At 43.3% G+C, this 71,578-nt stretch overlaps 2 protein-coding genes and 1 long non-coding RNA gene across 7 annotated transcripts in view; 1 reads left to right on the top strand and 2 right to left on the bottom strand.

Annotated features, from left to right (window-relative positions):
• The window catches only part of LOC112413068 (uncharacterized), a 27,423-nt gene extending 19,103 nt beyond the window's left edge, over positions 1 to 8,320 (bottom strand). For all 3 annotated transcript variants that reach the window (XR_003005888.1, XR_003005889.1, XR_003005890.1), the window contains exons 1-2: positions 7,955 to 8,320; positions 7,687 to 7,775 (exon numbers count right to left, since the gene is read on the bottom strand). This is a non-coding gene — a long non-coding RNA (uncharacterized LOC112413068). The remainder of the gene's footprint in view (positions 1 to 7,686; positions 7,776 to 7,954) is intronic.
• A 437-nt stretch (positions 8,321 to 8,757) lies between these two features.
• Positions 8,758 to 18,069, top strand: TRIM45 (tripartite motif containing 45). The gene is made up of 6 exons (XM_024764788.1): positions 8,758 to 9,853; positions 11,502 to 12,235; positions 13,458 to 13,587; positions 14,418 to 14,532; positions 16,796 to 16,922; positions 17,804 to 18,069. The coding sequence occupies exons 1-6, from the start codon at positions 9,366 to 9,368 to the stop codon at positions 17,950 to 17,952; spliced, it is 1,743 nt and encodes a 580-aa protein (XP_024620556.1). The 5' UTR covers positions 8,758 to 9,365; the 3' UTR covers positions 17,953 to 18,069.
• A 9,845-nt stretch (positions 18,070 to 27,914) lies between these two features.
• Positions 27,915 to 67,867, bottom strand: TTF2 (transcription termination factor 2). 3 transcript variants are annotated; one of them, XM_024764785.1, is made up of 23 exons: positions 67,807 to 67,867; positions 67,625 to 67,727; positions 65,110 to 65,196; positions 55,522 to 55,588; positions 53,713 to 54,708; positions 53,282 to 53,396; positions 52,763 to 52,948; positions 50,844 to 50,971; positions 49,520 to 49,601; positions 47,608 to 47,727; positions 45,869 to 46,019; positions 44,850 to 44,955; positions 41,834 to 42,015; positions 40,984 to 41,137; positions 40,565 to 40,656; positions 39,682 to 39,764; positions 39,139 to 39,272; positions 36,046 to 36,216; positions 33,650 to 33,708; positions 32,654 to 32,804; positions 31,881 to 31,963; positions 29,991 to 30,065; positions 27,915 to 28,366 (listed from the first exon to the last, which is right to left on the bottom strand). In XM_024764785.1, exons 1-23 carry the CDS (start codon positions 67,832 to 67,834, stop codon positions 28,222 to 28,224), a joined length of 3,498 nt encoding a protein of 1,165 aa, XP_024620553.1. In that variant the 5' UTR covers positions 67,835 to 67,867; the 3' UTR covers positions 27,915 to 28,221. The 3 variants fall into 3 exon arrangements, with proteins under 3 accessions (XP_024620553.1, XP_024620555.1, XP_024620554.1); XM_024764787.1 differs by having other exon boundaries at positions 32,771 to 32,804; XM_024764786.1 differs by having other exon boundaries at positions 52,763 to 52,945.
• Between the last annotated feature and the right edge of the window lie 3,711 nt (positions 67,868 to 71,578).

Genomic DNA, 71,578 nt, shown 5'->3' with positions numbered 1-71,578 from the left:
ATGCAGAAATAAAACACTGTTCCTTGTTCTTAGTGTGGGAGGGGTGGGGTGTAGTGAGGGCAGAAACAGACAAGCAAGTATAAAATTTAAATGCAGAATGTTAAAGACTTACTAGAGGTCATCACAGAGTACCAAGGGTAGCACATAGAGCAGCACGTAATAAAGACTCCATCAATGAAGGATTCCTAGAGAAGCTGACGTCTGAAAACTGAGCTTTGACCGATGGGTAGGAATTAACTAGGCAAGGAGAATGAGCAGGGTGTCCTAAGCAGAGCAAGTAGCTTGTACAATCATAAAAGAGGCAGAAGCTCAGGGTGCATGCTGAGGTCAGGGTGGGGCAGTGCAAGAAATGAACTTGGCTGGGCTGGCAGAGGTAGAGTCAAGCCCCTACTAGAAGATAATCTGCATGACAGCAGGGATTTTTGCTTGTTCTACACAATGATAAATCCTGGCACAGAGTCCAAAGTCCCTCCCTTCACAGAATTGATTATTCTAGTGGAGAGCAAGCCACCAAGGCATTTGGGGAAAACATATTCCAGGTGCTTAAATGATATTTGATGAACAAATGAAGGTACTGAATAGCCACTGAAGATCATGACCAAAATGTAGTTTCAGAAAGACCTCTAACAGGATTATAGGGAATGGACTGGAAATAGGGACACTAATTCGTAATCCAAACAAAGTATGATAAGAATTTGAAGTAAAGCAGGAAGAGCAGGGAGGGAGCTGCTCCCTGCTGTGGGCTGGTGCTTTCACCTCCAATCCCACAACAACCAAGGGAGGATGAAAAGTTTTTTTGTTTTTTAAAGGGTGGAGGGGAGCTAAAGGGCCCTGGGAAATAACAACGTTTAAAAGCCACATTGAGGAAGAAGTACACCGCAGGGAGAAAGAAAAGGAGTGATTAGAGGGGCAGGAAGAGGAGAGAAGATCAAGAAGAGTGTTATAGCAACCAAACAGGGGAAAGTTTCAAGAAGAAATTGTCAATGTCAAAAGCTATAGCAAATTCTATAGATAATAACTGAAAAGTATCCACTGGATACAGCAAGTGGGAAGTTATCAGAGACTTTGGCAACAGCAATTTCAGGCAATGGTGAGAGGAAAAGCCAGACTGTACTCTGTTTAGGAGTAAAATGTGAGGAGAAGAATTAGAGAAACAAGTGTAGACTATTCTTTTTAAGAGGCAGAGCAAAATCAGGAGCTCAAGACAGGTTGTAGGGTAGAAGAAGAGAGTGAAGCATGGGTATGAGCTGAAAGAAAATCCACCAGAAAGTATGATATCAATTACATGTGGAATCTGAAAAAGCCAAACTCATAGAAACAGACTAGAATGGTAGTTACTAGGGGTAGGTGGCAGGGGAAAATAGGAGATGGTGATCAAATGTACAAACTTCCAGTTATAAGAGGAGTAAGTTCTGGGGATCTAATGTACAGCATGGTGATTACAGTTAACAACAGTGTGTTGTATACTTCAAAGTTGCTAAGAGAGTGGGTCTCAAATGTTCTCACCACAAAAAGGAAAAGGTAATTATGTGGTATGATGCAGGTGTTGGCTATGTTGGTAATCATTTTGTAATACATAAATGTATCAAATCAACAAGTTTGATTTGATAAGTTTGAATGAGTAAGTTTGATACAAACTTATACAATATTATATGTCAAATATACCTCAATGAAGCTAGAAAATTAAATTTAGTTAAAAAAAGAAAGTATGAAGAGAGAGGAGAAGGAGGAGGCAGATGAGACTGGGCTTCAGAACACACATCTTTGGAGAAATGACTGTCCTTGCTCTGAAATAAGGAAGGAGGAAGGATGGTGAGTCGACAGAAACAGCTATAATGTTGAAAGTTAAGTCTGACATGGCTCTCTGGTCCACTTTCTATACATTCACTCCATGGCTGGTGGTGATGATCAGGCATACTGTCTAATCCAGACCTGCCTGGTTTCCTGATGGGTCATCTTCCCTTCCTAGTCTTCTTGTCTTCCTTGGGCTACAGGAGTGGGCTGAAACTCCTTAGACACCTTGATGGACCTGGTCACTTACATCAGCCCTGTTCCTCTGATCCCATGACTCTGCACTTCCCTGTAACTACTTTCTGCCTGAGGTCCCCAGAAAGATGAAGCAGTATGTGAGCATGGAACAAAACACTAACTAATGCTGGGAAAGTAGAATCCTTAAATAATCCTCTCCCTTACTCTCACCCCATATCACTTATGGTCTGCATTATCCACAGAACTCTTGGTTGCAGGTCAGCCCATTTGTTCTACTTTTTTTTTTTTTTTAATTAATTTATTTATGGCTGTGTTGGGTCTTCGTTTCTGTGCAAGGGCTTTCTCTAGTTGTGGCAAGTGGGGGCCATTCTTCATCACCGTGCGCAGGCCTCTCACTATCGCTGCCTCTCTTGTTCTCTGTGGAGCACAGGCTCCAGACGTGCAGGCTCAGTAACTGCGGCTCACGGGCCCAGCTGCTCCACGGCATGTGGGATCTTCCCAGACCAGGGTTCGAACCCGTGTTCCCTGCACTGGCAGGCAGATTCTCAACCACTGCACCACCAGGGAAGCCCTGTTCTACTTTGAGATCATTTATTTGCCTCATCACTAATAAGTCTATTAGATGTCTACTGTGTAGGCAAAGGTTTGGTTGCCAAGGGTTTTTCACCTTAATAGACAAAGAACGTATGTGTGTATGTGTATATATATTATACATATATCAATACATGCATAATAAATAAAAACGTTTAATACCAGAATGTAGCAGTGAAAAGTATAGGCAGAAGAGCTACTGGAGTCAAATCTGGAGCTCTGAAATAACAGGGAAAGTTTCACGGAAGTAGTGTGAAGCAGCATAACATAGAAGGAAGGGTATGTTTCAGAAATTGGTTGCATTTCTTTACACTAACAATGAAATATCAGAAAGGGAATGTAAAAAAACAATACCTTTTAAAATGGCACCAAAAAAAAAATTTAAATACTTAGGAATAAACCTGACCAAGGAAGTGAAAGACTTATATGCTGAGAGCCATAAAATACTAATACAGGAAACTGAAAGATGATTCAAAGAAATGGAAAGATATCCCATGCTCTTGGATGGGAAGAATTAATATTGTTAAAACGGCCATACTAGCCAAAGCAGTCTACAGATTTAATGCAATCCCTATCAAATTACCCATGACATTTTTCACAGAACTAGAACAAATAATCCTAAAATTTATGTGGAACCATAAAAGACCCAGAATTGCCAAAGCAATCCTAAGGAAAAAGAACAAAGCTGGAGGCATAACCCTCCCAGACTTCAGACCATACTACAAAGCTACAATAATCAAAACAGCATGGTACTGGCACAAAAACAGACATATGGATCAATGGAACAGAATAGAGAGCTCAGAAATAAACCCACACAACTACAGTCAATTAATCTTCAACAAAGGAGGCAAGAATACACAATGGAAAAAAGTCTCTTCAGCAAGTGGTGTTGGGAAAGTTGGAGAGCCGCATGAAAATAATGAAGTTAGAACATACACCATATATAAAAATAAACTCAAAATGGCTTAAAGACTTAAAAATAAGATATGAAACCTTAAAACTCCTAGAAGAGATCATAGGCAAAATATTCTCCGACAAAAATCATACCAACGTTTTCTTAGGTCAGTCTCCCAAGGCAACAGAAATAAAAACAAAAATAAACAAATGAGACCTAGTCAAACTTATAAGCTTTTGCACAGCAAAGGAAACCATCAACAAAATGAAAAGACAACCTACGGAATGGGAGAAAACATTTGCAGATGAAGCAACAGACAAGAGATTTCCAAATCTCTGTAATTTCCAAAGTATACAAACAGCTCATACAACTCAACAACAAAAAAAACCAAACAAAAGATGGGCAGAAGACCTAAATAAACATTTCTCCAAAGAAGAAATACAAATGGCCAATAGGCACATGAAAAGATATTCAACACTGCTAATTATTAGAGAAACGCAAATCAAAACTACAATGAGGTACCACCTCACACTGGTCAGAATGGCCATTGTTAAAAAGTCTACAAATAACAAATGTTGAAGAGGGTGTGGAGAAAAGAGAACGCTCTTACACTGTTGGTGGAAATGTAAGTTGGTGCAGCCATTATAGAAAAACAGAATGGAGGTTCCTCAAAAAACTAAAAATAGAATTACCATATGATCCAGTAATCCTACTCCTGGGCATATATCCAGACAAAACTATAATGCAAAAAGATACACACACCCCTATGTTCACAGCAGCACTATTCACAATAACCAAGCATGGAAACAACCTAAATGTCCACTGACAGATGAATGGATAAAGAAGATGCAGTACATGTATATAATACAATGGAATACTACTCAGCCATAAAAAAGAATGAAATAATGCCATTTGCAGCAACATGGATGGAACTAGAGATTATCATACTAAGTGAAGTAAGTCAGAGAGAGAAAGACAAATACCATATGATATCACTTATATGTGTAATCTAAAATATGACACAAATGAAACCTGTCTACGAAACACAAACAGACTCACAGACATAAAGAACAGACTTGTGGTTGCCAAGGGGGAGGATAGGTTGGGGAGGGATGGGGAGGGATGGAGTGGGAGGCTGAGGTTAGCAGATGTAAGCTATTATATACAGATGTAAGCTATTATATGAATGGATAAACAACAAGGTCCTACTGTATAACACAGGGAACTATATTCAATATCCTGTGATAAACCATAATGGAAAAGAATGTATATACATGTATAACTGAATCACTTTGCTCTACAGCAGAAGTTAACACAACGTTGTAAAACAACTATACTTCAATTAAAAACAAAGAAAAAGTCAATTAAAAAAAAGAAGTGGGAGGAATTGGGAGATGGGGATCGACATATATACACTAATGATACTATGTATAAAATAGATAACTAATGAGAACCTACTGTATAGCACACGGAATTCTACTCGATGCTCTGTGGTGACCTAAATGGGAAAGCCGAAAAAGAGGGGATATACATATAAGTATAGCTGATTCACTTTGCTGTACAGTAGAAACTAACACAACACTGTAAAGCAACTATACTCCAATAAAAATTAATTTAAAAAAAAAGAAAAAGAGAAGGTGTGTTTAAATAATAAAGGTGGAAGAATTCTGAAGACAAAATTGGATAAGGCCAAGAAGTGTTCTTGGCAATGTTTAGGTAAACTAAAAGGCAAGTTTTATGGATCTATTAAGGAATCCAGATTTTATCCTATGGGGATTGGGAGCTACTGAAGCTTTTAGAATGAAGACTGATTTGTATCATATTTTTACAATTAATTTGGAAAAACTGTATAAATTCAACTGAGTAAAAATGGAGGGCAGGAATAATTCAGAGACTAGTCTAATACTTGAAGTAAGGGTGATAATGTCCTTATCATCAGAAAATTCTACACAGTAAGGTATTGGCAGTGGGGATGGAAAAGGTATCTGCCTGGATATGGAAAAAGAGAAAGGAGGCCAAGAGCACTATAAGGTTTCAAGCTGGAGGGAAGGGAGAAGGATGATATCCTTGAGAGAATAAAATAGGAAAATTCAAAGAGCACAGTTTGGTGAATAAAGAAGCTCAATGAAGTTTAAGATATGCAGGGCTTAAGGTGATGGGGCCACATTTGAGCACAGGTTTATAACAGATGGCTGTGACCAAAGCTCAGGAGAGAGGTCAGTACTGAAAAGTGTGAATCTGAGGATCATCTGTATAAGAAGAAAAGGTAAAGTGGAGGAAGGGGAACTAGTGAGGAAGAACGTGAGAAGCAGTCCAGGAGACAAGAAGGCCAGGAGAGTATTTCAGAAGGCAAGGGGGAAAGCAAGTTTTAAGGATGAAGAAGTACATAACAATGGTGAATACTAAAGAGACTGTAGTGAGAAAAGGCCAGTGACATGGTCACTTGTGATCCACAAGAGAAGTCTCAACAGGAAAGAGCAGTTAGTTTATTTGGGGGAGGAAAAAAATGGGTGGCGATGGTGATAATGAGAAGACCATGATGAAAGCAGAAAGTGAGATTACTCTTCTGAAATGTAGTGGTGAGAGTCACAAAGGTCAGTAAGTTGACAGGCAGCCTAGTCAAGGGAGGATTTGGTAGAAGAACACGCTAGTAAAGGACTGACTGAAAATGTAGGAATAGCAAGGTTTTGAGAAGGCAGGAAAGGTTGGAATCAAGAGCAAAAGTCCTGTGGGGTTAAACTTGGAAGAGAAGAAAAGCAGTCAGGAGAGGTCTGAAAGGAGGTGTGATGAATCATAGATTTTTTTAGTAAAAAGTGAGGGAAATGGAATATTACTCAGCCATAAAAAGAAACGAAATTGAGCTATTTGTAATAAGGTGGATAGACCTAGAGTCTGTCATACAGGGTGAAGTAAGTCAGAAAGAGAAAGACAAATACCGTATGCTAACACATATATATGGAATTTAAGGGAAAAAATGTCATGAAGAACCTAGGAGTAAGACAGGAATAAAGACACAGACCTACTAGAGAATGGACTTGAGGATATGGGGAGGGGGAAGGGTAAGCTGTGACAAAGCGACAGAGAGGCATGGACATATACACACTAACAAACGTAAAATAGATAGCTAGTGGGAAGCAGCCGCATAGCACAGGGAGATCAGCTAGGTGCTTTGTGACTGCCTGGAGGGGTGGGATAGGGAGGGTGGGAGGGAGGGAGACGCAAGAGAGAAGAGATATGGGAACATATGTATATGTACAACTGATTCACTTTGTTATAAAGCAGAAACTAACACACCATTGTAAAGCAATTATACCCCAATAAAGATGTTAAAAAAAAAAAAGTGAAGGAGTTGCTTTTCTTACTCAATTAAAGGCAGTTACCTGCTGAGTATATAAAGGATTCAACGCTTAAGAAGCTGGGAAAAGAAAGGGTAAGAGAGGTGGTTGGGCTAGAATCTTAAACGTGGCGTCATGAGACAGAGTTCAAGTCTCAGATGTGTTACCTTGGGCTGGCCACCAAACTTGAGACTTTTCTCAGAGAGTTGTTAAAAGATTAAGTAAGATAATAAACATGTAAATTATAAAGCACTTCTTAAACAAGAGAAGCTTGGAACATCTACCATGGGAAATATGATAGAGCATAAATAAGAGATGAAGCAAAGCATGACCAGGCATCAGGGAGGGTTGAGATGGAGTTCAGAGCAAGAATATATAGCAAACCCAAGTCTGCACAGTTTTTGTGACTCACCCCAGCATACTGGAGAGGAGAAAGCAGATTCTGAGCCAGTAGGTATGGAGAAGGACAAGAAGCTGAAGAAATCTAGGTAAGGACTATTTTAAGACCTTTGTAGGCATGCGTACTTTGGGAAATAACATGTAATTTACATATAAAAGTGGCATTTGACTCACTGACATGTTATATTTTGGATATGGCCAAACATTTCAATTTTTATTTTATAGTTTCTTTTCCTATTTCAGAGTCAAGTTTTTGTTCGTTTGTTTCAGATTCCATTATTTCTTAAAGCTTAGGCTGCAGGCTCTGTGTCTACAGCACGAAATGGATAATGAAGACATCAATGAGACAGTTGCCCATTGGGTCCAAATCAAGTAGGGAAAGTCATTAACAAAGCAAGCAGTGAGACAGATAATCAGACATCCTACACGTGGTTAAGATAAGGAGAACAAGTGGAGGGTAAGGAGCCAGAGTGTTACCGTTTCTGTAATTCTAGAGATACAGGTCCTAGATCCCAGGTGTAGCAAATCCCCCATAAGGCCAAATCAGGAGACTCCTCGTAAGGACACTATAAGAAGACAAAGAAACTGTGAAGGAAAGAGTGCCTGGTGTGTTCATCTTCCCATTAGTTTGTGAGCCCACAAAGGACTTATCCCTCTTTGACATCTTCCACTATCCCACTGCGACCGGTCACGGGCCGCCCCTGATTGATAAAAACAGCGGACAAACTTGCCCTGCTTCTCTTACACAAACTGTAGAATTCTGGACGAAAAACAACCCCTTAGTCATCTGCACCTCTGGCCCCGACGGACGAAACAACGGCTTCTCCAGCCCCAGGGAATCTGGAGTCGAGCTCCCGGGCGCTGGCCGAACGAAGGCAACGCTAGACCTGGGTCCAACGGTCTCCCTGACGCGTCCTCAGAGCCAGTCTGGCCCGGAAAATGCCAGGAGCCGGCAAGCCGCTTCTAGAAGCTCTGGTAACCAGCACGCTAGGCCTCGAGGACTCCTTAACTAAAATAAGCTGGGAGGCCCAGAGGGGAACTCGCAGGCTCTCAGCCGCGCCGAAGGAAAAACGCCAGTCGCGGGGACCGAGGGCTCGGGAACCAGGAACTCTCCTCCTGCTTCAACTCCCAGCAAGCCCTAGGGCAGAGCTCGGGACCACCTGACAGCGCCACCCACCAATGAGAGGGCGCAGGCTGGGTTGGTGGGACCAATCCGAGGGCGCAAAGGAGGCCGTACCCGTGGCACATCAGCGCGGCTTTTTAAGTGGTACTCTAGCTTCTCTGGTAGCCACAGCCGTAGAGAGGGAGACAGTCGCCGTGAAATGGTGACTATGGCTATACTATGCCGCTCACTCCCAGCTTTACTCTTTTTCTCCTCCGAGCCCCAAGCCCTCAGGCCGCCCCGCCTCCCGCCCTTAGTTTGATCCCGCCCCTCCCCGGAGAGGACAGGCGAAGATGTGCAATTTCCAAAGCTTATTGGATGCAGATGGTGTTACTCTGGAGCGTGGCGGGGCCTGCAGCGGCAAGGGCCGCCCCTCTCGGACGGTGATTGGGCTCGCCTGAGTAGCCCCGGGCTGGGATTGGTGCGAGGAGGGGCCAGGGTCGTCGGGCAACTTGGACCTAAGGGTGGGGAGGCGGTGGCAACCGAGGAGCCGGTGGGGTCTCGTAGGTCCCTCGTCCGCCGCGTGCCTTCCGCGGAGGGCCCAGTCGAGGGAAGGAGTGGGAGGCGCCCCTACCTCATCACGCGGGGGCGGGGGTGGCACTTGTCGTGTGTCGGGCGCGGGACTAGTGGGGCGGGCGGTGGGAGGGGGCTGGTAGTGGAGGGTGATGGAGGTGCAGGGGTTCTCGACAGCAGGACTAGCTGGAGACCTAAATCTGTAAGCGCTTCCGGGGAGGAGGACTTGGGGAGACAGAGGAGGGCGTGGGCGTGTCTGGTATGGGATGCCTTGCAAAGGAGGGGGCCTTGCTGAGATCTGTGGGTGGTTCCTTTGAGGAATCCTTTTCTTCCTTTTTGCCCTTTGATTTGCCAAAGGGAGAGTCCCCGTGGCCTCCGTTCAAGTTTTGGAAACTTTCACTTTGGGTGGGCCTAATCACATACTACTTCATTATAGAAGTGCCCAGAGCCTTTTCTGATACTGAGCACAAACGTAGGGAATATGGCAGAAAAAAGGAAGCCGCTGCTGGGCTTCGTGGGCAAACTCCCCAGTGGGACCACACCTGGAAACTCAGGCAAGACTCGCTGCCCTTTGTGCATGGGGCTTTTCAAAGCCCCCAGGCTCTTGCCTTGTTTGCACACAGTTTGCACCACCTGTCTGGAGCAGCTGGAACCCTTCTCAGTAGTGGACATCCGAGGGGGAGACTCTGACACAAGCTCTGAGGGGTCAGTATTCCAGGAACTCAAGCCACGCACTCTGCAGCCGCAAATTGGCATCCTCTGTCCGGTATGTGATGCTCAGGTGGACCTGCCCATGGGTGGAGTGAAGGCTTTAACCATAGACCACCTGGCCATGAATGATGTGATGCTGGAGAGTCTGCGTGGGGAAGGCCAGGGCCTGGTGTGTGACCTGTGCAGCGACAGGGAAGTGGAGAAGAGGTGTCAGACCTGCAAAGCCAATCTCTGCCACTTCTGCTGCCAGGCTCATAGGTAAAGATGGGATACCCCACCTGGTGTGGCTTAAGAACGGAGTACAAAGAGGTGTCAAGACAGAGAAATAACCTTGGTGAGCAGATGGCAAAGAAAGCTTGAATTCCATGGAAGGTCAGAGAGCAATATACAGTGTGATTCCAGATATTCCAGAACAGTAGTTAACTCCTGCAGCCTTTATATAATACCCATGATAATTATAGCATCAAAGGTTTGCAGAGTCCTTTTCAGTTTACAAAGCACATTTACCCTTTCCTTGGATCATCAATCATTTGTATAGTGAATAATTGTACTGGGTGCTAGAGAAAGTGAATGAGTATAATGACAAAGCCCCTGCCCTCGATCTCATTGGATCCTTGCAACTCATAGAAAAGCAGGCAATGTTTTCATCCCTATTTATTATTTGAGGAAACTGAAGCTCAGTAGCATGTGATTTGCCAAGGTCCCATAGCTGGTAAGTAGTGTCTAACAGAACTGAATTTAAAATCCAGATCTTCTGACTGCCTTCTATGCTCTCGCTACTAATTTCTGCTGCCTTCCCAGTATAAGGTGCTGGTTAGTGGGGCACAACCTCAGCCTTTGCCTTGTACCCTAGTGTTACTCTGGAACTTGGTGAGGTGGGCTGGTAGGTGCGTATTGGGGTGCAGATTATGTCTTTTAGGGTGTGTGGTGAACAGTTTGTCACATAACTCACTTTGTCCCCTTCAGACCCCCTTCCCCCATTCCAGAACATCACAGTGTAAGATGGCCAAGGTTTTAGGATTAGCCTACCGTGGTTTTTAAGTTCTGCCTTCCATGTGTTTTCTTGGCCTCACCAACAGAACAAGTTAGTAGTCTTCGGTCTTTCTATTTTTAACTTGTATTTTGACTACTTTGCTGCCTGCTAAACAGCTGGCCCTATTTTGTCTACAACCACTCTTCTGGTGCCGGAATAGGCATGTAAGCTTGATGTTGCTATAATGCTAACGGGGAAAATCTGAACAGTTACCATGGTTTCTAGGGATTTCCCTGAATCTCTAGAGGGCTACAGAAAAGGGGAATTAGAGGTTTGATTTTACTGACCACTGACCACTCTCTCTAATAATGTTGATGACTCTTGTTGAAGATTCTAGCTTGCTGCTTTGGGTGATGTAGGCGCTAGTCAAAGGAAATGCTTTACCAGAGTGTTAGGTGGAAGCTGAGGGAGACCGTCGTGGCCAGCTAGCTGCTTTTTAATTGCCTGAGGCTTATTGCTGTGCCATCTGGCACAGGTCTGGTCTCTTGCTGCTGGGTCTCCACTGTGCTCTCCCCTCTAGCTTGCTGCAGGAGTAGGCTGAGGGTCTTGCCTAAACTTGACAAATTAATTCTTTGGGGAAAGTTCCAGGATGTAGCCTTAGCATTGGAACCTCTGGCAAAGTCAGGTGCCCAGTCAGAGAGCCCTAGCCTACTGTCATTTAATCCTATACAACAGCCCTTTCAGGTAGGTATTATCCCCACGGTACGGAAGAGGAACTGGAATCCTAGAGGGTCACGTGGTTAGTAAGAGGTTAGAATGAGGAACCGAACCCAGATTTGCTGGACTTCAGAGCCCGTGCTCTTAAAACTGCCGGACTGTTTCCCAAGTAGAGTTGTCCCCTCATTTCCCGTCCCTGACTCTGTTTGACCCTAGGCGGCAGAAGAAGACGACTTACCACACCATGGTGGACCTGAAAGACTTGAAAGGCTACAGCCAGATTGGGAAACCCATTCTGTGTCCCGCTCACCCTGCGGAGGAGCTGAGGCTGTTCTGTGAGCTCTGCGACCAGCCCGTGTGCAGGGAATGCATGGTGGGGGGGCACCGGGAGCACCCCTGCGACCTCGCCAGCAACGTTGTCCACAAGCACGGGGACTCCGTGCGGGAGCTCCTCAAAGGCACCCAGCCCCACGTGGAGGCCCTGGAGAAGGCGCTGGCACAGATCAAAGGGACCAACCGCGCCCTGCAGGAACGGGTGGAGGCCGTGGCCGCCGACGTCCGCGGCTTCTCCGAGGGCTACATCAAGGCCATCGAGGAGCATCGGGACAAGCTGCTGAAGCAGCTGGAAGCCATCCGGATCCAGAAGGAGAACTCCCTGCAGCTGCAGAAGGCACAGCTGGAGCAGCTGCTGGCAGACATGCGGACCGGAGTGGAGTTCACCGAGCACTTGCTGACCAGTGGCTCCGACCTGGAGATCCTCATCACCAAAGGGGTGGTCATGGAACGGCTCACAAAGTTGAACAAAGTGGCATACAGTGCCCGTCCTGGAGTGAACGAGAAGATCACCTTCTCTCCTAAGGAGAAAGCGGGCCTGTGCCGTGGCTATGAAGTTTATGGGGCCATCAATACCAAAGAGGTCGATCCAGCCAAATGTGTCCTTCAAGGGGAAGGTAGGAAGGCATTTCCCACTGGCATTGAGAGGACAGTGGACAGGACATGGTGTTAAAGACATGTGGCTAATTTTCAGCCATGGCCTTCATTTAGCTAGGGAGAGAGACATATGGATCCGATGGATGGTCACCCCACCCTTGTCCTTTTCTTTCTGATTTGTTCTGGTCAGGGTACAGTTAAGATCCCTACAGGGGTGAAGCTTGACCCTTTTCCAGTGGAGAAAAGTAGTAACTACCAAGGAACTCAAGGATCATGCTGTTTCTCTCAGATAACAGGACAGAGGCAGTGCCCATAGGAGATAACAGCATAGACCTCAGGGCAGGGCAGAATCCTGCCTGTTCAGAGAGGATGGCTTGGACCAAGTTCTGAAGAGAGTTTCTGAGGAGTGAGGATGACAGGATTATGGTTTGCTTTCTTCTATGCCCTTTTTGGTTCATGTAAGCCACATGTTGGCATTTGAAGGAAAACGGTAGGCATTTCAGTCAGTAGAGGGGAAAAACAATTTCTTTTGACCACATTGATCAAACATGTATTTCACAGATCAGTCCTCACAGGAAGACTCTACTGTAGAGTCATCCTAACTGGCACAGGAATTCTTACCTGTTCGGGGGTCACAGATCCCTTTGAGAATGATCTCTCCCCAAGAAACACCCATTAATTTGGGCATACAATTTCAGGAGATTCTTAGACCCTTCATAAGGCCTCATAGTAGTTCACGAACCCCAGGTTAAGAAGCCTGTTTCATCTGACTTCCGGACCAGAGGCTGTAGCTATTGAATATGCCCCCAACACCCTGGCACAGCTACCACGCTGTGGAGGACTTCACAGCATGAAGAGTCCCAGGTGGTCACCCTGTACCCCCTGCCTCTTCCAGCAGGAGCTGCAGCTCAGAGAGGGTAGTTTGGGGTTACCAGCCTCTCTCACGGTGTCCAGAGGTTTTTTTTCTCTGAATACATACATCAAACCTGAGTATTTTCAAAGCTTCCTTAAGGCTGAAATTAAGGTCCAGGATCCTATATGATCCAAGAGCAGCTGCTGGCTGAGACAGAAGCAGGCTCACCGGGAGCAACTCCCAAGAGGTATGCCTGGGAGAAAAGAAAGGGAGGAAACTGGAAACACAACCTTTTGTTCTAAAGAGAAAAGGCAAGATGGTGTTTGATCTGGGGATACAGTCACAGCAGTTGGCCTTTGAGGTGAGGATGGAGTGTTTTTCTTCCGCAGATCTCCACAGAGCCCGCGAGAAACAGACCGCCTCTTTCACCGTCGTTTGTAAGGATGCAGCAGGAGAGAGCATGGGCAGGGGAGGAGAGAACATTCAAGTCGCAGTAGTCCCTAAAGATAAGAAAGACAGGTTTGTATTATACACTCAGGCGTCACAGGTAATGAGCGGTGATGCGACTGGAAACCCGAGGTCCTTTGCAGTAGTGGGGCTGTAACTGCAGTAGTTCCAGCCTACCTCCCCATGATGCCATTGAAAAGTGCAACAGGACCAAGTGGACCAGATGTGTTTCCTTGTGTGGGTTTTAGGCCTGTATTCAATTCTCTCCCAAAGGTCTGATCTGCCCCTCAGACTGTCTTCATCCCAAGCTTCAAATAGACTGAAAAATATTCCGTGTTAGACTGAATGGCGCCCTTCTCAAAATTCAGCCTCACTTTGCCACTAAACTGTTCTGGGAGCAAAGTTATACGTCTCTGGAATTAGAGGAGGGAGGAGGGAGGACGAAGGGCAGGAGGGTACAACAGAAGCTGAGGGGAGAGAACACAGTGATGCTTTCAAGGAATTCGTCAGAACATCAGATTAAATCAGCATTTATGTTGCTTACCTTCTGTTGTAAAATTAATTTCCGAGACAAGTAGAAGATACACCCTGCTTGGGGGACATTTAAAATTAATACTGGATTTATGGTGTAGAGCAGGGGTCTGCAGCCCGGTTAGGAACCGGGCCGCACAGCAGGAGGTGAGCGGCGGGTGAGCAAGCGAAACTTCATCTGCTGCTCCCCATCGCTCGCATTACCGCCCGAACCATCCCCCCATCCGTGGAAAAATTGTCTTCCACGAAACCAGTCCCTGGTGCCAGAAAGGTTGGGGACCGCTGGTGTAGAGTTTACATCCTAAAATAGTGGGCAACTGAAGCAGGCTTGTGAGAATGAGTGATATTTTTGAACTCTCACCTCCATCCAGTCCAGTCAAAACGATGGTCCACGATAACAAGGATGGGACATACTACGTTTCCTACTCCCCCAAGGAACCTGGCATCTATACTGTGTTCGTCTGTGTCAAGGAACAACACGTGCAGGTGAGTGAGACCTTACCTGTGCTTCCCTGACCTCCTTTCACCCTGGCCCCCCTGGGTTTTGTCATCTTAGGATGTGGAGACATTTCTCACAGGATCAGCTGTATAGAGGCCTTGAACAGGATTCTCTTCTTTATTTCATCTCACTTTAGAAATGGCCCAGATTTTGCAGCTCTTATTCTTACGAGAGGATGCTGGTGACGATTAAGAACTCTCTATCCCTACTTTACCTCCCGGCAGTTGTGCTTGTATTTTATCATTCTCCCAGTTTGTTGGAACTCTTAATTTGGGAAAGCTGCCTTGATCAGAGGGGCCAATCTACCAGCGGACAAGCGTACACACGTTCGAGCGATATAATCTAGCTCAGGATATTCCAGCTTTTTCAGACTATGGCCAGACATGGACTTACTGGAACACCATTGGGAGAGTTATGCCCTCTCTTCTTGACTGGCCATCTCTCTGCTTAACCACCTGCCCAGATAATTCTCTACTCTGTTTATATGTATATGCTTGTCTGTTACCTCCACAGATACATGTAACACTTTCTGGTGTAGAGATTATGAATTTTTAAAAATTGGGTAATACTCAACACGTCCAGCAGAATCTCTGCTGACATTCGAGCTGTCAGAGGTTTCCCCCAACCAGCAATCAACACTGACAAGGACAATAAAGCACCATAGAGCGTCACGATGTGTTAGGCTTGTGGTCTGTGCCCTAGGAAGACTCATATTCAATAGCCACTTGCTGCTTGCCTAATGATAGGATGTCAGACGGGTTAGGTGTTTTTTTTTTTTTAATTTATTAATTGTTTATTTGTAAATTTATTTAATCTATTTATTTTGGCTGCATTGGGTCCTCATTGCTCCGCACGGTCTTTCTCTAGTTGTGGTGAGTGGGGGCTACCCCTCATTGTGGTACGCGGGCCTCTTATCGCAGTGGCTTCTCCCATTGCAGAGCATGGGCTCTAGGCACACGGGCTTTGATAGCCGTGGCGCGCAGGCTCAGTAGTTGTGGTGCACGGACTCAGTAGTTGCGGCACATGGGCCCAGCCGCTGCGCGGCATGTGAGATCCTCCCGGACCAGGGCTCGAACCCGTGTCCCCTGCATTGGCGGGTGGACTCCCAACCGCTGCGCCACCAGGGAAGCCCGGGTTAGGTGTTTTTACAAACATTATTTCACTTTTCCTCCAAATCACTGAGGCATAAGGATCATCATCCAACTGGACCGAGAAAACCAACTTGCCACAATACACAGTACCTGTGTGGCAAAATCATAATTTGAACCCATAGCTTTGAACTCCAGGTTGTTTTTAAGATAGATTGTAAACTCTTTAAAGGAAGAGAGATTTAACATTTGAAAGGCTTCTAAGGTGCCAGGCTCTCTGCTTTGTGCTTTTGCAGAACGTGTGGTTCTCATGCAGGGATAGGCACGTAACAACAGTTATTAAATATTTACTGTTTAACACAGGGTAGAAATTGGAGAATGGAAGTTATCCTTGAAGGAAAAGAGGCAGGAGAGTTTCTAATCTGAGATTTTTATTTTATTTTATTTTATTTTTGCAATATGCGGGCCTCTCACTGCCGTGGCCTCTCCTATTGCGGAGCACAGACTCTGGACGCGCAGGCCCAACAGCCATGGCTCACGGGCCCAGCCGCTCCACGGCACGTGGGATCCTCCCAGACCGGGGCACAAACCCGCGTCCCCTGCATCAGCAGGCGGACTCCCAACCACTGTGCCACCAGGGAAGCCCGATCTGAGAATTATTAACCACAGGCTTTTAACCTTCCTCCCTTCCATCTATCTTCACCAACCCAGAGTAAAGGGGATGGAGGGATGGAAGGAGAGGAGCTGGCTCAGTGTGTGAGGGGAGGGTGTGTGTGGCCGAGACACTGGAGAAAGGACCACAGATGTCCTCACCTTGTGGTTGTGTGCTCTATAGTTACCCAAGCTTGCTCAGAAATGGAGGAGATAGAGACCAAGGTCAGTGACGTGAAAGCACAGTTGGGTTTCCTAGTGCATCAGGTGGTATGCATGCTGGGAGAGCAGCACGGATTCCTTGACTCCCCCTCTCACTGCATTTGTATCTGGCCCCGTCCAGCTCAGCGCCCAGCTGGTTGCCGTCCCCCAGTCGCTGTTTCCCTCCTGCTGTCCTCGTCTCTCCAGGGACAGGCCCTGCGACTTACACTCCGTTTAGTATGTGTGATGCTCAGCACACCCCTGTTGACTCACAAGGTGCTGTTCTTTGCTCTTGGTCTGAACATTGAAGGGCTCACCGTTCACTGTGACCGTGAGGAAACGGCACCGCTCACACCCAGGCGTGTTTCACTGCTGCACGTTCTGCTCCAGCGGAGGCCAGAAGACTGCTCGCTGCGCATGTGGAGGCACCATGCCGGGTAAGGAGAACCAGTCGCTCCTGAAAGCCCTCGCTCTCCCTCTGCTGCTGTCTCCCGGCGGCGGGATCAACTACCACAGCGACCAGCTTCGGGGTGTTCAGACTTAGGCTTTGTTTCTAGAAATGCAGTCTGTGCCTATATCACAGTTCTAAAAGTTTCATTTAAAGCTTCTTGTTCTGGAAACTGAAATAGCAAGCTGCGCAGTTCTGAGTTTTTTAGTTTTGATACAGTTCATTAATCCTAGGAGCCCTGTGCTTCCCCTAGAATGCTCCATCTCAGCCTGTACCCTTTCCAACAGCCTGAGCAGTGTCAGAGATGTAAGCCCGCTCCGTTCCTTTTAAAACCTTAGAGAAATTCCAAACAAGGCAGGGATGGGAGAACAGATGAATAAATTAACTGAACCAGGTCTGGCTCTTTTCTTGGGGGCAGGGTGGATGGGCAAGAGGGTCAGCTCAGGCAAGAGATCTAATTATTTTCAGTATTCTGTGGTATCCATACTCCAATGGTGGGCCTTAAGATAGGCTCTTGTAAACTTTCATATAAACACTTCAGGATCTATTTTGTTTATTTCCACCACTCTGCACTTCCCTTTCATCTAGATTATGTTACAGTTAAAATCCAAACCAGTTCTTCTCCTTGAGTTAGCAGTGTTAAAATAACACTCTTCTTAGAACTTCAGCTAACCTTAATTGATTTGCTGTCATCAGTCTTGGGAGTTCTCCTGACTACAGAGGCACCGAATAGCTTGTTCCTCTCTCCGGGTTTTTATTAGACGTTTTCACGTCCATGAGTCTGAATGTCGCCAGGAGCATTAATTTCCGTGATAACTGCTGGACTTTCCTCTAATGGTGGTTCTCCTCTCTCCTCTTTGAACCATGCAGGTGGGTACCTAGGCTGTGGCCACGGACACAAAGGCCACCCGGGGCGCCCCCACTGGTCGTGCTGTGGGAAGTTTACTGAGAAGTCAGAATGCGCATGGGCAGGTGGGCAGAGCGCAGCGAGGAGTGTACTGAGGACGGTGGCCCTCTGACGGCTTCCTGGGTCTGTGGTCATAGCTGCGGCCAGCAAGGCTTCAGATCACCAGAGAACCCCTGACCTTAATTCTGAAGAAACTGATGGAATTAAAAACAAAGTGCCTTATGTTATACCCTCGAGTCCAAGTACCTTTTTGTGAGTTACTCACTGATTGTACGTCCAGGTGGTCGAGCACCAGAGACCACGCTACGTTTCTCTTCTTCGTGGCCTAAGGTCTCTGGGGGAGGGGAGGCAGTCAGCTGTCTGGTTAAAGTTAATACCAGATGGTGCCCCTCATTAGTGTCCTTTTAAAACATATATACTGTAGTCCAGTAGGAGAGCGACTGTACAAAATGGCTAAAATAGATTCGAGAATCATACAGTGTCTATCTTAGTTCATCTTCAAAAGCAGACAGATCTTTGAAACTAGCAGTTGTTAATCAAAGCTGGCTTTATAGGAGGAGTATAATGTATGCATTACTGTTTTAAAACAGTGTCAGTATGTGCATGCTTTTGTATGACTGAGCCCATTCATTGTAAGTCTAATAAACTTGTTAGAAAAACTGTACTCATGTAGACTAGCAATATAGTATGTAGATGTGATCTCAGTTGTAAACAGAAAAATCTAATTGAATAAACTTTGTATCACCCCCTCAAAAAAAAAAAAAAAAGTCCTTTCTGTACCAAGGAGGCTCCTTTCTGTTTTGTACAGACATGGAGGTACCCATGCCATTGGAATTTAGCGCTCACGGGGGTAATTTAGTTCCTCACTTTTTGATGTATAACTTTCTTATTTCTCCCTGAGCTACGTGTTAGATATTTCCCTCAGAGAATAAAAACCTCCTTTCCTCGTATCCACTTGTTGCTAGCACACTTTAAATGGATTATAATGTGATATTGCTGTTTAGGTGGAGGTCCGCCACTTCCCCTCTACACCACGTTCATCTCGTAACCCCAGAGCCTAGAAGATTACTGTGTGGTCAAGGGCAGACACGTAGTCGGTAAATAAAGGGGAATGCTGCTGAAATAGGACCTCATAAATTCATTGCAGATGTACTCATGCCAGGCGATCCAGATACCTTCCTCGTCCTCACATCTTTCACCCTCTTTGTCTTTTAAAGAACCGTCTTCAGTTTTGTCTGTATACCTAGGACGTTAACTAGAAGCTTTGACTCCTAGAGCATGCCTGCTTAACTGAAGAGGATTCTTGGGAGAGGAAGTACACAGCACTGGTGCCTCAGCCCTGCCATGGTCTTCACTGTATATAGTTTGTGTGTTCTTCTGGGACACTTGATTTCTTATATAGCAAAAACTCAGCATGTATTAAATATAATTATTGAAATCTGCAATGTAAGATCCATTAAGAAGTAACTCATTGGAATGGTGAATTGGGTCAGGCAAAGGAAGTGAAATAATTAGACAAAACACACTGTCAGGTCATCCTGGAAACATTTCCTCCTTAAGGCTGATAGACGTGAGCTACATTGTAGCTGTAAATGTGAAGATATTTACTTATATTTTCTGGAAAGATTCCCTTCAGCCCTCTCTCTGACCAAAATCTGATATTCCCAGAAGACCCTGATGGCCCTGTAACCGTCTGAAATTATTATTTGCTCTTCTCCACTCCTCATAATCACTGGGCCCAGAGGTCAGGTAGGAGTCCTTTAGCTCAGCACTGCTGCTTATAAGATCAGTGGTTATCAACTGATGGGACTTTGTCCCCCAAGGATGTTTAGTAAAGTCTCGGGCATTTTTCCTTGCCACAGCTGGGGGCAGACTGCCACTAGCATCTCGTGGGTAGAAGTCAGAAATGCAGCTTATGCTCAGTTCTGGCCAGCTTCCCACAATGAAGAATTATTCAGTCCGAAGTGTTAAATAGCGCTGCTGTCGAGAAATCCCATTCTAGACCATTATTCCGCCTCCTTTAAAAACGGCCAGCCTTGGGCTTCCCTGGTGGCGCAGTGGTTGAGAGTCCGCCTGCCGATGCAGGGGACACGGGTTCGTGCCCCGGTCTGGGAAGATCCCACATGCCGCGGAGCGGCTGGGCCCGTGAGCCATGGCCGCTGAGCCTGCACGTCCGGAGCCTGTGCTCCGCAACGGGAGAGGCCACAGCAGTGAGAGGCCCGCATACCGCAAAAAAAAAAAAAAAAAAAAAAAAAAAAGGCCAGCCTTGAAGCTCAGGCCTTTATGCAAGCTGTTACCCCTACGTGGTTCAGCCATCCACAGAGCCCCGAGTCATTCCCCCCTTTTCCTTGAAGATTTTAGCACCTAACTTGCTGCTACTCCAGTACTACTCCTCATCAGTCTTAGAATAATTCAATATCCACGAAGACATCTTAACTCCATGACTCTAATGTTCTTTCTTCCCTCACGCAGCAGTCATACCCTAGACCTCGATTCTAGCTGCTCCCTCTGCATAATCTCAATTTCAAGCATCCTGCAAGCACGACCTCCCATCTTTCCAGCTCACCCACCTGACTCTAATTCTCCTACCTCCCTAGAATCCCCAGTGCAGTGACCACCTTCCCACTATTACCCTCCTCAGCCTCATGTCCTTTCCTTCATCCTCACTCAGTTTAGACTCTACAGAGCACCATCACACTCTTGCATGTAGTCTCCCCCCGTTCTTTTTGCCTGGCAAAACCCCAGATTAGATCCAGATCTCCATCTAACCCAACTGAATGATCCTGGAGAAGAACACGAATGTACGATGACTAGTCTCCCTTTAAATCTATGACCACTGATCTTGATGGGCTCTTAGCATTGCCCGGTAGTCTGACATGTCTCTAGTCCATTTATTCTCCACTCTTCTAGGCAATTGTATTTCCTACTTTCTTCTCCTCAAATTGCAATTTGTACTGCACTTCCCCTCTCCACTTACGACCTTGCTTCCTATTTCACCAAGAAAACAGAAGAATTCAGAAGAGAATTTCCTGACCTTCCCACCATATCTACAAATCTACCTATATGCCTATCAAAAGCAAACTTTTATATGAGCTCTCATTCCATCTCTACAACCCAGGAACGTTGCTCCAGTAATTTCCCCCTCTACTGGATTGCTAATTTCAGAAAATAAACATGCTACAATATTCCCTATCTTAAAAAACAAATTTCCCTTGATTTTTGTATGAGACTTCTAGGGCTGCCATATAGAATACCACAGACTGGGTGGTTTGAACAACAGAAATTTCTTTTCTCACAGTTCTGGAGGCTGGAAGTCCAAGGTGCCAGCAGGGTTGGTTTCTCCTGAGGCCTCTCCCTGGCTTGCAGATGGCCACCTTCTCCTGTGTCATCACGTGGCCTTTTTTCTGCACATGCATCCCTGATGTCTCTCCCTCTTCTTATTGACACCAATCCTACTGAATTAGGGTTCACCCATATGATCTCATTTAACCTTAATTATCTCCTCTCTTCTTATTGACACCAATCCTACTGAATTAGGGTTCACCCATATGATCTCACTTAACCTGAATTATCTCCTTAAAGGCCCTGTCTCCAAATACAGTCACATTGGGGGCTAGGACTTCAATCTATGAATTTGCAGGGAACACAGATCAGTCCATAAGAATTTTTTCATCCCCCTCTGACAGCTGCTCCGTTTTTCTGCTTCCCTTTAAAAAGCCCTCAAAATAAATTTGTTTGCTATCTCTATTTCCCCTCCTTGAATTCTCTTGGATCTAACCCAGTCTTTAATCCTCACCACTCCACTGAAACAGCTCTTGTAAAGGTCACCTGTAATATCCATGTTATGGAATCCAATGGTCAGTTCTTGATCTTCATCCTCTTTGACCTATCAACAGCATTTAACACAGGTGATCACTTTCCCCTCCATCACTTTAACGAAGAAGAGTATCTTCATCCTCTTTGACCTATCAACAGCATTTAACACAGGTGATCACTTTCCCCTCCAAGAAAGATCTTCTTTACTTGGTTTATCTGGCATCACTCTTCTTCGTTAAAAAATTTATTATTTATGTATGTATGTATGGCTGCGTTGGGTCTTTGTTGCCGTGCACGGGCTTTCTCTAGTTGCGCAGAGCGGTGGCTACCCTTTGTTGCAGTGCGCGAGCTTCTCATTGCGGTGGCTTCTTTTGTTGTGGTTGTGGAGCACAGGTTCTAGGTGTGTGGGCTTCAGTAGTTGTGGCACAAGGGCTCAGTAGTTGTGGTGCACGGGCTTAGCTGCTCCGTGGCACGTGGGATCTTCCCAGACCAGGGATTGAACCCGTGTCCCCTGCACTGGCAGACAGATTCTTATTCACTGCAACACCAGGGAAGTCCCGCATCACTCTTTTTAATCACTTATCTCATTGACTTCCTTTCTCTAGTTCCTCATCTCTCCAGTCTCTACACATTTAAGAGCTCCAAGGATTAGTTCCTGCATTTTTATCTTCCCCCCAACTTCCTAGGTGATTTCATCCTCTCATGAGTTTAAGTACCTTTTATATACCGATGACTCCTAAATTTATCTCCAGCTCCAAACTCCATATGATTATATCCAAGAGCTTACTTAACATCTCCACTTGGATGTATCATAGGCACCTCATCTTTAAGATGTCCAAAACAGAACTCTCAATTTCCAGTTCTCACTGCCCAACTGACCACCAGCACCAAAGTGTTTTTCCTGCAGTCTTCTCCATCTCTTTGAAAGGAATGTCCAAATCCACTCTTACAGGGGGTGGAGCCAGTCACCTTGGAAACATCCTTGACTCCCCTCTCAGGCATTACGTCCAATCCACTGGCAAATCCTCTCTGCCATCCCTTCAAAATACATCTGCTGAGCACTGCTCTCTGCCTACACTGCTAACCACACCAGTCTGAGATACCATGATTTCTCACCTGGACTTCTGCAATGGCCTTCTAACTAGTCTCTCTGCTCTCACTCTCAACTGTCTGCAGTCTATTCTCCACCCAACAGTCCTTTTAAAATACATCAGATCGTGTCACTCGTCTTGCTCGACAACCTCCAAAGGCCTCCCATCTTACTCAGAACAGCCTTTACGTCAGCATGTAAGACCCTGCAGGACCTGGATCCTTGCTCTTCTCTCTTTCCTACCCATCCCCCCACCCCCATCACTCTATTCCAGCCAAACTGGCCTGCCTGGGGCCCCTCAAACTCTGTCTTGAAGCCTTTACAATCACTGCCCCTCCACCTGGAATGCCCTTCTCACGGACACCTACATGATTCACTCTCTCATTTTCCTCAGGTTTCTGCTCCTTTGTCAAACACCATCTTATTGGAGAGGTCCCTAACTACCCTGTATAAAATAGCAACTCCCCACCCCAAGACTCCGTATCATCCTTAGTCTGCTTCATCACCATCTAACATATATATATTCTATTTCTTTATTGTCTGTCCTCTTATCCTAGACCATAAGGTCTATGAAGGCAGGGATTTGACATTTATTGACCACTATACTATCCCCATGGAAGACAGTGTCTGGCACATAGTAGAGGCTTAATCAATATTTTGTTGAATGAATAAAGATCTAATTGGTAGAATTTTTGGTTTGATCTCCTTGGTATCTGTTTCTACAGGCCAGACTTCCCTTCCCTCAGACTGACATTTTTCCTTCAACCAAATACCACTTGGAAAAAAACCTCAGCCTTCTCCCAAAACTGTTGGATAAATTATATGCACCTTAGGGACCAGCCTTGAATTTTCCAATTACCTCAGACATCTAGGGAATTGCTTGCCATGAAGAAGCTTGTTGTTTTACATCATTTTGCCCCATGTGTCTTTCAATGAATCAGATTTCAGAACTGAGGATAAAAAGCTTATCATTTATTTCAGTTGGAAAAAGCTTTTGGTAATTGGATAACTCTACTGTAGATGAAGTTCTATTGCAACAGAAAATATCTATAAGAGACCTAGGTTCTGGCAAATGCCCTAGCCTTTAAGCAACATTAATGGTAACAGTTCCGCTACAGATACTTAAAGCTCGGGCGGGGGGGGGGGTGGGGGGTGGGTGGAGTGGGGCTCTTATTTGATCTGTGCTACAGTGGAGTGTAAACCTAGCCGAAAGACTTGGCAAAGCAAGACTGATCTGCAGAGCCCAAGATTCCAAGGTGACGACAAAAAGAAGTCTTAGGATTTAGGAACTGTCCCCAGCGTAACAAAGTGCTTCAGAAACCACCTCTGAGCTGTGAGCACTGAGGCATCAACGAGGTGCAGCAGCATGATGTAAGCTATACCTCTGGTGTTACAGGTAGGAGAAAACGGGCCGCAAATTACAGCCTCCGTCCCCTGGGATGTTGTAACTGGATAAACACCTGGGCCGTCTTGGATAACAAACATACACACATACCTGCCAGCCCACCCATTCTCTAATCTCTAAAATGCAGCAGTCACTCAGCTTTACTCCAGAGGATGTATACCTATGTGTTAGGCTTTTCTCAATGAAGAGGTGGTTGGGTGAAGTGAATGCTAATTAAAAGCAGAATATAGGAAGAGGTGTTTCACTCTTTGCCTTATTAGCTTCTACGTATTGATTTCAATTCCTTCAACACTTCCTCAGAGAAGTCCCCCTTAACTAGGTCAAATCCCTGTTCTAAGCCCTCCCAGCCACGCGGACTCCCCCGCCACTGTAGCACTCATCACAATGGTCACTCGCAGCCACACGTGATGATCTGATTAATGCCTGTCTCCCCTTCTAGGCTGGAAGCCTCAGGAGGACAGGGACTGTTTGGGGTTTTGCTTATCCTTACATTTTCAGTGCCCAGGAGTGCCCTGGCATGTTTAATATATGTTTTTAAATTAATGTATGAATAATTAAGCAGTAAAAGTATTCTTCCCATCCTTCCTTTCATATGTAATCTCTTCCTACGCTCAGATTTAGCTAAGCATTCTGGTAAAAAGGACTCAAGCTAGCGAAGATATCATCTTCCCTGTTCCCTGCTAAGGGTTAGGCCGTTCTTTCATTTCCATCCCCGTCCCCTGGCTACTCACTCCGGTGGTACTTTGTACTATAACTGACGCTAATTTCATTTTTACCTATGAAAACATTTTAATCGAGGTCATATGCCTACAAATTCTAAATTCTTATTGTAATTCTCTTTGTGCTTGAAGGAATGCCTTTTAATTCTTTCTGGCTTTCTCTAGGGCTAGATGCTACATAGCAAATAGCAGTACCATATCCCACTCTGTAAACCCAAATTCTCTCAAGGCATTATGGTAGATATCAAGATTTCAGAACACCAGAGGGGCCACACTGAGCACTGGCATTTCCATGACTATTTGTGCAGGATAATCTGGCCTCATCTTTCAGCCCTGCAGAAGCTACTTCATTGCACAAGACAATCAGAGAGAGGAAAGAGCCCAGTATTTATACGTAGCCATTCCAGATCACATACATGACTGCTAGAGGAAGGGGTCATGTCCCACAAAGACGTCATTCTACCTATTGTGTTCATAATAATTGGATGGCAACAGGAGTCCTTGGTAAGGCTTTAAAGGGCCCAGGTTCCATTCAGCCATGGCACGCACGATGCCCTTTTTTGATTAACACTGCCAAAGAGAAGTCAAACTATAAACCTTTCATGAAGGCAACTCTGTCACATAAGAAATACCTTGTAAACTGGGTGCTCAGCAATGTTGCACTTTGGTGACAGATGTTCACCATCTGGCTCTTTCAGCTGCACCCATGCTTCAATTTTATTCTCATATTCCAAGACCTGGTCCCACAGCAATAACACTAGCATTTGGACGGCACTTCATGGTTAACAAAGCATTTCTTGTTCTTGCCCAAGTCTGCTGAGATAGGCAGAGAGATGTAAAACGAAAATCTGACAGTTATGGTGTCACATAAAGGAAGGCTGGTTGACACTGGCAGAATTCATAGGGTAGCGCCTCAATTAGATCACTACATTGTGGGATGCTGCCCACTGCTGGAGGGCGCAGAGACCCACCTTGTCAGGCCCTGACCTTAAGAAATGGACTCACAGTAACTAAAATGAACGTGAGCCTGAGACAGACACCAGAATGCTACTTATAATTCATGAGACATTTCCACCCCAGGGCGAGGACTGAAGGATGCATGTCTGGTATGACAGTGGTTCCAATTTTTGCTGTATCTGCCTCACATCGCTAGCATCTCCCTGTTATAGGAACACCTACCCAAGACAAGACTGAGTGGATTTGCTAGCTTAGAATCAGAATGAGGAACACTAGAGAAACTATTTAAGATACGAGAAGGAATATCAGAGTAGATTACATTGGCCAATGGGCTCTGAATACCTGAAGATGGTAGGTTATAATCCCTGCAACCGTCTTCAGACTAAAAGCAAGAATACCTGAACCTCGAAGTTCACACTGCCTCTCTCCTAAACAGTACCTGGAAAGGACACTGACAGTGTTCACCTAACATGCCTTCTGACTGACATGACCCATCTGTCGATCTGGTCGAATGGGGTATGGTGTGTATGTGCGTTGCTAAATTGCCAGGGGAGCACAGTGAGCTGTATGCTAATCCTCACATCTTACAGATGAAGGAACTGAGGTGCCTAGGGAATCTGCAACTAGCTGAACACCAGACAGTCAGCAAACAGCAGAGGCAGGGTTTGTGCGTTCTTGCTGGCCTGGGAGCCACTGCTTCTCAGGGGACACTCCCTTTGCCCTGGTGTGTTGCTCCTACAGCGTAACTCCCGAAGGGTAATCTTACATCCTCCATTTCCCGATTTTACCAGGGACTTCACTACAGCTGCCGAAGTTCTAAAAACAATGCCTACCACAAATGCGGAAACCGAAGTGTAGAGAAGTTAATGATTTTTTTCAAGGCTACACCCCAGCTAAGGTGAACCTGGAAGTAGAGTTAAGTCAGAACTCTTCCTTCCAGGCCACCTGTCTTTGCCTCTGTGGGCCTTTAGACCATGTCCTCAAAGGGCACCTTTGCTTAAACAGGCCCCAGTGCCTCAGCGCATACTGTGACTGGCTTAACACAGGGCTTTGTCACCTAATCCTAACTCAAAGGAGGGCAACAGTTCTATCTAGGAAGAAATACAATTCTTTCTAGCAGAAATTAGCTGAGTAAGTGCCAACGGGAAGAAGGGAATCTGAATAGTTTCCCAAAGTAAGAAATTCTCAAGAGTTTGTATTAGTCAGGATACAAACTGCTATACAAACAAACACCCAAGTCTCATGGTTTTAAAAAAAATTATTTCTTGATCATGTCATAGTCCAATGTAGGTGAGCTAGGGTGAGAAGGGAGGCACACACAGGAAGCTTTGTTCCGACGTCGTTCAGGAACTGAGGCTTACCAGTCTGCCAAGGGGTCCGTGGCCAGCAGTAGGTTAAGAATCCCTGACCTAGTGGCTTCACAAGTCTCTAGGGCCCTGCAGTCATCCATCAGTTCCTTTGTATTCAGTGGGCCAACAAGAGAAGAAACAGCACAAAGAATCACTTGCAAGGTTTCAGAAAGGCAGATAAGAGATGACTTACATCACTTCTCTCCATATTCCACTGACTTAGAACTCAGTAATATGGACCCCTGTAACTGCAGTGAAGACTAGGAAATGTAGTCTCTGGTGGCCAGGAGGAAAAGGAAATGGGGGTTAGTGAACACAAAGCATTATCTGTGCTACACTGTCAAACGCGTTTATTGGATTATGCCAATGATAATACAAGTACTAAATGACACAATAATACTAAATGAAACAATGATACTAAGTGCTACAAATACTGTAAATTTGTAAAAGTACAAATACTAGAAAAATGATACAAAAATTAAAATTTATGACGCAAATACATGATATGATAGCAATATAAAATAATACTAAATGATATGATACCAAATTCTAAATGATACGATGATACAAATACTAACCATCTACATATTACGCAGAGACCTGCTTCTGCTCAGCCCATAAAGAGATGGTTATATGAGCAGCCTCACTGGCAGGAGATGAAGAGATGGGATGGAGCCTGTGTCAGAAAAGGCAGTAACATTGGGTCCCCACCAGCTGAGAAGAGAAAAGCAACAGAGGGCTTTTTGAGCTTTTACTGAAGCTTAGGTACAACTCTCCCAGGGCTGTTTTCCAAATTCTCTAACTCTAAAGCATTTTCTCTTATCTGAAGTCATTTATTGGTTTCTGTGTCACACATTAAATACGTTGATTGACTAACATGACTGGTTAACCAAGTGGTTAACATGGTAACTGATCCTCACTTTGAGGAGGGCTTGAAGGTGAAACTGAATGCCAACGAGAGCTCAAAGGACCAGGGTTAGGTCATTCTACCCAGATCCTAATACAAATCAACAATGGCACTATTCTGAGCTCCATAAACAGGAAGTTAGATGCCAAAAAGGACTTTGAGATCGGCCAAGGTGAGCTTGGTGACAACTTCTCCAGTTCCTGATAGAATCTGTTTGGCCAAATCTCTCTTTTTTTCTTGGAGCTGCAAGATCTTCTCTTCCACTGTTCCCTCACAAACAAATCTGAAAAAGATAAGCAAATAATCAAAAACCCAAAGCAGCATATCTAATGACATATTCAAACGTCTATTTATGCTTTAGTTGTTTGGGTTTTCTTTTTGCGGTACGCGGGCCTCTCACTGTTGTGGCCTCTCCCGCTGCAGAGCACAGGCTCCGGACGCGCAGGCCCAGCAGCCATGGCTCACGGGCCCAGCAGCCCCGCGGCATGTGGGATCCTCCCGGACCGAGGCACGAACCCGTGTCCCCAGCATCGGCAGGCAGACTCTCAACCACTGCGCTACAAAGGAAGCCCTATGCTTTAGTTTTTAAATGAGATTTCTTCCTTTATTTTTTCTTAGGTTTGATTAAGAACTCTATGTTTAGGAGATCCAAACAACTTAGACTAAATATATATCCATTTAAAGTGATCTGACCTTGGACTTCCCTGGTGGCGCAGTGGTTAAGAATCTGCCTGCCCATGCAGGGGACACGGGTTCGACCCCTGGTCCAGGAAGATCCCACATGTCGTCGAGCAACTAAGCCCATGCGCCACAACTACTGAGCCTGAGAAGAGAGCTAAAGACAAAACAACTGACATAATCACTGTACTTGGTGAATTTTGGAATTCATTGGTGTCCCTTAGCAAGAGTAGCTTCAGTGGAGCGGCGGGAGTAAAAGCCAGTTTGTATAGGTTGAGGAATGAATGGGAAGTTAAGTAAAGATAGACAAGGATTTCTAATTATTCAGAAAACTTAGCCATGAAAAAGAAGGAGAAAAAGAGGTCCATAACTAGACTGTATTGTACAATTAAGGCAGGTTCTGTTGTTGTTTTTAAAGAGAAGAGGGTCTCAAGGACAGGGGCATTCTACAAAATAACTGGCCTGTGCACTTCAAAAATGTCACTGTCATAAAACACAAAGAAAGATTGAGGTGTTGTTCCAGTTAAAGGGGACAAAAGAGTCATGACAATCAAATGCTACACAGGACCTAGAATTTTCTTTGGCTGGGAAGGACATCACTGGGACAAGTGGCAAAATTGAATAAGGTCCATAGATCAGATATGAGTACTGTATTACTGTTAACATCCTGGTTTTGATAACTTTATTATAGTTATGTAAGAGAATGTCATTTTTAGGAAATGCATATTTCACTATTTAGAGGTAAAGGAGCATCATGTCTGCAACTTACTGTCAAATGGTCCAGAAAAAATCTTACACGCACACACAAGTGTCACAGTGCACAGGAAGTTTTTGGTATTATTCTTGCAATCAAGAACTTTGGGGTATTCTTGTAAGAATTCTTACATTCTTCTCTATATGTCTGGAATTATGTCAAAATAAAAGTTAAAAGAACAAGAGAGAGAGAGACAGGAAGAGAGGGAGGAGGGAGGAGAGTCCTTTCATGGGCGGCCTTGACTGCATTAAGGCTCAGCATTGTTCATAAGCTTTTCTTCTTCTGCAGGACCAACTCCAAGGTTATCCACAAATTGCTTGTGTTCCCTTCCCGACTGTGAGTACCAAAAAGGATGTGCCCCACAAGCACCATTAGTACAGTGATCACCAAATACTTTACACATTCTATTAAAACATTACCTGAGAAAAATTTTCATGAAAGCAGACCTTAGTCCTGGAGACCTTTACTTACTTACCTGTGTATGACTACATCTTTCTGCTGCCCTACTCGGTAAATTCGGTCACAAGCTTGATCTTCAAGTGACGGATTCCTGTTAGAAGACAAGTAAAGCTCAAAGGTAATGACATCCTAGACCAGGGGTGGGCAAATCCCATGGGCCAAATGCAGCCCACAGTCCGTTTCTGTATGGCTCTTGTGTTTAAAATGGTTGTTACATTTTTAAAGGTTTGCAAAACAAAACAAAACAAAAAAACCTACAACAAAGAATATGCAACAGAGACCTATGTAGCTGGCAAAGCCTAAAATATTTACTATCTGGCCTAAAATACTTATAGAAAAAATTTGTAGGTCTCTGTTCTAGTCTATGTGGGACTCAGAAAGCCCCAGATGTCTTCTTGCCATCTCATGAGAAACCGGGATCAGATTGCTAATAGGAACTCTTAGCACCACCATCAGTTGGAAACTCTTAAGTAACAGAGGTTAAACCAATGCTCAAATCCTGTCACTAACTAGTCGAGTGACTTTGGGCAAGTCATCTAACCACAACCCTCCAGACTTCAGATGGCTACGTGGAAACCGGAGGGCTGGCAAATGATCTCTAATGCCTTTTTCAACTTTAATATTCTAGATTCAACTAAGGAGACTTAATTGGTTTCATTCTTTCTAGGTTCTCGTTATCAATTCCAAACTAGTTTCTCATCTTACCTCTTTAAAATCTTGGATAACATCGCTCGATTCAGAAACCAGCATGATCCCCATTCTGCTTTCCTCACTCACGAGTATAGGGGAGTCCCAAATAACCTAACCACGTTCTCCAGGAAGATAGTAACAGGTTGGCCTGTTTGTGCCCATGTGGGCTGCCTGGAGAATTAACAAATGACAATCTCTGGCACCAGTGCCTGGTGCAGCGATCCCTGACTGGCATCACTGAAAACTCAAAACACGGACAAATTATGACGCTTTCTCCTAGCAATACATGAGTCGTTCACTTCGTATCTAGGAAGGATGCTGCCATACTCCCGGTGTTGACACTATGTGCAGTGAGTCCAAGGCTATGTGTTAAGTGTGTGTCTAACATAATTAAAAAATTCCTTTGCCTTTTCCCTTTGGAGTAACAGTTCTCCCTCTTCACCAAGGCTGAGATTTCCTTGGACGTCAACAAGTGTGTCTGAAATACGGTGTTTTGAAGAGATAAAACTCTTCATTGGGTGAAGCAGCTCTTGGCCATAAGGAAAAGCACCCCCTACTCCGCTCTCAGTTTCCATGGAAACAGATGTTAGATTAACAATAAATAGTGAACAGACTATTTTAAATAGTCATTTGAAGCCTTGCTTGCTCAGGAATTCAGGGCCGGCAACTAACCCTACACCAATTTTTTTTCTCTCTCCTTTTTTTAAGTTGTTTATTACTTTATTTATTTTTGGCTGTGTTGGGTCTTCGCTGCTGTGCGCGGGCTTTCTCTCTAGTTGCGGCGAGAGGGGACTACTCTTTGTTGCGGTGCGCGGGCTTCTCGTTGCAGGGGCTTCTCTGGTTGCGGAGCACGGGCTCTAGGCACGCAGGCTTCAGTAGTTGCGGCAGATGGGCTCAAGTAGTTGTGGCTCACGGGCTCTAGAGCGCAGGCTCAGTAGTTGTGGTGCATGGGCTTAGTTGCTCCGCGGCATGTGGGATCTTCCCGGACCAGGGATCGAACTTGTGTCCCCTGCACTGGCAGGCGGATTCTTAACCACTGGGCCACCAGGAAAGTCCCTAGCCCTACACCATTTTGATCTGTATCTTATACACATGGATGCACAGAGGCAGCTCCATAATATGAAAGGAACACACTCAATGTAAGAAGTCAGGCCTTACTGCCCCTCTGGTCTCCCTGCTATGCTGTGACAACTCAAGAAAAATCCAGAATCGTTACCAGTGCATGTCCAGAAGAAAAAGATGGTTTCCTCCAGTCAGGTTTAGACCAACACCTCCAGCCAAGAGAGAGATTAGCATAACCTTCAAAAGGAAGCACACCATTAACTTTACACAGACTTGGTCTCATAAATCACCTCTCCTCCTTAGCAACACGCTCTTATCAAATTCCCTTCTGCTGTCATAAAGGCACTGTTTCCGAACTCTGAGATCCTATCTCCCATGCCTCACCTTTGAGAAAATTCTCATTTAACCTTTTTTTGGTGAGTCATTCTCAAAACATTAATTGTGCACCTGCCGGAATATATGAATACTACCATTTAGAGCACCGGGGGTGGTTAGCTCAATAAACTCTCCATCAACCGGATTCTGTCTGTTCCATCAGTCCTCCGACCCCTGCCATGATTCTCCTGCCATCACTCAACTAATGCTTTCCAAATTTGCATTATCCATAATTAGATGCCTTTGTTCTCCCACTTCCCTCCATCTTTCCTCATATCAAGATCCCACCCATCCTTCCAGGCTTGCCTCCTCCGCAAAGAGTCTCTTGAACCTAACCAGCTATGTTCTTACTCTCTTTTTAGCCCTCATAGTTTATTCTCTTAGAGTATTTGCACACTTTGATATGTACCCCCCAATAAATGTCAAAGGAATCAAAAACACCTGGAGGGGTCAAAGCTATGAATATTTTTGAATCGAGCTGTTAAAATTTTCCCTGTATAACTGGGAACTATTTGCTCTTGATTACAGAGCTCTGCTCTGATCAGCTTGTACCTGAGGGCCCCTGGATTTGTTAAATGCCTCCACCAAGTCCATTCTCTGTTTGGGGTTAACAGAGCCATCGATGGTGGAATAAGTCAGTCCATGCCTCTTAAGGTGCAAGGTTACAACCTTCAGCATGCTGGTCCACTGAGAGACGATGACACTGGAAGGAAGGATAAAACAGAAAACCAATGCCCCTGAATAGATGAAACAAATTCATCCGCAGGGCTTTAATGCCTGCTATTCGTACAACTCAGCTATCAAATGTGGACGAGGAAAGGCCTTCTGCTACCTAAGCGTACACACGTCGGTGACACTATAAGATTACAATATTTCCAGCTATTTCTAGATCCAGTCTACAACTTATTTTGTGCAAAATGAAGTCAGAATGAAGTGGTGGCTAAGCTAAAGTACTGGCCGCAGCCTCTGATTATCTGGGGCCTAGTGCTTATCCACAGGAGGTCTGCACTCCTGCAAAGGGGTAGAGGCCCCTCCCTTTGCCAGTCAGAACCATAAGCTGCTAGGGCTTCTCTGTTCCCCCCATGCTGTGCTTTAATTAGAGTTTTATGTGTTTAGATCAAAATATTTCCGATCTACAAATGCATTGAATAGCACACAGTAAAGTCAAACAACGAATGAACCTCCCATATCCACGTCCCCAGCTTAGGAATGTCCCCAGCACCATGGGGGCTCCCGGTCTGACCCCACTCTTCTCCCTCCCTCGCCCACCTATTACTCTCTTGCTTTTCTTGAGATGCTTCTTCTCTGCTCTTACTCAGTTTACTCGGATGCTCAGTTTACTCGGATCCTCTAGGGATTGCCCTTTCAACCAGTGCCACAAACATTTTAATTAGAAATCAAAGGGAATCTGTGCTGTAACCCGAGTGCTTTCTACTAAGCATGACTCAAGGTCCTTGATATAAAAAGCGAAGATTTATAACTACCCGCAATATTAAATTTTCTAGCGTAATTACAAGCAATGCTTGGATAATGAAATAACACATTTACCTCTTTTGGGACTCTGAATTTCTTCGGATTGCCTCCAATTCTGCCAACAGAGATGAAATCTGGGAAAAAGATGGAATTAACATACAGAGGTTTAAGCAAATTTGCTTTTCTCCATGCTCTGAATTAAAGAACCGGTCTCCTCCAGAGCCTCTCGGCTTCTGGTCTTACTCCTCTCTAGTTCCCTTTCCTCTCTGCAGCCAGAGCGCTATTTCCAAAATGTCAGTTTCTCATTTTCCTCCTCTGGCTGAAGCCCCTGCAGTGGCTTCCCGCTGAGAATAAAGCCCAAGCTCTGTACAGTGGCCTCCCAGGTCCTTGCCACCTTGCCTTCCGCTCACATCTCTAGCCTCAACCCTCACTACGCGCTCTTCAAATGATGCTCGGGTGATACCAGCATTCTCCCTCCACTAAGCCATGCTTTGTCTCATCTTTGTCCATTCTGTTCCCTCTGCCTAGGACAGCCTTACGTGTCAGTTTCTTGGACGCCCTCTCCAATCCCAGGAGCCCACTGCCTACATGCTACAATGCCACCTTTTCTTTCTATTATCATGGTCTTTTTCATACTATACATTAATTGCTTGTTAGTCATCTCTTGCTTTCATGGCCGGAGATGCTCCGAAGAGGCAGAGCCAGCGTACGTCTGGTTCATTTCTGCACCCTTAGCACTCGGCATATTGCTGGACCAGAGAAGATACCATCCTAACATTTGCAGAAGGAGAAAGTGAAAGAGCTTGACCCAGTTTGAGGCCTGCTGCAAATTGTGTTGAAGAAGAGAACCTGTCCAGACTGAGGAATACTTGCTCAAGCTTCACGACAAGCTCTCTTCACCAAAACTGCTCAGGGCATATTCAAGTCTATGAGGGACCAAGCGATAAGAACACAGGGGCAGGACTCTGGAGAGCAGCTGGCCTCATTCTTCCTGACTGCTAATGTGAATGACCTTTCCAAAGGCTCTAAAGTTCATCCCAGAATGGAGGAAGAGGACGAAAATTAGACCAAGAAACAGGAGATGAAGAGAGTTCTTACTCTGCCATTACAGGGCTGGATCACCTTGGAACTCCCAGTTAAGAGCACAGCTTCCTCATCAGTAAAAAGGGGCTGAGCCAGAGGAACTGAGGTGCCCTTAGCTCTTCCATTCTACGCCGTCGTGGTGCTAGTGGCAACCTGTTGAGGCCCCCGCGTAAGGCTGCGCTCCCACCTGAACAAACCCGCTGATGCCTGGGCAGGAAGACAGTCACAGGACCGTACCATTTTGAATTAGTAGGAAGGAAAAAAGCAGGTACACGAAGTGCCTGGTGTCTTGGCAAGGTTGTGGAAAGTTCTCGAACTGCCTCAAGAAAAACCTGGCGATAGGTATTTTGAAAAAAAATGCAGTGGGAGAGCAGGATTCATGGGCTGTGAGCTGGGGCCAAATTCTAATAACGTTCTGTATGAGTTTAGGTTTGTGCTACCAAACAAAACTCCCTTCCTCACGTGAAACCACCTTAAGTGGTTTGAACTACGATTAATGGGTTCACATTAAGAACCTTGTGAACGATGACCTGAGTATCAGACAAGTTGTTAGGAAAACAAATTATTAGGAACATGAATTTTAACCCAATAGCTAACTGAGGGTGGGTGCTAGGGCCTGAAGTCCGGCCACATGTGGTGCCCTTATGTTTCTCTCGGTTACTGATGGTGAAGACCTAGGTAAATATTTTAAAAATCTAATTAAAAGTAATCCTTTGGTAAAACCATTCCCCTGGCAGTGACCTCCTTTCCAGTTACATCTTTTAAAGCCTTTGAAGAGAGGCTGAGGCAGCCTCAGAAAGCAGGAGAGAGGGAACCCAGCCCTCAGGGCAGGCGAGACAATGGGCAGGTTCCAAGTGAGCCAGTGGAGAGGCAGGACACACACCCCGGCCTTCCTCTGATAGAACCCTTCAGTTCTTAAAACATTCAATGAAAACAGAACAGTGACTAATGAGGAGAGGCTGGTAGGAAACAAACCCGGCAGATGGAAGCCTCTCAACAAAGCAAAGCAACTGGCGCTCAGACGTATTACACAGTCTCGAGGCTCAGGCCTTCGTTGTTTTCCCAAAACAAACTGCTCACTTGCTTGGGCCTTGTGACCGACATACACCTGACAGGCTCCTTCCACAGGAATCCATGCCAGAAATCTGCCCTGATGTCAGGTCGGTCCAAGCCACTCTCTGAAAGCCCACTATGTAATAAGACTGCAGTTTTATTCATCAAATCAAACTAGAATTTAAGACTGGAGGGAGAATTTGACCAGCCAACATCTAACAGCTCCAGCTCTGCTGTCAAATGACTGGGCTGGCTTGGACAAATGTGGCGCTCTCACTCAGGGAAATGTATAAGGAGGCAAAGTCTTTCTACTACAATAGAGGTCATCATACTACCTTGGTGCTCTCTCTCCTGTCGTCAAAAAGCTCCACATTGAAGCATTTGCCGTTAAGGGAAATGGAGGCAGACGGCTCTGAGTTGTGGAATTCGGACAAAGTCAAGTCTCTGAGCTGCTCTTCCAGGGAAAGGACCAGGCCTTCACTCTTCAGCTCTTTCAGATCCAGGGCCTGAGCAGAATCAGACAGGGGAAAGAGCAGATGGGCGGTTGAGGCAGCAAGGCATATGACCTGCCAAAGTGCTAACTGTTTAACACAGCACATGGCAAAATGTCTCATAATCTACCATCAGTATCTCCTCAGGTAAACCCAGATTAAAATGTAATCTTGCAAGCTTTTTCACCAGATCAAAAATAAATCAAGGGACTTCCCTGGTGGCGCAGTGGTTAAGAATCCGCCTGCCAATGCAGAGGACACGGGTTCAATCCCCGGTCCGGGAAGATCCCACATGCTGCGGAGCAACTAAGCCCATGCGCCACAACTACTGAAGCCCGCGTGAGCCTAGAGCCCGTGCTCCGCAGCAAGAGAAGCCACTGCAATGAGAAGCCCACGCACCGCAACGAAGAGTAGCCCCTGCTCGCCATAACTAGAGAAAGCCCATGCGGAGCAACGAAGACCCAACGCAATCAAAAATAATTTTAAAAAAAAGGAATCCATTTAATAAATCAATCAATCAAATGATGGAACTTCTTAGATAATTGCCAGATTGCAAGATCTTTCTATTTTCCCCAGCTAGAACAGTACAGTTAATTAAGTTATTGATAATCAAGATGCAATTTGCTACCAAAAAAAAGATACATTACTATAGCACCTCAAAAGAATAACATACTTCAATAAAAGTTTTTTTAATAAAAGAAAAAATTTTCAAGTACCAGGAGTAGTCCTTTTTCTGTTCATAAAAATAACATATGCTCATTTTAGAAAATCTGGAAAAGTTTAGAAGAGTATAAAGAAAGTAAGAATCCTTGATAACCAAGGAGAAAATAAATTTTAACTGCCAAGAGAAAAAAAAAAGAATAACATATGCCCCCCTTTTTTTTTAAATTGAAGTATATTTACAATATTGTGTTAGTTTCTGGTGTACAGCAAAGTGATTCCCTTATACATAAATACTCACACACACCTATATATTCTCTTTCAGATTCTTTTCCATTAAAGGTTATTATAAGATTTTTTTATTTTGGCTGCACCACGTGGCTTGCAGGATCTTCGTTTCCCGACCAGAGATCAAACCCAGGCCCTGGAAGTGAAAGCACCAAGTCCTAACCACTGGAGCGCCAGGGAATTCCCAGGTTATTACAAGATATTGAGTTTAGTTCCCTGTGCTATACAGTAGGTCCCTGTTGTTTACCTATTCAACATATAGTATTGTGTATATGTTAATCCCAAACTCCTATTTATCCCTTCCTCACCACCCTCTGCTATCCCGTTTGGTAACCATAAGTTTGTTTTCTATGTTTGTGAGTCTATTTCTGTTTTGTAAATAAGGTCATTTGTATCATTTTTTTTAGATTCCACAAATAAGTGATAGCATATGATATTTGCCTTTGATTACTTAATATGATAATCTCTAGTCCCATCCATGTTGCTGCAAATGGCATTATTTCATTCTCTTTTTATGGCTGAGTAATATTCCATTATGAGTATATGTGTGTGTATATACACACACACACACACACACACACACACAAGCACCACATCTTCTTTATCCATCCATCTGTTGATAGACATTTAGGTTGCTTCCATGTCTTGGCTATTGTAGATAATGCTGTAATGAATATGAACATTAGAGTGCATATATCTTTTTGAATTAGTTTTCTCCAGATATGTGCCCAGGAGTGGGACTGCTGGATTATATGGTAACTCTATTTTTAGTTTTTTAAGGGTCCTCCATACTGTTCTCCAGAGTGGCTGCACCCATTTAGACTCCCACCAACAGTGTAGGAGGGTTCCTTTTTCTCCACACCCTCTCCAGCATTTATTGTTGGTCAACTTTTTAATGATGGCCATTCTGACTGGTGTGAGGTGAGGACCTCATTATGGTTGTGATTTGCATTTCTCTAATAATTAGTGACACTGAGCATCTTTTCACGTGCCTCTTGGCCATCTATATGTCTTTGGTGAAATATCTATTTAGGTCTTCTGCCCATTTTTTGATTGGGTTGCTTGTTTTTTTGCTATTAAGCTGTATGAGCTGTTTGTGTATTTCGGAAATTAATCCCTTGTTGGTAGCATTGTTTGCAAATATTTTCTTCCGTTCTGTGGGTTGTCTTTTCGTTTTGTTTATGATTTCCTTTGCTGTGCAAAAGCTTTTAAGTTTAATTAGGTCCCATTTGTTTATTTTTGCTTTTATTTCCATTTCTCTAGGAGAGAGATACAAAAAAATATTGCTGCGATTTATGTCAGAGTGTTCTGCCTATGACATATTCCTCTTAATTACAGATGTGCCTCTATCCAATATCAAGACAACTTTAAATACTTGAGTTTTCATACCTAGACTTAACACTAGTAGTTAAATAAGCTTTATGACATCCTAAAATACCAAAGTATTCATATATGGCTTCCTTTTTAACAAGATGCCATTTTCTATTCTAAACTAAAGCTTATTTAAACAAACCAGGGACTTCCCTGGTGGTCCAGCGGTTAAGACTCCATGCTCCTAATGCAGGCGGCCCGGGTTTGATCCCTGGTCAGGGAACTAGATCCTGCATGCCGCAACTAAAGATCCCGAATGCTGCAACTAAAGATCCCCGCATGCCACAACTAAGAAGATCCCACACCCTGCAACGAAGATCCCACATGCCGCAAATAAGACCCAGTGCAGCCAATTAATTAATTAATTAGTTAATTAAAGAAAAATAATAAAACAAATAATAAAAACTGTTCTCAACATCATGGGAATTATCTCAAGGTCAATAAAGATTAATATAAAATAAAGTAAAATAAAGAGTCTTCTCCTTCCTATCCCACCAGAAAACAAAATACACTCAAACCCCATTTTCCTTGATCCAGCAGACTGGATCCCAGTTTCAGGAGACTGAGGTGGACTTCTCCACAGCCCCTCTGGGGTCCCACACAGGCGGCTTTGCTTACCGACTTCAGTAGAGAAAGATGACAACAACACTGGCGGAGTCTCAGCAACTGTGACAGTATGTGGGCGGTGCTAGATGTCTGCGAGTCTGCTGCCACGGAGAGCCCAGGCCCACTGGACCCAAACTCCTGGGCCACTTCCAAGAAGGAAAACAGACACAGGAAATAATACAGGGTTTAAAACAGAAATATGGGGAAGAACCATGAACTAAATGAGGAGATTTTAAACTTCTTTGATCGGAGGGTCAATCATATAGTTTTAGCTCACTTCTCTACCAATTAGAGAAGTACAAAATACTGGTTTTCTTTATAGACCTACTTGTATTTTAATCAAACAGATTTTGAAAATAACTAAAAAGAAGTTTAGATCACCAGGTCTGGTGCCTGCACGTCAGTGGATTTTACTTTGGTTTGAGATTCCAAGCTAAGGTCAAGTCTCTGCAATCAAGGATTCATGACCCCTCCCCCCCCATTTCTGTAAGTTTACCAGATCTGCATCCACATTCTCATGAGTTTTCTGTATTTGTTAAGTGTCCCACTGCTTACCTCTACTGAATGGATTATCAGGGCTTCTTCCAGATTGGCCGCCCCCACTTTCATGTCTTTTTAGATAGGATTGCAGAGCTGACCTGCCTCAGATTAAACGAAAATGCACATAAAATGGTCGTTAAGACCAAACAGGTTTACAATGGTCAGTGTTTAACTGTGTTTGCGGTAGGACCTTGAAAAATTGTAAAAGCGAACTTGTTAAACAAAGGTAGGCTCACAGCAAGCATTGGGCAAAGGTAATAAAAAATAATTACTTTAAAAGCCAAACCACTTAAAAATGATTAATAAATATTAACGAAGATTAATATCAAATATTAGTATTATATTTAATATCAATTTAATATTAACATGTAATACAGTAACATATTATTTAGTATAAGTTAATATACTATTATAATATTTATTAATAAATATAAGGTATACAAAGAGAAAAAACGTATTTACATTGGAAGTGAGAGGTACCAAATAAATAGGAGAGTAGAAATCTGGAATTCAGGGAAGGATAAGAGCTTTAGAGCAAGTGCAAAGGACAGATGACAAGAAGGATTACTGGGCAGTTTTTTAAAAGTTCCAATGAGAGGCTGGGTAACAGGTCAAAGGTCAGAGATATACTTTCTTAATACAGCCCCATGAGGGACAGAAAGACCTGGTGTACAGTGCAAGGAAGCCAATGGGGAACAGGTTCAATGTGTATGTGAGACAAAGGTGAGCTGAGGAGAGGTGAGGAGAGAGAAAGGGAGGTTTTTAAAAAAAGGAACACAGATATCCAACTTGTCAATAATACCGTAATTACAGTTAGAGGAACCTTGACCCTCGACTCACTCCCAAGCAAGAACAAGAATAAAATAGATGTGAGAAGGTGCTTCTTCATGGCACACACCTTGATCTTGCAAAAAGGACACTATAAACATTTTCTTCATCTTCAGAAAGCTTTAAATGGTGCAACTGAAATTTACGCTGGGGGAGCACCACCTGGAAGAGTAAAAGAGAAAAGCAGCTGGGATGAAGTTATACAAATTAACTGAACATTAGGGAGGACACTCCCCAGAGTTGGCACCAGAAATCTAGTCAGGCTCTGGACAGCAGCTCCCACCCTTTCCTGAAAACAGGACTGCCCTAACACACTGCACACGGGACTGCTGTGACACGAGGGGCAGGACAGCAACCCGAGGGCCTCCTCCTAGGAAAATGGGAGACTCAGAGGCTCCTGAAGCAAAGCAGATGGCGGTTCAAGCCGAGTCAAGGACATGGTCGCCCTCCTTCCTGGCCTCCCCCAGGGACATGTGTCAATGGGATTACCAAGGGCTTGCCGGTGGGGTCCAGCTGGTCTTTTGTTCTCCTCAGCAAAAGGCTCTTGGTTAAAATATTTAACCGTTCTTCTCCTTTCTTTGAACCATTGTCAACCTGACTCCTCCACAGACTGAGTTCATCAAATGGAGAACAACGGAGAAATCTTTTTCATTGGAGAAGGAGGATAGAGAATAGGAAAGAAGCATGGGAGGATGGAGGAAAGGTTCAAAGACAGACATAAGGTGAAAAGCGAATCAGATTTTACATGCCATCCAATCATTTGTAAACGTCAATTTCATAGCAAAACTCTGCTAGACAGAGCAAAAGGATCCAAGTCAATAACCACATAATAAAAATGTGAATTTTCCCATTAACAACGTCTATATCGTCACAACAGGACATATAACCAATAGCTAGCATTCATTCCTAAAACTTCAAAGGCTAGTAAAGAAATTCTTTATCCTCTTATGAGCTGACTTGAATTAAAAAAAGTATCTTAAAATCAGCCTTCCTTTCTGTTTGCTTCAAATAAATTGTAGTCCTGTCCCCAGGCCATATGTTTTAAAGTAGAAGTAGCCCCAAACATTCCTGGGACTGAAGAAAGTTGACTGTTGTTTCCTTTAATTTAATTGGTCCCTTATTTTTCCATATATAGGGGCTGGATGTCATCAAAGTCCTATATCAGCCAATCAACAGATTATATCTCATAAATATTAATTCTTCTTCCCTTTAAAGGTTGACAGGCTTGCCACCTGCTACACAAGATAATCTGGTACACACTGGAGATATGAGATATGAAATAATTATGAAGTGTTACCGACAGGGTTCACATCTACATAATCCAAAGAGTTTTACTCACTTCAGCAGTGAATACATGTCCAACAAGTTGTTCTGAATGGGGGTTCCAGTGACAGCCCAACGGGCTTGGGCCTGGAGCTTACACACAGCCAAGGAAGTCTGCACTCGGGGATTCTTAACATTGTGAGCTTCATCCAATATGATTCGAGCCCAGACTACTCGAAGCAAAGGTGATGAGACACCCTGGAAGAAACACAGGTGAAATCCAATAAGAGTATGGGAAAACGTGCATGTCATCAAGAAGATAAGGGAAAATAACAAGTAGGTATCGAAGACCCGCTCTTACCTTCAAGTCTGAGGGCTTAGATCAGGTACACTGAAATAAGAATTAAGCTTAAGAAACCAAGAGTGGTTGGACAGCTACATATAAAAGAATGAAATTAGAACACTTTCTAACACCATACACAAAAATAAACTCAAAATGGATTAAAGTCATAAATGTAAGACTGGACACTATCAAACTCTTAGAGGAAAACATAGGCAGAACATTCTCTGACATAAATCTCAGCAAGCTCTTTTTTGATCCACCTCCTAGAGCCATGAAAAGAAAAGCAAAAATAAACAAATGGGACCTAATGACACTTAAAAAAGATTTCGCACAGCAAAGGAAACCATAGACAAAATGAAAAGACAACCCACAGAATGGGAGAAAATATTTACAAAGCGACTGACAAGGGATTAATCTCCAAAATATACAAACAGCTGGGGCAGCTCAATATCAAGAAAACAAACAACCCAATCAAACAATGGCTGGAAGATCTAAATAGACATTTCTCCAAAGAAGACATATAGATGGCCAAGAGGCACATGAAAAGATGCTCAACATCACTAATTATCAGAGAAATGCAAATCAAAATTACAATGAGGTATCACCTCACACCCATCAGAATGGCCATCATCAAAAAGTCTACAAACAACAAATGCTGCAGAGGGTGTGGAGAAAAGGGAACCCTCCTACACTCTTGGTGGGAATGTAAATTGATACAGCCACTACGGAGAACAGTATGGAGGTTCCTTAAAAAACTAAAAATAGAGTTGCCATGATCCAACAATCCTACTCCTGGGCATATATCTGGAGAAAACCATAATTCAAAAAGATACATGCACCACAATGTCCAGTGCAGCACTATTTACAATAGCCAGGACATGGAAGCAGCCTAAGTGTCCATCAACAGAGGAATGGATAAAGAAGATGTGGTACATACATAAAAGTCTAGTTTTATATATAAAATACTAAGCCAGAGACACAAAGAACATTTCCTACTCTCAAGGAGCTCACAATCTAGCAGGGGAGAAAAAATAAAACAAGCATAAAGATCATTACACACAATGTATATATAGTAAATCCCACTGGATAATTCAATACAGGACAGTAGGAATCTAGTTGGTCTTGTTCCCTGCAGTACCCTTAATACCTGAAATACCATCTGGCATGGGGTAGCGTTACAACAAAAATAGAAATGAGGTTTTTCCTCTCCTGATAACAAGGAAAATAAAGGGAACAATGAACAGGGTGGAGAAGGAGCATAGACTGGCCTGAAAGAGTTAAGCAATCCTAGTTTTATTTTAACTGTTACTAATCTGCAGTGTCTGTAACTAGATTTGTCCTTCACAAAGCTAACCCCTAACACTCTCTGACTGAATTACATCCTGCACCTAACACTCTCCATCTCCATGGGAATTACATCCTGCACCTGGTGTTCACACTCCCTACACTCCCTTGTAGCAAATCACCCCTTGTAGCGTTCTGCATTTCAGAAAGAAGGTTGCGGGTGGATAACCCAGAGATGAAGAACGGACCCAATTACCAGGTTGCCTGATGCCAGCTGTGACTGTTTTGAAATAATGCAGGAAGAAGAAAAATGCAAGACCTTCACTACTTTGCTGGCCTGCTGTGTTCCCTCTTTGCCTGGCAAAGAATAAGACTACCCTTTCTTTTCTCCTCCAAACTCTGTCTCCGTACTTCTATTCGACATCGGTGCACAGAGAGCCAAGATCTTGGCATCAGCAGATACTCAATATTTGGGGAATTAAAGGGGTGCGCGGTGACATAAGCAAGCACAAGGTGCTAGGAGATGCATTTAACCAGAGGGGGAGGCAAAGCATTCCATTCAGAGGGAGAACAAAGGCACAAGAGCAGGACAGATCTTTGGTACAGCTGAGCATGGGGTGCCACTGGGAGGGCTGGGGTGTGGGGGAAGAAGGCCACACAGGCAGGGCAAGACTGTAAAAGGCCTAATATATCATTTAAAGGGATGAGGGTTTTAGCCTCAAAGCTAAGAGGAATTACTGAGGAATCTGAAAAGTTAATCATCCAAGAGAAGGCAGAGTTGGTCATGAGATAGAGAAGCGTTCTAGATATCGCCCCAAATACAGAAAGCTGTGACTATCCTATTGTACTAAGAATAAAAGCATATGCAAAAGAGTAGTTCTTGGGACAACACTGTATTTTCAGAGGGAAAAAGCCCACAATATCTATGCAATAAAGCCTCTACTCTATGTAACTGAGACTACCCTGGACACAGCAACAAACATTCAGGTTTTTTCCCCTGGTTATCATTTAGCCTCTGGCCCACTGTAGCCTTATTATTTGCAACCCCTTTTCCTAGAAAGTGGAGGAAGGCAGGGAATAATGGCTTCATATGAAAATACTAGTCCTAACACGAAATATAAAACACTTCCTGAGAATATATCCCCAGAACTCTCAAATAAACACTGTAACAAGTGAAGTATATCATATCATTCATGTGTTATGACCACCACCTCAACTGCAATGTAGTTATTGTTTCTAAAACACAGCAAACTACTGCACCATCTCCACCTTTATTGCTGAGGAGGTTGTCTAGAGTTAAAAGAGAAGGGACAGAGGAAAGAACTCTCTGTTTCCACAGGTGAAACAGTTCGAATGTTCATGACCTTATGGGAGGGTACCTTTGCCATCTCTAATGCTGTGAAAAGACTCCTATTAAACGAGCCGCGGTTCCAACCCTACTTCCCTGGCAGCACCCACGTCTCACCTTCACACTGAGGTTTGCACCTGGCATCTCTCCCTCTTGCTTCTTTGTGGGAATCTCCTTGGCCAGAAGGCTGTAGGTAGTGACCACGATGTCATATGTGGAGAGGCTGCATAGATATAACAAAGAGCAAAAGTTAAACCATCCCGCCACGACTCTGACAATGTGAGACAGAACTGGTTCTTTCACAAAAATGCCTACGGCTGGAAGGACAGACAGCAGAACTCATTAATTTATGTCCTTAATTCACACACACATGACTCTGGAGAGGTAAATTTTATACACCTGACTTCCTTATTGCTTACCACTGGTCATTTTTACAGATTATTCGCTATAACTAGAACAGCCTCCCTCTTCCCAGCCAAGTCAGAAAAGACCATCTCTGGTGGGGTCATATTATGCTTGAAGTGATCTGGCAAGAACAGAAAGCCGGGTAGGGTTGGAAGTTAATGTTTAGTTAATTTGACATAGATGACACTAAAGTCCCAAGGAAGTAAGAAACCCTCGAAGTACTGTTCATCTTACAGCAATGGTGTTTTCTCCTCCTCATTCTGTAATGGATTTGTGAAAACCCATTCATCTAGCTTTGACATTTGGGCATAAAGATACATGTTGTACACTTTCAGTTTACCTCACCTATACTCTTTACATGTAAAGATTCTTGATGAAAAGCGCAATTCTTTTTCCAAGGAAGCTTAATATTGTGTACCTGAGAGAACTGCAATAAATACTTTTGATAAAAATGTATTTGGGGGCTTCCCTGGTGGCACAGTGGTTGAGAGTCCGCCTGCCGATGCAGGGGACGCAGGTTCGTCCCCCGGTCCGGGAAGATCCCACATGCCGTGGAGCGGCTGGGCCCGTGAGCCATAGCCACTGAGACTGCGCGTCCGGAGCCTGTGCTCCGCAACAGGAGAGGCCACAACAGTGAGAGGACTGCGTACCGCAAAAAAAAAAAAAAAAAAAAAGCCCCCTGAGCCAAGATGCTGAGCACCTCATACTGACTGCAATATTTCTGCACTTACACTTTTGCATGTTGATCCCGGTTTGGCCCATGATACAGACAGACTCTTAGTTTGTTGCTGCTCACACGTTTCTCCACCTCACTTTTCCAATGATGGATCAGGGAAGCAGGACAGATGACTAGTGTTCCATGGGAAGTGAACTCAGAGGAGTCTTGAGAGGGGAAAAGAAAATCAACACCTCGTTACATTCATTAAATAGTTTTAACTTCTTAAAGGCATTACCTCTTTCCCTTGACTGACACTTATTCCTTCAATCAATATTTTTAACAACTGCTGCTTCTATTTCTACACATAGCTTATACCTTGGAGATATTGAGGGTCTGGATCTAGACCACAGCAATAAAGTGAGTATCACAATAAAGTGAGTCACACAAACTTTCTCGTTTCCCAGTGCATATAAAAGGTATGTTTACACTACACTATAGTCTGTTAACTGTGAAATAGCATTACGTTTTTTAAAAAAGGTGCATAGCTTAATTTGAAAATACTTCATTGCTTAAAAATGCTAACATCATCTGAGCCTCCAGCAAGTCGTAATCTTTTTACTGGTGGATGGTTTGAAGTATTGCAAGAATTACCAAAATGTGACATGGAGACGCGAAGTGAGCGAATGCTGTTGGAACAATGGCGCCAAAAGACTTGCTCAACACAGGGCTGACACAAACCCTCAATTTGTAAAAAACAGTATCTGTGAAGTGCAATAAAGTGAAGTACGCATGAAGTAGAACAGAAAACGGAAGAAATAATCTTTTAACTCAAAACCATTATTTTCCCCTACAAAAGTGGAAGACAGAGAGGCTAAAGAGGGCGAGGAAAGTGGGTAGCACATGACTTCACTTTAAAAACCCAAAAAACCCCAGTGTGCTTTCACAGTGGCCAGAATGTAGAAGCTGGATCATTTCCTAACTCATCCTGAGTTGATTCATTACAAAGGAGTATTATTACTTTTCTCTGAAAAGCGTAACTTAATTACATTCACATTAAAGTATAAGTACAAAATTCCCTAGGTCAAGCGAACATTACTTCGGAACCAGTTAGTGCCGGAGTATTTGTACCACTGCCCCCCATCCTTTGTGTGTGTGCAGGTACGCACATGCTGCTACTACACACAGGGACACAGGGTCCAGCTGCAACAGTGGTCACTAGAGGCCCTGAGAGCAGATGGCCACAGATTCCTTAACTATCTAACCAACTGAGAAATGTACATGTGTACATGGCAATTTACATGTGGTGTTGGCTCTACATAATATATGGGACCTTTAAGGTACTTATACAGTTATTACATTTTAAAAACAGAGGTTGAAATAAGAGAAATTGTCTAGAATCTGGAAACTTCTGGTAGTTCAGAAACATGGAAAACAGTGTCTGCTTTGGTGGCTAAAATCTGAATTTGTCACAGATCTTCTTTCAAAAAATAATATATTAACTAATTTGGATCTATCCTATAGTTATATCCTTAACATTAACAAAAATAATCATTAGGTTTAAACTAAGTTTTCTGGAGCCTTAGCTTTCTCCATGAAATTGTTCCTAATCACAGGTCAAGCTAACCTTATATTAAAAGGAAAAAATGATCACTTCTAGTTAGCGTATTCAGTGTCAGAAATGATACTACAGTAAAGTAGTCTAATGCTAGTTTTCCAATAAATTAAATATGACCAAAGGCATCCTTTCATAGCTGAAAAATTTCCACTCTCCACTGCCTCACGTGATGTAGGAAACAGCAGGTGTTTGAATACCATTTGTGGAAAGCCAAGCCAAAGCCGTGGTTTTGTCCTTTTCTTTGTTTTTCTCTTGATTCTTCTGGGTCAGGATGAGTGCAATCATTGTCAGGGTTTTTCCTAACCCCATATCATCCGCTGGAAAATAAAAACACAAATTGGAGAGGTAACTATTTAGGGCAAAGAAGCAGCTCAGCTTCAAGAGAAGCAGCCCCGGGCAGACACCAGCCCTGGGCCTCTCTGCTGTCAGTGCCATTCCAGTCACCATGCTTTGCCTCCTCTGTTGAAGCCTTTGTCTTTCTTATTAAAATGAACACTAACTCTTGCTATTTATTTTGCGATCTAGGTCAAAGACATTTACTAGGACTTTTGTAAAATTTTAAACTTATTATTTAGATCTTATTCGAGTCTCCGTGTTATATTGTTACTTATCCAATACATTCATTGATATCTCCCTCAGTTTGATGATGTTGCCTAGTCTTATTTATTTCCCTGGAAAAGCAAAAAGGTCCAGTAGATATAGCCTACCACCCACTTTACTACCACACTTTTGGAGTTAAGAGTTAACTCAAGACAGTCCTCCATCCCCTTAACTTATTCGTCAAAGAAGGTCATAAACTAGCAGTTCTTGGGTACCATCATTGTGCCGGTTACTGAGCTTATCCAATTTACTATTTATACCCTATAAAATATTATTATACCCTTTTTAACAGTTTAAATACTCATTCTGACGTAAGCAGAAGTAAAATGTCACAACATGGGCTCTGGTTCAAAGTCTGGTTCTGCCACGGTGCAGAGCTAACACAGCAGCTGACTACTCTCCTTTGGAAGGTCAGCTTACAAGACTGGCCCTTGGCTGGCATCTGGGAACTTGGATTTCAGGAGGGGTCCCCCCCATACTAGTACAGTTTATGCTGAACACCTGCTTTCCTTCTGGAATCTGAAATTTCAGTACCTGCCAGGCTGAAGCTGCCTATGTGACCAGCCCCCAGTAAAAACCCTGGGTACCGAATCACTAACAAGCTTTCCTGGTTGGCAACATTTTACATGTGGAAGACTTAAGCACACACTGAGTGACTCCACTGGGACAGGCCTCTGGAACTTGAACCTGGTTTCCCTCGGACTTTGCCCCAAGTGCCTTCTTCCTTTGCTAATTTTGACCTATATCAAATCAAATCGCTCAATTATTATTCAATTTATTTGACTGTAATAAATTACACCCACGAATATGACTATATGTTGTGCATCCTAGCAAATCATCCAACCTGGAGGTGGTCTTGGAGACCCAGACGCAGCCACTTACTAGCCATAGTGGACATCTGTCATGCTTTCTGGAAGTTGAGCACCTTGGAAAACTTTAGCGAGACGAGTCTGCAAAGCAGAGCCTGGAAAACTTACTTCCTGCCTCTTCTGCAGCTAAGGCACCAGCAGCATGACCTGGCTCTACAGAGCACTTACACTCACACCAGACTTCGATTCAGATGTGAGTAACTTTAGAAAAGAGGCTCCCTGTGAAATGCTTTCTACAGGAAAGGTTGGAGACGGCAGTGTGTGATTTTGGGGCGGCAGTGCTTTCTCCTACTGCTCGATGGCACAGAGCAGCCATGACAGTTCTTACAGGACACTCCGTTGGTGACTCAACTTTGGCCATTGCTCCTAGAAGTCCAGCCCGGCCCTCCACATCTCCCAGAGAGTCTGTGGGCCACCACAGAATAAACCCTCCCTCTGCTTCATGAGCCACAGCCAAGCTCTACTGCCTGCAACCAAGACCTGACTGATCCTATGGCTGTGGACTCTGGAGCACGTGGCTTAAACTTCCCACACCGCAGTCTCCTCATCTGTCAAATGGGGCATTAGAGTACCTACCCAGAGTTGAGAGGACTGAACGAAGCACTGCATTTGTTGGCTCTTAGCCTAACACCAGACTCACCCAGGATTCCTCCTCGTGGCTTCTGACCTTCCCGCCATAGCAGCCAGGCTAATGCCTGCTTCTGGTGTGGCAGCAAAGGGATCTGACAAAGGTAATAACCGAAAGTTAAGTGCCAGTTCCTGATGAGAGGCTATGCAGCAGCCTGGCCACATGGACTCCATACTCTACTTGTTTATTTTCTCTAAGTGACCCTCCCAATATTCTAGTTGTCAGATCAGCCGCTCATTTCGCCTTGAAGTCCTGGACTCCTCCCTCTCACCACACGTCCTGGTCTGCCCCGGACAGTTGTCACTGATGCCAGTTGTCCAGCATGTCTATCAAGAGCCGCCTCTCCCGCTCTCAAGTGAGAGTCCTGCTTTGTCTGCTTTATCAACCCAAGTCAGTTTCTACTGTTTGCAGCCGAGACCTCTGACTGGCCACCTGACTTTTACCAGCCATTCCACTGGCTCTTCCTCATTATCTCTTAAATGTGCCTCTCCTCTCTGTGGGCAATGTCCCAGTCCGCACTGCTAGTCATAAACTGATAGCCCTTTAACTGGGGGCCCACCTTCTAGGCTTTCCTTCCTCCAGTTTATCCTGAACTCTGTGACATAAAAAACCTTCACAAAACATCCCTGCTCAAAATTCTACAGTGATTCCATAATATCTCTTGAGCCATTCCAGTCTAAGTTCCTTCACCAATGCCAGGCTCCACAGCAAGGGACTCTTCCTGCTTAGTTACATCACCTGCTGCTCCCAGCTCAGGCACTGATGTCACCTGATCATCACTTATTAATACCAATCTCTGTATCTTCCCTCTGAGCGCCACTCCCTCTAACTGGAGTATTTGGTTTCTACCCTATCTCTAGGCTTGCGGTTTCTTTAAGGCACAAATAATACTGCTGACCTAGAGTAACTTTTCTTTTATTTCGAATCCCTTTGTACTTTGCATACAGTACACGACAATGCACGTTTTCTTACAGTCATTGTCTAGTTGTCTTACATAGGTTGTACGTGCACTTTCACCCCAGCTAGTCCACTAAGAGCAGCAATTCCTTTGCAACCTTGTGGCACCTACTGAAGCTCAATAAATGGATCTGTTACTGCTACAGACATACATAACTGTATGACTTTAAGAAAAAAAAAAAAAACTGCTGTTTTTTTCTTCCCACTGCTAAACAGAAAAAAAGAAAATACTGCAAGGGAAGCCACTTGAGCATTATCTGTAGAAAAGATATGTCAGAATGGCACTCTGATGGGCACTTTCACAGTAGTTGGTCCCCCTCCTCGTGGGCGCTGGGCTACTGTTATGAGACACTCTGCCCTGTGGGCCTTCCTGGCTCACCTTCAACCCAGCTGGATCCTCTGCCACAGCTGTCTCGCCAGGACGTGACTCAAGTGATCGATGCAGCTCATCAATGGCTTCACTTGTGATTTGCCACACTGCGCGAAGGCGACCTTGGCTCATAGGGCCTGCGTACAAATGGAGGTTACCTAAAAGTGCTGCGAGTATTATGTTCTGGCCAGAGCTGCAAAAAGGCAGTTCATAATTTGCCAGATGATGGACCTGTATGGACTAAAAATTCTTGCCTCCAGATTCTCCTAGACTCACAGGCTTCATTATCCCTAGTCTCTGTTTGTCTGTTATTTTTTAAAATCACATTATCAAGTGTTCTAATAGAGGACAAAATAAAGTATAATAAAAAATAAGATAACCCATAATATTTTTTTCTCTTTCAGCTTTGAAGAGGTGGCAGGGAAGAAGGTAATACCATGAGAATTTTCGAAAAAAAAGACCCCTGGGGCTGGACGCAAAGAAGAAAAGCCAGCAATAGAAGAGGTTGAGCAACAGGGAGTCTGCCGAAGTTTAGGCAGACAGGGAGAGACAGCCCCTACAGTGTGCGTCCCATGCTGCCTGCACAGCACCGAGAATATAATACTTGAGTGCTGGAGCCCACTCATTCTACACAGAGAACTTCTACTGAAGTTCATTAATAAACACAAGCACCTTAGCTGGTTGCAAGTTTAGGGATGAAGTATCCAAATAAGAGATTTCTAAGACAAACAAAAATTAATTATTGACTTAAATGTTAAAATGTTTTTAAATGAAAAGGTATTTTCATGGAATTCTTTCCTAAACATATTACATAACTTCTTACCTTAATAATCCACCATAACTTAATTTCTCTAGGCAACTCCATCACCATGGTGATTACTGAATGACGCTGTCACACAGCAATGTTCTTCAAACAGTCTGGAGCATAGCTATGCTGTGCCACTGGACCAAGTACTTTTTTTCTTTTTTTTTTTAATGGAAGTATAGTTAATTTACAATGTTGTGTTCGTTTCAAGTGTACAGCAAAGTGATTCAGTTACATACACACATATTCTTTATATATTGTTCTTTTTCAGATTCTTTTCCATTATAGGTTATTACAAGATATTGAGTATAGTTCCCTGTGCTATACAGTAGGTCCCTGTTGTTTATCTATTTCATACATGTAAGTATGTTTTCTCTGTGCCCTTTCAAAGAGACCTTTGCTTCATCTGGCACCCCATCTATTCCTCACCCGCTTGTTGACTACTGCCCTCCAACCTTTCTCCCCTCCTTTCCTCCTGTTTTCTTTTTTCTCTCCTTTTCCCTCCCTATATCTCGAGCAGTTCTCAGCTGGGGGAAAACTGGCTTTAGCTTTTCTCCTCGCTGCCAGCCCACTCGAGGTCCTGTGTCCTGGTCAGCAAACCAACCAATCATATTACATAGTTGAGGCTCTACCTGGGCTCTTCATTCTGCGGGTGCTTCTGGATTCATTGTCTTCTGCAGAGTTCAGGATGGAAACACTCATTTAAATCGGGTGGTGCTGCTCTCTGAGTGTACTGGTCACGGTCGCATAGGCCCCTGCTCTACCTCAGTGCGCACGCACACGCACACACACAGGACTAGAAACATATCCACTGGCCTGCCTCCCTCATCATGATACGAGTTCAAGTTTTCATTCACAAACATTTACTGGATGACTCCCATACGCCGACCACCGGGCCGACCGATCAAGGACCGTGAACAAGGTCATTGAACAGGGCAGACAGTCTCAGCCCTCACAAAGATCTAAATTACGCTGTGTATAAACTTAGCTGAGCATCACAAGCTCTACCACACAGGCAACTCAGAATGGTTTCTCCCTTTTCATGGTTACAAAGGTATCTACGAGGCAGCATTTAACTCGTAGGTGTAGCAGTTCCCACCAGGGCCAGGCCCTCGGATCTCACCTCCACAGCACCGATCAGACCCTCCAGCAGCCTCCTGGCGGGCAGCCGTCAGTCCTAGACAACCCAGAGGCTGGAGATCCCGGCCCTGCAGGGGTTTGGGAGGCACCAAGTGGGGAGGATCAGTGGTCGTTTTGGTGAAGTTACTCTGCTGTGGTACTTGAGTGTTACTCTTCTCATTAGTGCCTGCTCAAAAAACAAGGGAAGAACAGATTACACTTCAGAAAAGTGAAGGAATTCTACGCATGAGGTGAGGTCAAGAGAGGGGATCGCCATGAGCTGGGGAAGACTTCTGAGAGAGCACAGCATTTAAACCATTTCTTAAACAATGGGAAAAAGACTTGAGTCCACAGGAAATAGGGGGAAGTTTTTATAAATCACAGGTATAACTTATAAAGGAAGCTCAGTGACAGATAACAAGATGAGCAAGTGAATGAGTCAACCTATTCTTTATTGAAACGCCTCTCGAACGTCTCCTGAAGTTCATGCAAACTGCGGGACTGGGGGCAGAACCCCTTTTACCTTGCTCTGGGGAGAGGGCCAGGGCACTCAGCGCATCCTCCAGCTCCTGAAGTTGCTTGAACAACTTCTGACCCTTGTCTGGAAGAGCCTGGATGTTCACAGATGCCAATGTGCTCTGGAAAACAGATCCTATAACATGGGTCACTCCTCTCAAGTCATTAGAAAGATAGCTTCAGATTAAAATAGCCTAAAATGCTAAAACTCTGAAATCACGGTCTTTTAACTATATGTGTGAAAACCAGAAACTTTTTTCTTTCTAAACCCACGTGACTTACCAAGCCTGAAAATATAAACATAGCAAAAGGCAGAAACTAAACATTCACCACTAAAACCTTTCTCACGTTAATATATTTAACTTGTTTGTGGTGTCCCTTATCTGCCCACAGCAAGCAATGCTCCAAACTTACAAACAAAACACAGGTCAGTAGTACCTTCTTTTGTTTCAGCTGTGTTGTGAGGTACACACGTTGGGCTTCTGGGTCTGAAGATTCTCCCTTCTTGGAAACGCCTGAGTCAGGAGAAATTTTTCTTTGCACACTCTGACCAGGGAATTGAAGGTTCTTCTGTGAGTCTAGAGTCAAGTCAAAGAGCAAGGGGCTCCCTGGCTTAGAGGAAACAAAAACAACATCATCTTCCTCACCGTCACCACTGCTTGTATCGGCGTCTCGCATCTCTCCCTGGGGGTGCCCTGCGGCCAGCGGTGCAGGCTGAGCAGCCGGTCCCTTTGGAGCGGGCGTGCCCCGGGTCTCCGGCTGTGCCTGCAAATGGCCCTGGAGCAGAATTTTATGGAGGGTCTGCGTGCTTGTGTCATTCTTTGCCTTTGTTTCTCTAGCCTCCCAGCTCTTGGGGTGCTCCTTGCTGAGGTGTCCCCCTTTCAGGGACTGGCTTATTGGGTGTTGACTGTGAACAATTCGAGGCAAAGGCTGAGTTTCCTTTTCCCTTGGAGGTTCTGATTCTTTTTGGAGAGAATGCCTCTCACCATTTGACCTCTCCTGAGATGCAGATGGTTCTCTCAGCTCATTCCCACGGACCTGTTTGGATTTCGTCTCAGAAAGGTTTCTTTTGTGCACCCCTTCAACCTCCTTTGCAGCACTATGAAACTCTGTCTTCTCCCCTCGCTGCGTCTCTTGAACAGCCGATTGTTTTTCCTTTACCACCAGGCCAGATGAGAGATCTTTCTCCATCCAGCACTTAGATTCAGGCTTCTGTTCCTTCTTTTGATCCAGGAGTGGATCTCTCTTTTCCCTTTGCTTCTTATCAGCTGTCTTTTCCTCATCTTCACCTTTGATGAACTGCTTCCGGAGGGATGGTTCTTGACTCTTGTCAATTAACTTGAACGGGTTTCTCTGCTGGCTGGAAGGATAACGAGATATCTCAGAGGCATGCTGAGACTTACTGGTTACAGAATGTTCTTCGGAATTAGGATCCTAAAAGCAAAGGAAATAATCTTAATATAAAATATTGAAGCAACCTTAACATCTAGAATACCTTTTTTCAGCGGAAATGGAAACACAGTAAAAGCAGTCCAATTTTTCTGAATGTTCCTAGGATCATTTCTCCCTCTAGAAAGGACTGCCAAACTCACAAAGAATTCGTTTCTTAACAGTACTTTCAATGCTTGGTTCCTTCTCTGTCCGTGATCACTGCTTTTCCAGGCCTCAAGGAACAGTAGTGACCAAGTCAAAGTGTTTTAATGATAGCAATAGCCACAATGTATACTTTTCATGAAAAACTATTCTCTCAAGATGAACTTTTCCCAAAACTTAAACAGTACCCTATACTTGCTTTGATTTTGGCTTTGGAAGGTTTCACGGTGCAAATCCAGAATCTTAAGTCCAAGCTATCTCCCTACAAAAACAAGTTTCATGACCTTGTACAGTCTAGCTCCTCATGTACTGGATTTCTGTAGGGTCTCTCCTAATTCTCACATTCTAGAAGCTTATGAATTATACTCAGCTTATACCAACATCAAATAGATATCAGTCTATAAAAACATGCTGAAGTTAGTCAAGTAAATTTAATTTTTTCCCTAAATAGCAGGATACTAACTATACTTAAGACCCAAATGGTCCTTTGAATTAAGAGTCCCAACAAGGTCTACCATGCTTAAAGAAAAGAACTGTCTTTCAGAGATAGTACAATGAAAACCAGTTTATACCGGACTTCAGGGTCTTTTCAGGCGATCCCACAGATTAAACAATCTTAATAGTCAGGTTTGAAAACAGATGAATAATTCCTACCTGCCATGGGATATTTCCACACCATTGCTTCCCCTCTGCCTTACTTCTAACACATCGGAAGAATAACCTAATGAAGTATAAAACAGAAATAATCAAATTTGTGAAAATACATTAAAACAAGAGATAAATTTGTTTTTAACCCAAGAAAACATCTTACAATTATTTGATACCAGCTTCCAAAGGTCACTTGAAACCAATTACTCTTATATGTACGACAGTTAAAAGTTCTTTATCTCACAGGATATTTATAAGAGCTGAGAACTGAAAGGATACAGATGTCATGGTAACCAGAGGGTATTCATAGATTTATTCTTTTAACTCTACAGAATAACTGACATGGGAACACTGATCAGCAAGGACTGCTAAAATCAGAAAAAAGGAGATAAACAGACATTATGTGTCCCTAATGGGAAGCCATAATACTTCCCATAAAGTAAAAACAAACAAAAAAACCAAGCCACGGACTTCCCTGGTGGCGCAGTGGTTAAGAATCTGCCTGCCAAGGCAGGGGACATGGGTTCGAGCCCTAGTCCGGGAAGATCCCACATGCCGTGGAGCAACGAAGCCTGTGCGCCACAACTACGGAGCCTGCGCTCTAGAGCCTGCAAGCCACAACTACTGAGCCCACGTGCCACAATTACTGAAGTCTGCATGCCTAGATCTTGTGCTCCACAACAAGAGAAGCCACTACAATGAAGAGTAGCCCCCGCTCTCCACAACTAGAGAAAGCCTGCACGCAGCAACAAAGACCCAACACAGCCAAAAATAAATTTAAAAAAAAAACAAGCCAAACCAAAACAAACAAAAACTAACCTGAATCTGGTCAAACTTGGATCCAATTACCGATTTACAGGAAATACAAACAACAGAGGAACACATAAAACTAGACCAGGGGATGTAATCTGCAAACTCTTAACAGTGGGAAATGCTATTAAGATAAACAACTTGATTCCTTCAACAAGTAAATCACAAGGGAGAAAAAAAGATTGGGAGGAACCTACTTAAGAGACTTAAAAAACCTATCAATCAACTGCAATCTGTGGACCTTATTTAGATCTTGACTTAAGCAAATGAACAAAAACTACCAAAAAATAAACTATTTATAACATTTATGAATCTACTAGAAATCTGTACTCCACCTGGTTAAAAAAAAATAGTTCATATCTTTTAGAGCTACACACTGAAATATTTACAGAAGAAATGACATTATCTGGGATCTGTTTCCAAATATGGCAGGAGCTGGGGGGTGGAGTGGGTAGGGTATATATGGAACAAGATTAGCCATGAATTGGTGATTGTTGAAGCTCATGTGCTGTATTATTCTAATTTTGTATATTTTTCCAATTTTCCACTAAGAAAAAAAAGACTGAATACAGACTTACATCCCAGTGCAAGACAGTCCCTGCTCACACAAACACTACCTATACTCCAGCTATCCAGAAATGGCTACCCTGTCCCATCCTCAAACTAAGCCACGCACTCTCCATCCTACTGGACTTTGCATGTGTACCATCCTCCATCCAAAGGATGTCCTCCTTATCCCTATTTGCCCACCATTACCCCATCACCAGCTGTCATAGTCCTACAGGTCCCTCCACACCTAGTTCAAGACATACCTCCTTTGCAAGGTTTTCCCACATCCCCTGCCCTGTTCATTCATTGTACTGCTTCTCTATTTTTGTTGTATGTAGCTGTAGTACACTTGTATCTGCCTGTCTGCCCACCTATATTTTCAGCAACCAGAAGGCTATAACCATATATGATCTCTTCATTCGTAACTAAGCTTCGCCTTTTGTACATAATAGTTAAGTACTGCTGAATTAAATAGAACCTACTGATTTTTTCCTTACCCCAAATGACTTCTCAAAAACATGTAATCAGTTAAATAAGAGCTTTTAAAATAACATATTTTAATTGTTTAAATAGGTAATATACTCAATCAAAAAGTGTAAAATGGCAGTGAAAAGCACCCCCTCCTCATATGTTCCATTCACATCCCTCCCAAGTAACCATTTTCATTAATTTTTTTGTTTGCCTTTCCAGAGATGGTTTTAATGCATATTCAGATCAATATAATATTTTATTTCTTCCTTCTCTAAATACCTTGCTTGCTTTTTTTTTTTAAAACTTAACAATGTCTTGGAGATTTTTCTATAAAAACATATACATAAAGGACTTCCATATATATATATATTTTTTTTTTTTCTACAGCTGCACAGTTTTTTACACAGCTGCAGTTTTCCACTATAAGGATGTTCCATTATTTATTTAACCAGACCCTCTTGATGGGGCCAGTTTGGTTGTTTCCAATTCTTTCCTATTAAAAGCAATATCACAACGAATAACCTTTTGTATATGTCATTTCACGTGTGTTTTAATATATCCGTAAGGCAACTATCTATATCTCATACTGTGGATTAGAGCCTTCATTGTTTTTCTTCATCAATTAGCTTCTAGGTTTTATTTATTAGTTCTCTTTTTGCTGCTTTCTAACTCATTAAATTTGTTTTACCTGCACTAATTCCTTCTTTCTGCTTTCTTTCCGTTTAATTTCTTGTTCTTTTTCAAACTTCTTAAATTAGTACCGTGATATACAACAGTAATCACAACAGTCTGAGTCCTAACTCAAAAACAAACCCTGAGCAGGTCACGACCCCTCAACGCCATGCTTCACTTGGACATAGAAGCAAAGATAACAAGCCCCAAAATGGACAAGTATTCCATAAACGTCAAGTTAAAAAGAAAACAGGACCAGCCCCTCTCATACAAACTCACAGTTTTCCCATTCAAGCTCACAATTTTAAAAAACATGTATTGGTTTCTAATTTTTCTTACTGCAATAGGATACTATATTGAACATATAGTTCTGAAAATTTCTGAAATGCCTTGAATGCATGAAAATTCAAAGTACTGGCTACTATTAAGGAGTACTACTACTTATGAAAATAAGTCAAGAACAAATTCCTGCTGTTGTTGAAAGTGTATCAAGTACTTGAAACCTTTACTGAAAGAATATTTTATAGTATCTGTTTTAAAGCCCACGCCGCAAAGACTTTTAGGAGAAGGGCAAGATTTGGAGAAAGAGGAAAGAAAACAACACACACTGAGCATCAACTATGTGCTAGGCACAGTGCAAAAATGCTTCTACTTACATTTTTATTAAAATCAATCTGGGTGGGCTTCTCTGCTTTTAGGATAAAAAGTTTGTTACATTTATTAAATTGTAAATCAACAGAGAAAGCAGTGGAAATATATTCTCATAGAGAAAGCAAATACTGATTCCACTATGAAAAAAGAGCATAATTTCTACAGTATATTCATTAATTATTTTCCAGGACATAGGTTATGAACAATAATGATGAAGAAACCAGCAAGAGGTCATTCAAGGGCAAATCCAAGTCTCAGTTCCTCCACTTTCTCAGTAACCTTCATCAGCCTTAATCTCCTACTGTTAGTCTTACAGTCACAGAAGCATCTGGCACTTGAACACATCCAATATAGCACTCTATGTGCAGATCGGACTGCTCGCCAACCTCCATGTGCCTCTTATCCCAATTGTGTCACAGGGACCTTAGAAATATGGGTTCACATCTATATATGCAGCAACGGAGAAACATAAAGCTGGATTTCTACCTCATCCTTTTACACAAAAATTCAAGATGGAACAAAAAATGTAAAGAATGAAACTGTAGGACTTCCCTGGTGGCGCAGTGGTTAAGAATCCGCCTGCCAATGCAGGGGACACGGGTTCGAGCCCTGGTCTTGGAAGATCCCACATGCCGCGGAGCAACTAAGCCCGTGCGCCACAACTACGGAGCCTGCGCTCTAGAGCCCGTGAGCCATAACTACTGAGCCCGTGTGCCACAACTACTCAATCCCGCATGCCTAGAGCCTGTGCTCCGCAACGAGAAGCCACCACAATGAGAAGCCTGAGCACCACAACGAAGAGTAGCCCCTGCTCACCACAACTAGAGAAAGCCGGCACGCAGCAACAAAAACCCAACGCAGCCAAAAATAAATAAGTAAACAAATTTATTAAAAAAAAAAAAGAATGAAACTGTAAATGTTCTAGGAAAAAATGGAGATGAATATTTTTGTAATCCTAAAGTGAAAAGGGAATGACAAAATCCTGCAGCTGAGAAAGGATTTAGTAATTTGACTACATAAAAGTATTAAACTTCCATATAGTAAAAATACTGTAGGTGAAATTACAAGACAAAAGGCAAACTGAGGGGGCTTCCCGGGCGGCGCAGTGGTTGAGAGTCCGCCTGCTGATGCAGGGGACACGGGTTCGTGCCCCGGTCCTGGAGGATCCCACGTGCCGCGGAGCAGCTGGGCCCGTGAGTCATGGCCGCTGAACCTGCGCGTCCGGAGCCTGTGCTCCGCAACGGGAGAGGCCACAACAGTGAGAGGCCCGCGTACCGCAAAAAAAAAAAAAAAGGCAAACTGGCAAAAGTAATTTCTACACATATTACAAAGGGTTAATATCCTCTCCACACAAGGATTACTTCTATGATACAGCGCAGTGCACGACACTCTACAGCACCTAGTAAAAGTCCTGGCTTTATTGAGTGGAGTTCTTCATGGGTTGCTGGGCCTGAGGTCCTTCGGCATGGGTCTGGTTCATGCCCAACTGCCTCTCCGTCATCAGCCTAGGTAATCATCACTGGGTTAAATAACCTGCATGTCAATTCTACCCAGTAACCAACCATACAAGGAGTTTCCTAGACATGCAAAGATTCAAGTGGTATGAAAAATGAAGTATTTTGAACATCCCACTACAACCAGTTATTTAAAGAAATAAAATAACTGGTTGGTTTTACCCAACTACAGACAAAAGAATATTACCATCTATTTTGACCCCATATCCTTGAGAATGAAAGCTAAAAGAGAGAGAGAGAGGGGAGAGAACATGAACTCAGGAGCTGGATGACAATGCCCAACATCTGTATATCAACGTGTGCCATGTCATTAACGTCAAAGCAAGGGTTGTTCCCTCTGGTTCTACCGAGGGACTATCATAGTTTTCTTTAATGCCCATAAACTGGGCATTAAAAATGCTCGTGGCTGAGGGTCAGTCAAACACTGGTGAGTGGTACCATCTGGTGTTTAGTTAGAGAACTACACACAAAAGTGGCTTTACTCCAAGGTAACAAAAATGGGCATCTTAGTCCTACTTTGGTTTATACCTCCCCTGCATTACTCTGCTACACCTGTCTCCTAGCTAGGTTAAGCGTTAAACATAATGGTATCAATTCAAGCATGTAAAGTACTTTAAGTTCCTGAAAAGAAAACCCAGTTTTGGGGAAGGAAAGGATGTACTCCCTGACATCGTCCTCCAGAGTATAGGGGTTCTGGCTAAATGCCTTACTGTCTGCTAAGGAAGTCATCATCCATAGACACATTACCTGTTTCTTTTTAAATTTCCAGCCTGTACCACCTATCAGGGTACTTGTTGGATTTTTTGCTTTGTTTTTAATTTGTTGTAGAACTGTATTTTATTTGTCCTAAAACAAGCTTTTTAAAGCTCAAGTACCTCCTAATAAGTGTTCTAGATCTGGACTAAAAGAAATACATTCAAGCATTCTTTTTCTATTTTTAAAATAATGATCACCTCTCAGCCTCATCTACCTAGTGTGAAGAATATTAGAGACAAGTTCTCAAACTTCTGTCTTCAGCTTAGACCTTTCTTCGGAGCTGCCCACTCACTTTGCTAGCTGGTTTCATACATACATAAGACACAATGAGTCCAAAGCTGTATGTGTTAGCCATCCTCTACTGATGTTACCTTTCCTTCCTTGTCTTGCTTAATGGTAAACTCATCATCCATAAACCCAACTAGGCAACCATTTCCTGAGCACTGACCACGTGCCGAATGCCAGACTAAGTGCACCACACACACGGCCTCAGTGAACCCTCACAACTGAGTGAAGTCGGGGCTACCATGACCACTGTCCCAGCTGAGTAAATGGAGGAAAGAACATGCTTAAACGTGCTTAAACACCCTACCAGGAAACGTGCCATATCCATTTCAGCAAGTGTTCTCCAGTCTAAGTGCACCCAACTCCACTGCCAAGGCTTCAATCCAAACCCATCTTTCACTTAGAGAAGGTGGGTGTGCCTGGAGTTGGTTAGACCTAGGCTTAAATCCCAGTGATGCCACATCATAACCATGGCACCTCAGATTCCTTCTCTAACCTCTCTAAGTGTTTCCTCATCTGTCTATACAACAGGGATATTGAAACCTCTCACAGCAGATTCTATGAAGATAAGAGGTAAAGAACACGCCACGTAGTAGGCATTCAATAGCAACTATTAGTTCAGTGGGCTCCGTGCCTCCACTGCCTTCACTTCCTAATCTAACTTCCATAGTTCTTCTTTCAATGTAAATTGAATAAAGTTCTTTGGCGCCTTCCTACCACATAGAACAATATCTCTGTATGATTCGGGGCCCCCAGTAGTGTGTGAAGGAGAACATCCTAACTTCACGTACTAGAGGCTTACTGGCACCACAGTACTAGCAAAAAACAACAGAAAAGTGAATTTTTTAAAAATTCCATTTATAGGGAATTCCATGGCAGTCGAGTGGTTAGGACTCTGCACTTTCACTGCCAATGGCCAGGGTTCAATCTCTGGTTGGGGAACTAAGATCCCACAAACAGCATGGTGCAGCCAAAAAAAAAAAAATTCCATTTACAACAGTGTCAAAAAACGTTAACACTGAGGACTAAATTTAACCAAAAGGGTATAGTACTCTATAACGAGAACTATTCCATAATGCTGAAATTTTAAAAGTCATAAATAAATAATATACCATGCTCATAAACTGGAAGATCAATATTGATGTCAGTTCTCCCCAGACTCATCTACATAGGTTCAATGGAATCCCAACTGAGTTTTCTGAGGAAATTTTAAAAGTCGATTCTACATTTTATATGGAAATGTAAAGGACCTAGAATAGCCAATCTTGAAAAGGAAAGTTGGATTCACATGACCTTATCTGATCTTGTCAGGTTAGGCAAATAGATCAATGGAAGAGCTTAGCAAGTCCAAAAATAGACCCCCACGTGGTGGTCAACCGATTTTTCAACAAAGGTGCCAAGCGTTTCCATGGGGAAAGGAAAGTCTTCAAAAAATGGTGCTGAAACAATTGAATGACATTCATTCATTACTATATGAAAAATTAAATGAAGCTCAGTTTGAATCTCATGAGGTACCCCAAATTATTGATAATATGAGGTAGAGCATAGACTAAACAAAAAAGCCATTAAAAAAAAAAACTATAAAACTTCTAGAAGAAACCACTGGAGAACTTTATGATCTTGAGGTAGGCAAAGATTTCTCAGAGAACACAAAAAGCACAAACCATAACAAAATGATAAATTGGACCTCATAAAATGAAAAGCTTCTGCACCTCAAAAGATAGTCAAGAAAATGAAAGCCACAGATTGGGAGAAAACATTCACAATCCATATATCCACCAAAGGACTTCTACAGAGAATACATAAAGAACTCTCTCAACTCAATAACAAAAGACAACTCAATTTTAAAAATAGGCAAAAATCCCCCAAAGTTATGCTGTATGATTCCATGTATGTAACATTTTGAAATGACAAAATTTTAGAGCTGTAGATCAGGTTCATAATTGGCAGGGGTGAACAGGGGGAAACGAGGAAGGTGGATGTGGTTATAAAAGGGCAACAAGAAGGATCCTCTGGTAATGGAACCACTCAATATCTTGACTGTTGCAGTGAATACACAAAACTACACTTGATAAAGTTGTATTGAACTAAATGTATATGTACACACACAAATTAGTACAAGTAAAACTATCTTTACAAATGAGATCAGTGGATTATCAACATAAATATCAATATCCTAGTTACGATATTATACTAAATTTTGCAAAATGTTACCATTAGGTAAAGTCTACAGAGGATCCCTCTGTACTATCAATATTTCTTTTAATTGCTTGTGACTCTACAATTATGTCATTTAAAAATTTCAATTTAAAAAAAAAAAAAATTTCAATTTAAAAAATGGGCAAAAATTTTAAACAGATACTCCATCAAAGAAGATATACAGAAATGGCAAAAAACCACATGAAACAAAATGGTCTTCATAAATGGTATTCAAAATGGTATTCATAAAATGGAATTCAACTGGGCAATAATAAAGAATGAATTACTGGGGACTTCCCTGGTGGCGCAGTGGTTAAGAATCCGCCTGCCAATGCAGGACACATGGGTTCGATCCCTGGTCTAGGAAGATCCCACATGCTGCAGAGCAACTAAGCCCATGTGCCACAACTGCTGAGCCTGTGCTGTAGAGCCCGCGAGCCACAACTACTGAGCCTGCATGCCACAACTACTGAAGCCTGCATGCCCTAGAGCCCGTGCTCTGCAACAAAGAGAAGCCACCGCAATGAGAAGCCCGCGCACCGCAACAAAGAGCAGCCTCCGCTCGCCACAGGTAGAGAAAGCCCGTGCGCAGCAACGAAGACCCAAAACAGCCAAAAAATAAATAAATTTATTTTAAAAAAATGAATTACTGATACACACAACCACATGGATGAATCTCACAGATACTGTTACATAAAAGCCAGATACAAAAGAATACATACATGAATCAAAACAATGATTGGCTACAGTGGGTGGGGGGATTAACTAGAAGGGATCCAATGGCACTTAATGGGGTAACGGAAATAAATATTCTATATTTTGACTGGGATCTTGGTTATAAGGATGGGTATATACCTTTCTCAAAACTCAACCGGTTGAACACTTAAAAGAACTGTGCATCTTACTGCATGCATAACTCAGTTAAGAAATACAGTAGTACAGGCAGTTTTCAGTTATGTAAAAATTGTGACGATGGTACTTGAATGCCTATACTTGGGGGGAAAAATTGATCTAGAATATATAAATTCCAAACTGCACAGAATATCATATAAAAACATTACATCTGGCCCCTGCCTTCCTGGCCAGTCTTATCTTCTGAAGTCTCCACTCAAATATGTGCTAAACTACTACTGAACCAAATGCTTGCAATTACTTCATGCCCCTGTACACTAATGCAGGATACTGATCTGTTAAATATGACTCTTTTTTGCCCCTAGCGAATTCCTACTTATTTTTCAATACTCATGACAAATATCTGCCACCTATATAGACTTCTCTGCCCTTTCTCTGAGTTCCCATAAAAGGGAAACTAGCGTTTATTGAGTACTTAACATACATTAGACATTTTTACACATTACCTCGTTGTACTACCAGAATGAGAAAGTTGATGAGTTAGTACAAGTTAATGACCATTGGTGGGCTGATGTTAAATTCGCTACTTGAGAGCTGGAGAGGGAGGGAGGTAGAGCAGTTTATCCAGAAATTAACCGGAAGTCAGGCTTCTCACATTAACCAGTAGCTCAGAAGTTAGGAAGTGACAGCCCAAAAGGTATTCGATATATATAGAAATACCGTTTGTTTTTTAATGACTTTTAAAGAATAGTCAATCCTAGGAAAACACCTGACTGTAACCCCACCAGGCCAAGCAAAACAAAAATACACTTAGCTGTTCCTATTAGACACTTACCTGTATTCTTTCTTGCCCTGTGATAGAAACAGACCCTGAAGCTCTACCGCAAAGTCCTCATGCAATAAACAATGAGAAACAGGAATGCTAGAGGGAAAAAAAATTGAAATTTTGTTTTAGGAGGCAAAGAATAGAGGTCAATATCCTAAAATTAAATCCAGAATATGGGTTTTAAACTTAAGGGTCCATGTATGACCTCTACTGGGTTTGTAAATCCCCCACACTTTTATGTCTATGTGCATTCCTCTGGGGAAAGGGCCCACAGCTTTCATCTCTTCTCATGCCTCCAAATAAAATATGACAGTAAATATACCTATCTTTTTCCTGAGGACTCAAGTTTAAAATGATGCTGTGCTATGCGACCACTATAATGCGATACCTCCAAGCTGTGAATTTTCCCCAGGTTCTTCCATCATCCTTTTTCCTGATAACCTGTTAGCTGTCACTCAGTGTTGTTCACATGCCAACTCTGCAAACACACTCTACTAATTTGCTTCATGCTTGGTTGGCATAAGTTCAACTCCTCCCTTCCAACTTCTTACTATGAAAGAATTTATGTATAACATTTGAGAGTGAAGATCTAAAGCAGTCTCACATGACCTGTGGCATTTTCTTTGTCTTTTTGCTTATATTCTGGTTACTAGACATTCCAAAGAGGTCGAATTTATCAAATAACCATCTTCATATCAAATATTATTGTACTAGTTTGTATAGCAATATGTTCTTTTTTTTTTTTTTTTTTTTTTTTTTTTTTAAAAATTTTTTTTTTTTTTTTTTTTTTTTTTTTTTTTTTTAGCAATATGTTCTTATAAATGGTAAGCTATATAAGGACATTTTTCTCTTCACTTGAAACCAAATCTTATGCTTCTATTAATGTTTAACTCCTACAAATCTGAATGGGCTTTCATGTCTCATGAAACTTGAGCTAGGTACTGAACCTAAGAAGCTCCATATATATATCAGAAATTAAACAGTAAACTCTGCCATAATGATATGGTGTTGATAGCTTGAGTATTTTTGTTTGGTCCCTTCTATATTAAGATTTAACACTGATTTAAATAGAGTCACTTTGTATTTAATTAAATTGGATCCCAGTAATTTCTTTCAAATGTAAAAACTTACTGGAAGGCTAAGAAAATATTTTCTCTAAAAATTTATTTTCTAAATCTGAAAAAGGGTAAAAAATCTTCAACTTAGTTTCAAAGCATAACAAAAACACAAATCATCTAAATCATTTGGGGGAAACATGAGAAGTTAATGTATGTGTTGAAAAAATACTTTATTTTCTAGTATTGATATCCATTATGTGCCTTACATACGTAGAAAAATACCTTTTCTAAACCAAGTTAAGTAGAAAGCAGGAAAAATGCATAATGATGTGACAGTTTAAAATTTCACATAGAAACTGTGGACACTTGGTACTGTGAAAACATTAACAACACTTTATGAGAACAGTATTAACTTTCCTCACTTCAAAGAAGATGCTTAATATTTCTGGGTCTCAGCTTTCACCTTTGTAAAAAAACTAGACTGCTGAATCAGATTTCTGATGTTTCTTTCAGCTTATATCCCTAAAGTAATTTGTTTCTTTGGAATATCAATCTCACCACTTAAATGCAGAGAATACTATTTTTAAAGGGGGCTGTTAATCTGACTACCAGAGTGTTCTAACTTCAAACATTTAAAAACCAGCTGGAGGGCCTCCCTGGTGGCGCAGTGGTTAAGAATCTGCCTGCCAATGCAGGGGACACCGGTTCGAGCCCTAGTCCGCCAAGATCCCACATCCTGCGGAGCAACTAAGCCCATACACCACAAGTACTGAGCCTGTTGTGCTCTAGAGCCCATGAACCACAACTACTGAGTCTATGCGCCACAGCTACTGAGCCTATGCACCACAACTACTGAAGCCCGCGTGCCTAGAGCCTGTGCTCCACAACAAGAGAAGCCACCGCAATGAGAAGCCTGCACACCGCAACGAAGAGTAGCCCCCGTTCTGCCCAACTAGAGAAAGCCAGCGTGCAGCAACGAGGACCCAATGCAAACAAAACTAAATAAATAAATAAAAAATTTAAGATAAATAAATAAAAACCAGTTCGGCCTAAAACGAGTGCAAAGCTGGCACCAGTTCATTTCTGCTATGCCTGTATGCCTCACTTAAATGGGAAGGGGGTAATGTTCAAGCAGGAGAAGGGAGGGTCAAGGCCTGACTGGTGAACAGAAACCCAGAACTGAAAAGGACCAGAAGGATCCAGATGTAGCCAATCCTCCATGTTATAAGTTAGGGAATTGGCGGCCCAGAGAGGGAAAGTAACCAGCCTTGGGTCACACAGGAAGCCGTGGCGGAGCGTGTCCCTAACATGCCACGCTTTCCTGGGATTACCAACTACTTAAAGGGCCCTGGCTCCGCAGACCAGGGGTCCCAGCTCTCCTAGTCCTTGTGGGAAGCGGGGAGCCGGAGACGACTCCTGGGAGGCCACGCGCAGTCGCAGGGAATCGTGCCCAGCTCGAGACCTACTCGGTGGCCTGCACGAAGCTGCATGTGTCCGCCCGGCACACGTAGAAGCTCTTTCCTTTATTCGGGCCATCTCGGACGCCGGTCTTCAGAAAACATAAGGTCCCTGAGGAGAGAAGGTCAACAATGATTACGCCACGCTAGGCTGACAGACCCCGAAGGACCCTACCACCCTGACCTCCTACCGTGCTGTGGACACCCAACTACTTCCATCCCACTGCTTCTTTCCTCTTCCCCGAAACCACCCCCACCCCCAACGCCTGCTTCCGCCTTTTACTCCGCCCTCCTCATTCAGGAACCAATCGTCACCCACCTCCTGTAGTCTTAACCCCCATAATTCACCGCCGCGGCCTTAGCCCCACCCACCCTAGCTACAATCAGACGGGAAGTGTGCTCACCTCCAACCTAGGCTCGCGGCGCGCCGAAATCAAAAATGAGGCGAGGGGGCGGAGTGGGGAACCAGGTCTGGTTGGTGGGGCGTGGCTGGTGCTAGAGGGAGGCTTGGGGGCTGGCAGGGCTTCCGGGCCGAGGGAAGCTTTGTTTTGCAGGTCTTGGAAGACGAAAGAACGGGACTGTGAGCGGGGCGACTCTAGCGTATATTCATTTAAGAGCTAGAGGCGGCCCTAGAGGAAGCAGACGTTACAAACTCCTCTGCAAAGAAAGCTGCCTTCTCCCGGAGGCCAAGAGCGCCTGGAGCTTCGCGGTCATCTGCGAGCCAGGGCCTGGCGTTAGTGGGCGCTCTGCCTCCGCGAGGGGAGGAGTCCCTGAGAAGCCTCCGCGGCCACCGCAGGAGGAGGCACTGGATTTGCAATTTAGGGGCGAGGGGCGGGGCGCGAGTGAGGGCTGATGGGGCGTCCTTTAAAGCTGCAGGGTGAACTGGCAAATCTATCATAAAGCAGGCATAAAGACTAGGGCTACACAACACAAAGCGCTAACCCATACATATCTCTCTTGACAACCTGGTGACATGCGCAGCATTTTAAGGACCCCCGACACTCATAGACGTTTGAGTGACTCACCCGAGGTCAGAGAATTAGCGAGTGGGCCGTCTGCCGACGGGTGCCCAGGGGACAGCGCAGCTGCCTCCTCTGTGTACTCAGTGTTCTCTAGGCGCTCGGTGTAGGAGACCTGAGTTAGAAATGTCAAAGTGGAAACAACAGGAGAAATAGATGGTCTTTGGTGAAAGGGAGTTTTATTTTGCACAGTTTGTATTGTCAGACTTTTTCTACTAGTATGCTTTTTGTAATATTAAAAATCGAGGGTGAAGTTAAAAGAAAGGGGACTATTTGAAATCGTAATCAGATCTCTTAGTCAACAAAAAGGGAGAAATAGAAATCAGAGACTTATTGCAAGAAAGATGGCTTTGTCTTACAACTACTGAGGACCATATGTCCAGACATATGGTGTGTGCAACTGTACTTATGGAGACCGTAGGACAGGAAATCTGCAAATTCTAGGAAATCTGGGCTATATGATAAATGTAAATGTCCTAGGGGTTCCAGAGGAGGGGAGACAAACCTGAGGTATCATTTATTTATTTTTTTAATAGATTTTATTTATTTATTTATTTATGGCTGCGTTGGGTCTTCGTTGCTGCACGCGGGCTTTCTCTAGTTTCGGCGAGCGGGGGCTACTCTTCGTTGTGGTGCGCCAGCTCATTACAATGGCTTCTCTTGTTGCGGAGCACGGGCTCTAGAAGCGCAGACTCAGTAGTTGTGGCGCACGGGCTTACTTGCTCCATGGCATGTGGAATGTTCTTGGACCAGGGATCGAACCCATGTCCCCTGCACTGGCAGGCGGATTCTTAACCACTGCGCCACCAGGGAAGCCCCAAATTATCATTTATTAATTAAATGAGCCCTTATTAGCATTTTTTGTGCCCAATGTGGACCACGTGCTTGAGAAATATACAATTCATTTATTCATACACAAGGTTTAAGATGACTATTTTTTTCTTTTTTCTTTTTTCTTTTTGCGGTACGCGGGCCTCTCACTGTTGTGGCCTTTCCCGTTGCGGAGCACAGGCTCCGGACGCGCAGGCTCAGCGGCCATGGCTCACAGGCCCAGCTGCTCCACGGCACGTGAGATCCTCCCAGACCGGGGCACGAACCCGCGTCCTCTGCATCGGCAGGCGGACTCTCAACCACTGCACCACCAGGAAAGGCCTAAGATGACTATTCTAACCACAAAGAGCTTGTTCAGTATTTGGAGGAGACAGAACTAGCACATACTGAACACTTAAAACAATGTAAAATAGTATTTAAATGTCAAGATGAGTGGAGTTAGCAGTAAACTCTGTAGGACTAGATAAAGATGTGTCTGGAAGCAAAGTGGAGTTAGTTTATACATAACTATCCCTTCTGAAACACCTATAGATAAACGTAGAGACAGGAAAGGAGCAAAAAACAAATAAATAAATAGAGGCATTTTCATTATTCCCAGATTGTAATTCTTGCATTGAGAGTTTTTTATGCACATTTTTAATAGATGCTGTATTAAGAGAAGAGGACCATGAATACTGGATTTGCAGGAAAAGGGGCATGATAATTTAATTATTTATTGAATAATGTCTTTTTGAAACAAATAAGACAAAATTGGGGCCTCTTAAATATCCCATTGAGGAAGAAGCTCTTCCTCTGCAAGTATTCAAGCCAGTATCAGGTCCAACCCCATGAAAGTGTGCACAGCCAAATCACAGAAAGGGGAAATATTTCTCCCATAAATTTGGGATACGCTAGAACAAAATGTTTAAGCTCTGGACAGTTTGTCCCACTTAATCATATTTATAAGAGTGAAAATACAAACAAATTTTTTTGTGAAAGGTGGCCATAATATTGGCATAAACTATAGTGAATTATACAATATACACTTTTCAAAATACATACATTAGTGTGTATATATTAACTTATTTTTAATTTATATCCGTAATTAGCCTGTAGACTCTTGGAGAGCCCTTTGGACACGATGTGCTTTATGGACCCCTATTTTGAGTAAAGTTGAGACTTTGAGTTTGTTTTTCTTTAAAACTTGATTGATTCAGAATGAATGGCTAGGCTAGGTCCTAGAGCTAGATAGTTTAAATCCACAGGTTAATGAGCCAATAAATTCTTTCTGTATGGGGCTGGTCAAACGTAAAGTATGTGATGGAACTGTTCTAAAACTGGATCGTCGTAATGGCTGCACGACTATATACATTTCTCAAGACTCAGGGCACTGTACACTTTAAATAGGTGAATTCGATGGTGTCTAAATTATCCTTCAATAAAGCTGTTAAAGACAAAGATACACTGTATAAGCAATGCCAAAACATCTGCCTGGAAAATAAAACCTAAGATCAATCACCTAGATGTTTTGACATCCTAAGGAAATTAATGGATGAAGGAGTAAATAGTAGAAACCCTTTAGTTTCAGATGGTATTAATCCTTAAGCAGAATGGTTCACTGACTTGTGGAATAAAATCCAGAGTGGAGCAAACACTCATTTTAATTCTTGCGGAAATGAAACAGTTGTATTTTATCTGGTCAGAATTGTGCTGGCTGGCATATATTAAACATGACAGGCATCCATAAGATACTGGTGGTGACAGTACCAGCTACAAGTCACCCCTTGACATCCCTGTCACTGTCTGGATTGTTTTAAAATAATCAGCAAGTCCAAATTTCAAGTTATTTGTAAAATGCCAAGTTCTATGCAACCTTTACTCATCATTTTAAAAAATGAAATTGTCCAAATATGTTTTTCCAATTAGCTGATAATCTAAGTATATTTTGAATTTATATCCTTCTGGGTTTTTGTTAATTGCTTTGGGGTGGGGAGTGGTAACTAATTTTAAACAGTAGATAAAGGATTTTTTGTCCCCGTGAGGCACATTATTACTATAGGGAAACATCACTGTAGCCTAACTTCTGAGGTATATTTTGAGATAAGTGCTTTTACATACATTCTTACATGTAGTT

Source organism: Neophocaena asiaeorientalis, unplaced genomic scaffold, assembly GCF_003031525.2.
Source record: "Neophocaena asiaeorientalis asiaeorientalis breed wild unplaced genomic scaffold, Neophocaena_asiaeorientalis_V1.1 scaffold62, whole genome shotgun sequence".
NCBI lineage: Eukaryota > Metazoa > Chordata > Mammalia > Artiodactyla > Phocoenidae > Neophocaena > Neophocaena asiaeorientalis.
The sequence above is the reverse complement of the archived record's forward strand: the minus strand, read 5'-3'. Positions and strand labels throughout refer to the sequence as shown.

Coding starts and splice junctions, on each gene's coding strand:
- TRIM45 (XM_024764788.1), top strand. CDS start 9,366: ATGGCAGAAAAAAGGAAGCCGCTGCTGGGCTTCGTGGGCAAACTCCCC. Junction 13,588..14,417: donor CCTAAAGATAAGAAAGACAG/GTTTGTATTATA, acceptor ACCTCCATCCAG/TCCAGTCAAAACGATGGTCC. Junction 16,923..17,803: donor ATGTGGAGGCACCATGCCGG/GTAAGGAGAACC, acceptor TGAACCATGCAG/GTGGGTACCTAGGCTGTGGC.
- TTF2 (XM_024764785.1), bottom strand. CDS start 67,834: ATGGAAGTAGTTGGGTGTCCACAGCACG. Junction 47,728..49,519: donor GCCACGAGGAGGAATCCTGG/GTGAGTCTGGTG, acceptor TTTATTTTCCAG/CGGATGATATGGGGTTAGGA. Junction 33,709..36,045: donor ACAGGAGAGAGAGCACCAAG/GTAGTATGATGA, acceptor TCTTTTTCCCAG/ATTTCATCTCTGTTGGCAGA.